Here is a 72089-nt window from a genome sequence, read left to right on the forward strand (position 1 = left end):
GATACCTAAAAACCCTAGCTCGCCCTGCACCTAGCCCTTTCTAGTGAAATGGAGAGTGCAGAAACTAATCCCACCACTGCACTGAAACACACAAAAGGAAAGGTACAAACAGGGATAACACCACTTAGCTTTGCTCTGTTGCTCTTGCTCCCAGCAACAGAGTCCAGCAGCAGAATGCAACTTTCCTCCTGAATAGCTGCTACTACACCAAGCCTTGTCAGAGCTGCAAGGAACTCCTCTCTGTAGCTCCTTCCACACCAGGGCTCTGACTGTGCTGCAAGGAACTCTCTCTAGCTTCTTTCTCCACCAAGGATGGTTGGAAATGACCAATATCACCAAAAGTGAGTGAGAGCACATGACACACCTTTATAGTTAAGCCAGAGGAATAACACCTGTTAGTGATTCCCGTGTAATAACACTAACCACCACCGGGGGCAAACTAGAACTAAAGACACCACTGTGTAATGACCCTAATGGCCACCGGGGGCTAAACTAACGTTAAGCAACCAGCATAAAGAAAAAAAAAGGTTACAAGTGCTTTCATCTGTCACAATCTAGCATGGATCATGGCAGTACCCTCCCTTAATGAGGGGCCTCTGGACCCTCAAGACCGCTCCTCATCAGGAAACCACCTACAGAGGGGACGCCCAGATCCAGAGTTCTCCCCTGCAACTACCTGCACATCAGGTTGATGACAAACGAGCACCGCTGGTATTAGCAATGTATGTTCTGGAGGCACCACACATCTCCGAAGCGCCGACCTGGGGAACGAGTTGTGTATGTGCATGTTTGGGGTTAACTCGAGCTGGTAAGACTCCGCAACACACTTCCACTGGATGTTTTTTGGTGGCCACCCATACATGCTCGCTCACACACAGGTCCGGACCTGAACGTTTATTGCCACACATTCGTTTGTCACAATTCGGTGAACTCTTTCTGGGATTGACAACAGAGGCGTCCCCCTGTGTCACCACACTCACACCCCCGCAATACACCACCCTCCAACCCCTTCCACCGCCTGCGCCTTTATAGTTAAGCCAGAGGAGTCACATCTGTTAGTGATTCCCGTGTAATAATGCTAACCACCACCGGGGGCAAACTAGAACAAAAGACACCACTGTGTAATGACCCTAATTGGCCACCGGGGGCAAAACTAACTTTAAGCAACCAGCTTAAAGAAAAAAAGGTTACAAGTGCTTTTATCTGTCACAATCCAGCATGGATCATGACACCAAAGAACTGGAGGCCTCATTTGCCTTAGTTAAGTTCAGTGTTCATTACTCCACCATAAGAAAGAGACTGGGTAAAAATGGCCTGTGTGGCAAAGTTCCAAGATGAAAACCACTGCTGAGCAAAAAGAACATAAAGGCTTGTCTCAGTTTTGCCAGTAAACATCTTGATGATCCCCAAGACTTTTGGACTTTTGGGAGAATACTCAGTAGACTGACGAAACAAAAGATGAACTTTTTGGAAGGTGTATGTCACATTACATCTGGCGTAGAAGTAACACAGCATTTCAGAAAAGGAACATCATAAAACAGTAAAAAATGGTGGTAGTGTGATGATCTGGGGCTGTTTTGCTGCTTCAGGACCTAGAAGACTTGCTGTGGTAAATGGAACCTAGAATTCTGCTGTCTACCAAAAAAATCCTGAAGGAGAAAGTCCAGGCATCTGTTCATGACCTGAAACTTGGGTTATGCCACTGGGCAATGATCTAACACCAGCAAACATACTTGAAACATACCCGGAAGTCCACCTCTGAATGGCTTAAGAACAACAAAATTAAGACTTTGGAGTAGCATAGTCAATGTCCTGATCTTAATCCGATTGAGAAAATGTGGCATGACCTTAAAGGGGGTTTTACACATAGCGATATCGCTAGCAATATCGCTAAAGCGTCAATGATTTTGTGACGCAGCAGCGATATTGCTAGCGATATCGCTATGTGTGATACTTACCTCTGACCGGCTCCCCCGCTGTCTGTCGCTGATCGCGCGAGATCGCGCAGATCCATTTCTCGTTGGGAGCTTCCTGCTGGCACCAACGAGCGACGCATGGACGCGGGCGGGAGGACATCAGGATCGCCACGTCTGAAAGGTAAGTATTGTCCGCTGTATCGCTGCTGCATCGCTGTGAGATCTGCCTGTGTGGCAGCTCACTAGCGACCATTTAGCGATGCACCAGCGATCCTGACCAGGTCGTATCGTTGTCGGGATCGCTGGTGCATCGCTAAATGTAAAGGGGCCTTTAAAAAGGCGGTTCATGCTCAGAAACCCTCCATTATGGCTGAATTACAACAATTCTGCATAGATGAGTGGGCCAAAATTCCTCCAGAGTGTTGCAAAAGACTCATTGCCAGTTATCGCAAACGCTTGATTGCAGTTGTTGCCCAACCTGTTATTAAGTTTAAGGGGTTATAACTTTTCCACACAGGGTCCTGGACATTTGGATTTCTTTTTACCTTAATAATAAATACCTTCATTTAAAAACTGCATTTTGTGTTTATTTGTGTTATCTTTGTGAAATATTTGCTTGGTGGTCTGAAAAATGTATGCGTGACAAACAAGCAAAAGAACAGGAAATCAGGAAGGGGACAAACACTTTTTCATACAACTGTACTTATTTTCCCCACTGTATGTATAACATTTACCATTAGCACTGATAATCCAAATCTGACCTCAATAATTTATCAATATTATAGGGTTCAGCCACTAATCTATTTGATATATGTGAATATAGCTGAATAAAATGTGCACTATACTGTACAAAATGTAAAAAATGTATCTCCATTCCATGGAAATTATTGTTAAAATATAGCATAAACCAATATCACACTTATGTAATAATTAGTGAGATATCTACATCTTACAATTAAAAAACAAATACTCCACAGCGTGGCTGCCCAGTAAAGGTCTAAGAGAAGTAAAAATAATGACATGGCCCCCTTGTTCACCTGATCTGAACCCCATAGAGAACCTGTGGTCCCTCATAAAATGTGAGATCTACAGGGAGGGAAAACAGTACACCTCTCTGAACAGTGTCTGGGAGGCTATGGTGGCTGCGGCACGCAATGTTGATCGCAAACAGATCAAGCAACTGACAATCTATGGATGGAAGGAAGGTGAGTGTCATCATAAAGAAAGGTGGCTATATTGGTCACTGATTTTTTTTTTTTTTTTGTTTTTGAATGTCAGAAATGTTTATTTCTACATTTTGTGTTGGTATATTGGTTTACCTGGTGAAAATAAACATGTGAGATGGGTATATATTTGGTTTTCATTAAGTTGCCTAATAATTCTGCACAGTAATTGTTACCTGGACAAACAAATATTCTCCTAAGATAGCCAAATCTAAAAAAAAAACCCACTCCAACTTCCAAAAATATTAAGCTTTGATATTTATGAGTCTTTTGGGTTGATTGAGAACATAGTTGTTCAATAATTAAAAGAATGCTCTCAAATACAACTTGCCTAATAATTCTGCACACGGTGTAGAGACAAAAAGTGCATTACAAAAAAGGAAGTGCTGGTGTATTTAGGGAAAGGTCCGTGCTCCAGAATACCACTGTCACCACGACAACACTCCAAGACACAACAACATGATTCCAACATAATCAAGTAATCACCGACTACTAGAAATAAAGTGATAAACCAAACCAAGTGGAATAAACAAAGTTAATTTTAGGGAGAATTTAGTCGTCCGTAAAATGAAATATGTGCAATGAATGGTGCTGGTCTCCTGACCAGAATTCAACAGCCTTATAAAGTTAATTCTTCACTAGAATTAAAGGTGTTGTAGATTTAAAGACACAAATGCTATCTCTGTATTTAGTACATGAAATTAGTAATTGCAAGAGCACTGACATCTAGTGGTTACTATAAATTTGTTCATGCAGCCCATGTCCACTATTTGTATGTTCTTTCACTCCTTAACATTGTAACACCAAGAAGGAAAAGCTGTAGAATTATGGAAATTACAGGATGGATAGACACATTACTGATATGTAAATAATGAACAAAATGGAAACAAAATTTTTACAACATCTCAAATTCTTCAGTATCAAGTATGAGCGTCACATGCAGAAATCTTCGCACTTACATGCCTTGGTTACTTTCAATGAGGTTATTAATGGTTGTCTGAAAAATATTCTGTCACACTGTGTCACACCGGCGCCACCATTACCGGCGCCGCCTGTCTCACCGGGTCCCGCTGCTACTCCCAGGGTCCCCCCTCAAATCCCTGCTTACTGCTCTGGCCGCCGCGCTCCACCTTCAGCCTCCCGTCCTGCAGCCCGGGGGATTCAGCACGTGGAGTCCTCTTCCTGTCCTGCTCCTGCTTTGGGTATGCGCCTTAGGCCGCGGGCGCACGCCCTTCCTCCTTTTAACCCCTTCTGTACCACCCCTGTGCAGCGAGCACCAATATAACTCCTGCACAGGGTATATCAGGCGGCTCCTCCCTCATGGAGGCGCCTGATTATCGTGTGCCTTTCATTACAGGACTCTGGCCCCGTCTGGTCACACCTGTCTCCAGTCGCTCCTGACTCCGGTCACCTCCTGACTCCGGTCACCTCTGACTCCAGTCACTCCTGACTCCTTTCGCTCCTGACTCCAGTCACTCCTGACTTCTGTCGCTCCTGACTCCGGTCACCTCCTGACTCCAGTCACTCCTGACTCCTGGCGCTCTTGACTCCGGTCACCTCTGACTCCGGCCACTCCTGACCTTCTGCCTTGCCTGTCTCTTCCGTTCCTGAGCCTCCCCTCTTGGTACCAGCTGTCACGGTATTCAACTCTTTCTGGCCTGCTCCTAACGGTCCCAGTATAGGGGTCGGCACCACCTGGTCAGCTCGCCCCAGGGATCCCGGTACCATGACCCAGAGGGTCCACTCTTGCTACCCATAACACACTGAATGCACTTGGGAAAATCATCAAACTCCTCTGCTGGCAGCTCTCTTTGCTATTGACCAATGCCCAGATGTGCTTGATTGGAGACAAATTCAGAGACCCTGCAGCCCATGGTAGCATGTTTGGGACACGCAGGTCTTGTTAAGTACTGAATCCATTATTCCAAATTCAATATTAATATTCAATGCAAAGGGATCAGAATAATAACTTGTTTTCGTGTAGGAAAAAAGTGTATTTTAGATATATAGATAATTGTGTAATTAATTTGTGTAGGATTTTAAAGATTTCTCTAACATCATGTTCTCCGTCTATCTGAAACTGCATCTCTTCAAAACTGAACTTCCAGTGTTTGCTCCCTCCACTAACCTACCTGTACCCACTATAGCAATTTGCTTAGGTGGTTCATCCATAACTGCCAAACAGCACGCTCACTGCTTTTGTCCTCTTTTAGACATCAGTGTGTCCGGTACGTGTGGTGACAGTTTTCACAAGTACAGGAGACACTTGCACACTTAGACCAATACAAATGAATGGGTCTGTGTACATCTCGGTTTTATTTCCACGAACCATGTGTCCCTTTGCAAAATACGCTGACATGTCCGTTTTTTAACAGCAGCACGGGACAAAAAAAGTTCCGCACACTGATGACACACAGATTACATGTGTGTCATTAATGTAGCACGTACCAGTGCCTGAGAAGCAGCAGTACTGTTAGCGCTGTTCCCTGGCGCTGGGGGCTGAAGACTTCTCTCATCATTCTCCCCTGAATGTGCTGCGATCAGCACTAGAAGGGGAGAATGTTGAGAGTTATATTCAACTGATCACAGCGATAACAGGCTCCAGCTGATGGGACTGCTACTCCCATCAGCCTACACCTGCTGGCACTAATGACAGTGAGAGCAGGCAGCGACTGATGGGAGTATTTATCAGCTGCCACCAGTGCTATAAATACATGAATAACCTGGTATGGGTTCCCTTGTATTTTTAGTAAACAGCCAGGCAAAACTGACAGCTGCAGGCTCCAAACCTAATCTGTCAGCTTTAGCAAGGCTGGTTATCAAGAATAGAGGGGTCCCCACTCTGTTTTTTTTTAATTATTTAAATTTTTTTTATAACAGCGTGGGGTTCTCAATTTTTGACAATCAGTCTTGCTAATGTAGACAGCTAGGGGCTGGTATTACCAGGCTGGTAAGGGTCCATGGATGTTGACCCCTTCAGCCTCAAAATAGCAGCCCACAGCCACCCAGAAAAGGCAAATCTATTAAATGCGCCATTTCTGGCACTTTGCCTGGCACTTCCCACATACCCTGTGGTGGTGGCAGGTAGGGTAATATTTATGGGGTTGATGTCACCTTTGTATTGTCTGGTGAAACAAGCCCACGGGTTAGTAATGGAGGGGCATCTATAAGACACCTATCCATTACTAATCCTATAGTTGTATTGTAAATAAAGACACAACAAGGATATAGTCTTTTATTTGAAATAAAAAACAAAACACACTTTTCCATTTTTATTTAAAAATAACAAACAGTTATACTCACCTAACGCCCATTCCATTGAAGCCCTTGTCTCCTGTAATAAAACAAAAATAAAAAACAACACTATCCCTCACCTGTCTGACATTCTGTCCCACGCTGTAATCCATATCTGGGGATAGTTTTCAACCTGGACAGTACCAAGATGCGACCGTCCAGGCTGAGAACCACTGATGACTGAGCTGCTGCGAGAGCAGCATCAGTGATTAGCGGTGACATCATCGAGGCTACTGCGGGTCACTGAAGCTGCGTTACCAGCTGGACTGAATTGCGGTGACCTCAGCATTCTGAGAAAAAGTCACTGAGTTCAACCGTAGATCACCGTGAAAATGGTGATCTGCGGTGAACTCACTGAGCTGAACTGCAGTAAAATTAGTGACTTTCTCATGGTGCTGAGGTTACCGCAGTTCAGCCTGGCTGGGAATGCAGTCTCAGTGACTCGTGGTAACCTCGATGATGTTACCGGTAGTTACTGATCTTGCACTCGCAGCAGCTTAGTTATCAGTGGTTCCCTGTCACCTTTGTACTGTCTGGTGACATCAACCCCACAAATATTACCCCACTTGCCACCGCCACAGTGCAAGTGGGAAGTGCCAAGCAAAGCTCCAGAATTGATGCACCTAATAGATGTACCTTTTCTCGTTGGCTGCAGACTGCTGTTTTTAGGTTGAGGGGGTCAATATCCCTGGCCACTTACCAGCCTGAGAATATCAACCCCCAGCTGTCTGCTTTTTCAAGGCTAGTTATCAAAAATGTGGGACCCCTCAGTTTTAAATTATTTAAATTAAAAAATATGGCTTGGGGACCCCTCTATTCTAGATAGCTGCTGATTTCTGGCAGAGCAGGGGAGAATGATGAGAGCAGCCTTCAGCACCCAGGAACAGCGCTAACAAGACCGCTGCTTCCCAGACGTCGTTACATGTGGTACTGATGCTTCACATGGGCAGCACATGTATGCCACTAGTATAACACACACGGACACTGATATCTTTCCTTTATTCCAGATATAAAATCACTCGATCATGTCATCTGCATCTAAAAACATCTCCAGTATCCGACCTTTTCTCACTTTTGAAACTGCAAAAACTCTAACTGCCACTCTTATTCATTTTCATCTGGATGTCACGAGTGTGTCATGTCCTCCTGGGAGATCTGGGGGTAGAAGATCATTATGTATTGTAAATCACCTTCCATTTAGCATGTGTTTGTGTCCCATATTAAATGGATTTAGTTTCCTTTGCCGCTAAAGAGGTTAACAACTAGGGTAGATCGAATAGCTATAGCGCTTACCGAATAACTGCCTTGGTAACCTGGATACCTGGAGCGCTTCCGATCAGCTGTTCGGCGCCACAGCTGCATGTGTCGCTGCTGTGTGTCAGTCACAACACATGCATGGAGAGGCCAAACAGGCTCTACATACATGCATTGTGACGGTGTCACACAGCCGCGACTCATGCAGCTGCAGCTCCAAACAGCTAATTATCAGGAGGCCTCCAGTATACAGAGGCAGCTATTCGGTAAGCGCTATAGCTATTCGGATAAGCACTTATCCGAAGCTATTTAATCAACCCTATTAACAACCCTTTTTATGCTGGTCAGAAACTTGCAGCTCCATTTTCAGCTGCTTCTGGTATAGTCATTACCTCTCCCTATAAAACCTGTCCAGACCCTCTCTGTCTTATCAGTGAAAGCTTTGCTTCCTAGCTCCTTGGAGATTGTTGTTTTTGGGTGGATGCTTTCCTCATTGTCCTATTCCCATTTGGTAGGTACATTCATATCCCACCCTACTTTAACTTTGGTCAGCGTTTGTATGTTTATTTGCTTTCTGTTATCCCTGTTTTGTCTTTGTGTATTGCTTTCCTTATATTTCAGTCCTGGGCCTCATGGGATGGGGGAGGGGACAGATTGGGGTTTAACAGGAGCATAGTAAGGTAGGAGACTCAGGCATCTCTACCTTCAAGAGTACACCTGGGACAGGGATTGTTAGAATCCCAGTTCCCGGGACAGTTTGAGGCGTCATTTTTTTCAAAAAGGATAGTATGAGATACTTTATCAAATGCTTTGCTGAAGTCAAGATATACTATAGTTACCGTATTTCCCTGATCCACCCAGTGATTCGATCATAGAAGAAAATCAGTCTGGTATGACTTGTTTGCTACAAACCCATGCTGGCTCTGGTTGCAATTTTGGACACCGGTGCTCAAGAAAGACATTACTGAACTTGAAAGGGCTCAAAGGCGGGCTACTAAAATGATAAATGGAGTTGGTTCACTACAATACCCACAAAGGTTATCAAAATTAGGTCTATTTACTCTAGAAAAGAGAAGACTTAGGGGAGACCTAATATATATGTACAAGTATATCAGAGGGCAATACAGAGCTCTCTCCAATGAACTGTTTGCAAGGACTGTGACAAGAACAAGGGGGCATTCTCTTCGTTTGGAGGAAAGAGAATTTCTGCACCAGCATAGAAGAGGGTTTTTCACGGTAAGAGCAGTGAGGCTCTAGAATTCTCTTACTGAGGAAGTGGTGATGGCCAACTCACTGAATGAATTTAAGAAAGGAATGGATGCGTTTCTTGTAACAGTATAGAAGGTTACGAATAACATAATATTATAGGTAGATGGTTGACCCAGCTTAGGGGAAGGAATTTTTATCCTTACGGAGAAAATTGGCTTCTACTCTGTGGGTTTTTTGCCTTCCTCAGGATCAACAATGCAGAACAGTTGCACTAAAAATAGGCTGAACTAGATGGACATAAGGTCTTCCTTCAGCCTTCAAAACTATGCTACTATGTATGTTACTATGTTAATTACAATATTCTTATCCAAGTACTTACATACATCCTAATTTGTTCAAAGATCTTTCCTGGTATAGAAGTAAAGCTCACTGGCCTGTAATTTCCTGGTTCCATCTTCTTTCCGTTTTTGAAGATAGGAACATTTTTCCTTCTCCAATCTTCTGGGACTTCTCCTGTTCTCCAAAACTTCAAAGATTCTGGCTAGTGGTTCTGCAATTTCCTCTGCTAACTCTTTCAGTACCCTAGGATGTAATTCATCTGGACCTGGAGATTTAAAACTCATTTAAATTAGCGAAGTGTTCCCTCACCATCTCTCTGTTTATAGATAATTTTATTCCTTCAGTAGTACAGTGAAGATCAGTTGATGTTACAATTGCTTTCTTAGAGAATACAGATGCAAAATAGGAATTTAGCATTTGACTTTTCTTTTTACATACCCCCAAAATCCTTTTTTAGGGTATGTGCACATGTTGCGGATTTGCTGCAGATCCGCAAGAGATTTACAGTACAATGATAACCTATGGGAAACAAAAATTTGCTGTGCACATGCTGTGCTAAATTCCGCACGGAATCCGCAGCAGTTCACTCTCCGCAGCATGACAAATTCTTTGTGCGGATTCCGCAGCGTTTTTACACCCATTCCATTATTGAAATCCACAGGTGTAAAAACGCATGCCAAATCCGCTCAAAATCCGCATAAAAAGCGGATTTTGACCTGCAGATTCTGCCAAGAGATGCAGATTCTGCGCCGAAAAATCCGCACAGCAATCCGCAACGTGCACACATAACCTTACTACTTTTGGTCTCCCTTGCAAGCCTTACTTCGTTACTGGCTTTAGCTCTTCAAATGCTTGTCCTGTATTCCCTGCAGACAGCATTATATTCTACTTTTGATATTCCCCCTCTTCAATACAGAAAGTAAACTCATTATATAGAGTCATTACAGAGTAATCTATTTCAAGTGTTTATTTCTGTTAATGATGATGATTAAAACTTACAGCCAATGAACATCCAAGTCGTTACCTCAGTAAATTAGAATAATTAAAAAACACTGCAAAGGCTTCCTAAGCGTTTAAAAAGGTCCCTTAGTCTGGCTTAGTAGGCTCCACAATCATGGGGAAGACTGCTGACTTGACAGATGTCCAGAAGGCAGTCATTAACACACTCCAAGAGGAGGGTAAGCCTCAAAACAAGCTAGCTGTTTACAAAGTGCTGTATCCAAGCATATTAATGGAAAGGTGAGTGGAAGGAAAAAGTCTGGTAGAAAAAGGTGCACAAGCAATCGGGATAACCGCAGCCTTGAAAGGATTAAAAGGCCATTCAAAAATTTGGGGGAGATTCACAAGGAGTGGACTGCTGCTGGAGTCATTACTTCAAGAGCCACTACACAGAGATGTATCTAGGACATGGGCTACAAGTGTCACACTCCTTGTGTCAAGCCACTCCTGACCCATAGACAACGCCTGAAGCACCCTAGTTAGACCAACGAGAAAAAGAACTGGACTGTTGCTCAGTGGTCCAAGATGTTGTTTTCAGATGAAAGTAAATTTTGCATTTCATTTGGAAATCAAGTTCCCAGAGTCTGGAGGAAAAGTGGAGAGGCACACAATCCAAGCTGTTGAGGTCTAGTGTGAAGTTTCCACATTCAGTTATGGTTTGGGGAGCCATGTCATCTGCTGGTGTAGGTCCACTGTGTTTTATGAAGACTAAAGTCAGTACAGCCACCTACCAGAAAATTTTAGAGTACTTCATGCTTCCCTCTGCCCACAAGTTTTTTGGAGATGGAAATTTCATTCTCCAGCAGGACTTGGCACCTATCCACACTGCCAAAAGTACAAATACCTTGTTTAAAAACAACAGTATCACAGTGCTTGATTGGCCAGCAAACTCTCCTGACCTTAACCCCATAATCTATGGTGTATTATCAAGAGGAAGATGAGACATCAGACCCAACAATGCAGACGAGCTGAAGGCTGCTATCAAAGCAACCTGGGCTTCCATAACACATCAACAGTGCCACAGGCTGATCGCCTCCATGCCACACTTCATTGATGCAGTAACTGATGGTCAGGACTCCTTTTGCAAGTATTGAGTGCATTTATTGAACATACATTTCAGTAGGCTAACATTTCGAATTTTAAAATCAAATTTCAAGCTGGTGTTATAAAGTATTCTAATTTACTGAGATGACGACTTTTGGGTTTTCATTGGCTGTAAGCCATAATCATCGACATTAACAGAAATAAACACATGAAATAGATCACTGTTTGTAATGACTTTATATAACATATGTTTCACTTTTTGTATTGAAGAACTGAAATATATTAACTTTTTGATTATCTAATTTAGTGAGAAGCACCTGTATATTTCTTTTCTCCTTTTTAGCAAGTGTTTAAATTCTGTGTTCATCCTTACTGATCTGTTTAAATGCTTCCAATTCTAGCTTCTTTTTGGGATTTAGTCCTATTCACTCCAATTAATGCATTTCAACAGGACTAATACAAGCTGTATCATGGTTACTGCAGTGGTACAATGAAGGTATACAAGCAGAATTTTAAATAAAGAGGACTAAAAATTACATCCATCATGTGACCTCTAGAAGCCAGTTAACCGCTTCCCGACCAATTACACCTACGTAGGAGTCATGAAAACCTGTGCCAATAAGACCAGTGATGCCTACGTAGGCATCATGGTATAAATCACCCTCCTGCGGGTCGGGTGACCGGGGTCACTGAAAGGTCACCCGACCCGCAGATACAGGACCCTTTGTGCTTCACCCCCGGGGGGGTGGCTTTGCCCCCCCGTGACTACGATCGCGGATTGGCTGTTGAAAGTGAAACAGCCAATCAGAGAGATAGTAATATTTCATCAATGAAATTTGATGAAATATTACAATGCAGCCATGGCCGATGCTGAAATATCATCGGCCATGGCTGGAGACAGTATTCTGAACTCCCCCCACACCGACTGACAGGGGCGATCTGCCGGCGCCATTATCATCTGCTCCTCCTGCCTTCCGATCTCCTCCCCGGTACCCTCCGTGTCCCGTTGTTGCTCCCGGTGTCCCTCCACCATGGATCATGGGCGCCGCCATCTTCCTAAAAGGTGGGTGCATGCGCAGTGTGCCTGTCGAATCTGCCAAGCAGCAGATTCCATTCATTTTGATCACTGTGATCAAAATAAAAAAATAATAAATCACCCCCCCTTATCACCCTCATAGGTAGGGACAAATAAAAAAAAAATATTTCTATTTTTCTGTTAGGGATAGGGTTAGCATTAGGGGTGTGTTGTGGTTAGGCTTGTGATTAGGGTTAGGGGTGTGTTGGGGTTAGGGTTGGAGTTAGAATTGAGGGGTTTCCACTCTTTATGCACATCAGGGGGTCTCCAAACGTGACGTGGTGCCACCATTGATTCCAGCCAATTTTGCGTTCAAAAAGTCAAACGGTGCTCCCTCCTTTCCAAGCCCCGACGTGTGCACAAACAGTTGGATTGGATTACCCCAACATATGGGGTATCAGCCTACTCAGGAAAAATTGCACAACAACTTTGGGGGTCTAATTGTTACCTTTGGGAAAATAAAAAATTGGGGACTAAAAAATGATTTTTGTGGAAAAAAAATGATTTTTTATTTTCATGGCTGTTATATACTTCTGTGAGGCACTTGGGGGTTCAAAGTGCTCACCAGACATCTAGATAAGTTCCTAGGGGGTCCAGTTTCCAAAATGGGGTCACTTGTGGGAGGGTTTCTACTGTTTAGGCACATCAGGGGCTCTACAAACGTAACAACGCCCACAGACCATTCCATCCAAGTCTGCATTTCAAAACATCACTACTTCCATTCAGAGCCCCAATATGTGCTCAAACAATGGTTCCCCCATCACATATTGGGTACCAGCGTACTCAGGACCAACTGGACAACTTTTGGGGTCCAATTTCTCCTGTTACCCTTGTGAAAATAAAAAATTGCGGGCTAAAAAAAATCATTTTTTGAGAAAAGATTTTTTATTTTCACGGCTCTGCGTTATAAACTTTTGTGAAGCACTTGGGAGTTCAAAGTGCTCACCACACATCTAGATAAGTTCCTTGGGGGGTCTAGTTTCCAAAATGGGGTCACTTGTGGGGGTGCGCCAATGTTTAGGCACACAGGGACTCTCCATACGCGACATGGTGTCTGCTAACGATTGGAGCTAATTTTCCATTCAAAAAGTCAAATGGCGCTCCTTCCCTTCCGGGCCCTGTCGTGCGCCCACAGTGGTTTATGACTACATATGAGGCATCGGTGTATACAGGAGAAATTGCCCAACAAATTTTAGGATCCATTTTATCCTGTTGCCCATGTGAAAATGAAAAAATTGAGGCTAAAAGAAAATTTTTGTGAAAAAAAAGTACATTTTCATTTTTACAGATCAATTTGTGAAGCACCTGGGGGTTTAAAGTGCTCACTATGCATCTAGATAAGTTCCTTGGGGGGGTCTAGTTTCCAAAATGGGGTCACTTGTGGGGGAGCTCCAATATTTAGGCACTCAGGAGCTCTCCAAACGCGACATGGCAACCGCTAAATATTCCAGCATATTTTCCATTCAAAAGTCAAATGGCACGCCTTCCCTTTTGAGCCCTGCTGTGCGCCCAGTGGTTTATGACCACATATGAGGTATCTGTGTAATCAGGAGAAATTGCCCAACAAATTTTAGGATCCATTTTATTCTGTTGCCCATGTGAAAATGAAAAAAAATGATGCTAAAAGAAAATTTTTGTTGGAAAAATTAAAATGTCCATTTTTTCCTTCCATGTTGCTTTAGTTCCTGTGAAGCACCTTAAGGGTTATTAAACTTCTTGAATGTAGTTTTGAGTAGCTTGAGGGGTGCAGTTTTTAGAATGGTGTCACTTTTGGGTATTTTCTGCCATATAGACCCCTCAAAGTGACTTCAAATGTGAGGTGGTCCCTAAAAAAAATGGTTTTGTAAATTTTGTTGTAAAAATGAGAAAATCGCTGGTCAACTTTTAACCCTTATAACTTCCTAACAAAAAAATTTTGTTCCCAAAATTGTGCTGATGTAAAGTAGACATGTGGAAAATGTTATTTATTAACTATTTTGTGTCACATAACTCTCTGGTTTAACAGAATAAAAATTCAAAATTTAAAAATTGCAAAATTTTCACCAAATTTCTGATTTTTTCACAAATAAATGTAAAAATTATCGACCTAAATTTACCACTAACATGAAGCCTAATATGTCACAAAATAAACAATCTCAGAATCGCTAGGATCCGTTGAAGCATTCCTGAGTTATTACCTCATAAAGGGACACTGGTCAGAATTGCTAAAAATGGCCTGGTCATGAAGGTCAAAAAACGGCTTGGTCATGAAGGGGTTAAATGGGTTGGCCACTTTAAGACAAAAATCCGGAATGGGAAAATGTGCTAGAAAACGTATTATCATATGGGTTATAGTACAGGTCTTCTTTATTTCAATTTTTGTATAAAATAGTATTTTCAGTTGCCAAATATTTTTCAATACTTTTATTTTGAAAATGTTTTAAATCTTTTCTTTTTTTTGTCCCCCAATCGGCCCTATACAGTAATGTTGTTTTATAATTAGCCCCTTTTAGTAATTTTGGCCCCCATCCTGTAATAATGTCTCCCGTCTTGCAACAATGTCCTCAATCATGTAAAAATATCTCCAAGCTTGTAATAATGTTCCGTCCTGTAATATGTCCCATCCTGTAATTATGTGCCCTATTCTGGAATAATAAACCTTATCCTGTAGTAATGTACCCAATCCTGTAATAATGGTCCCAATCTTCTAGTAATGTCCCCATCCTGCCCCATCGTATTGCAATCACCCTATCTTGTACTTGTAACATGTCCCCCATTTTGCTGCTCTTTACACACACAAAAAAAATCCTTCTCACTGGAACTCGCTCCCTCTGAAAAGTGTCCTCCTCTTCCTCACAGCTGGGGCGGAGCAAGTCCGTGACATTGTGTGCGGCCACAACAGAGATGCCAACCTCAGTTGCTGGCCTTTGATTGGCCAGTGGCTGGTATTGCGCCGCAGAGGCAGTCTCTGCGCTGCAATAAATTTCAATTGATTATGCGTCTGAGGACACACATTCAGTTAAAAAGGAACACTGCCAGTGATGGCTTCTGGACCGGGCCACAGTTGTCTCAGAGGCCCAAGGGCTGTACAATGGAGCCTTGGGCCCACGTGGGGCCTGCGTGTTTAAGACCCCCACAGTAAGTTATACTGCTTTGTCTATGCTAAATGTGTTCGGCACCTGCGCAGTATTTGAGATAACGGGGAAAGCCATAACATGAATTAATCTAATGACCACTGACATTTTTCATCACATGTACTCGGAGACCACCACATCTATTGCATACATCGCACATTTTATAGAAGCTAATCAGACTTCGATCTGGGGAATTATGAGGCCAAGTCATCAAACCCTTCATCATGTTCTAAAAATTTCTGGACAATGTTTGCAGTGTGCATTATCCTGCTATAATAGACTACAGCACTTAGAGAGCACGAAGGCCATTAGGTATTGTGTGTCATCTGCAGCAAAGTTTAAGTTTGTGGGTTTTGGTCATCATTAGTGATGCGTAAACATGCTCGGATATTATCAGAGCATCTTAGGCATGCTCGTATATTATATTCGAGTCCCCGAGGCTGCATGATTTGTGGCTGCTAGGGAATCCCCACATGTGGTAAGGCTAACAGCCACAAATCATGCAGCCACAGGGACTTGAACATAAAATACGAGCATGCCCAAGATGCTCAGATAACACCTGAGTATGCACAGATAAGACATTATTAGAGCACGTTCGCTCATCACTTAATATCTCTGCTCAGTGGTTTTAGGGTACTGTCACACTAAGCGATGCACCAGCGATCCCGACAATGAGATGGATCGCTGTTGCATCGCTAAGTGGTTGCTAGTGAGCTGCCACACAGGCAGATCTCACCAGCGACATAGCAGCTGTCGGCGGTTGCTATTTACCTGTCAGACGAGGCGATCCTGACGTCCTCCCGCCCGCGTCCACGCGTCGCTCGTCGGCGCCACAGGAAGCCCAGCAGGAAGCTGACGAGAAACGGTCCAGGACGTTCTCGCGCGATCAGCGATAACCAGCGGGGGAGCCGGTCGGAGGTAAGTATCAGATATAGCGATATCGCTAGCAATATCGCTATAACGTCACAAAACCAGTGACGTTATAGCGATATTGCTAGCGATATCGCTTAGTGTGACGGGGCCTTTACTCTGATGCTCACTGCAAGCTGTTTCAATGATGGCCTTACAAGACAATAGAGGACCCTTGACGTGGGTTGCAAGCTTGCGTATTTTGGCCACAATACTGACCAATACCTCATACATTTTTTTGTTGCGCATTTTTTCATTTTTCTATAGGGTGCAGCCAGACTCTTTAGTGTTTGTCTATGAGAGGTGATCTTAGATGGGTGCTTGCTGGGAAGTGCACCTGCTGGGCATCACTAATAGGCCGAGGTCACACTAGCGTTGAATACGGACGAGTACTATGCAATAAAACATTGCATAGCACTTGGACCAGTATTCATCTATGGGGCAGCTCCCATTACCGTTTTTTTCCTTGGCCGTATTCTACGTGCGAGTGAAATCGCAGCATGCTGCAATTGTCACTGACACTCGGCCGAGTCTCGGCTGACTCGCACTAATATAAGTCTATGGGTGCGAGTGACAGTGCACATCACTTGAATATCATCCGGGTTCTGTGCGATATACACTGACACGGCAATAAATTTGTTTCTCTGCCTCCTACACAGCTGTGCTCCTATCCTCTCTGTGCGAGATGCTTGGAGCACAGTCTCATGACACTCGGCTCTTGCTGGCAGAAGAGCAGGAGCCGAGGGTCATTAGCATGACCCCAGCCATAGGCTGTAAGCTAGACACTGTGCACTTCATCTCTGTGACTGGCGACCTATACATGCATTTTGTGTGCATTGATAATACTAGGTGACTACTCCCTCCATGAATAGTCAGTGTATGAGTGGTTGTTTCATCAGTATTGTACACCTGAGCTGCTCCCCACCTACTTTTATCATGGGGGTCTGCTGCATCCTATAGTGCGTTAGTATTGTGACCTGGTGTAAGTACAGCTGCTTTGCTCTGTGATGTTTTTGGACAGGATGATGTATTTGCTTGGTATTTAGAGGACCCATCACCAGTTTGGAGCTGCAGCTTTTATTTTACAACTTCCCACATTAGGATAGGAATTAACATTTTTCTTGGAAGCGGTTCGCATGTGTTGTGTGGGCTTCGAAGCTGAGCTCCCTCCACCTGCAGCTGATGCCAGATACATTACTTAGTCAACATCTGTCTTAACAGCTGCGATCAGAGCCGAGCGCCGATCTTGGCTGATAACCATTTAAATATCGCTGTCAGCTGCATTTAGATAGAAGGCGCGCTTGTGCTTATGAAGACCGATGCATCACAATGGCATCCAGTAGTCTGCTAAATCCCCCAATGGCAATCATCTCCATACTCTTGTGAAGTTTAGCTACTAAACTAAAAAAGAAAGCTTTAAAAAAAAAAAAACAAATCATCCCCCCTCTCTTCTCTCCCATTAAAAATAACAGAAAAAATTCCATTCTTAAAAGCCCAATCTATCAATATATGGAATAGTTTAACCACAATCGTAAACATTATAAAGAAAAAAAAAATCAACAATAGAATTGAGTGTTTTTTTTTTTTTTTTTTTTAGACACAGCACCGCTGAAAAAAATTGTATAAGCAAAGTACTTCCATGTACATAAAACTGATCTCTAAAAACCACCAACACACCATGCAAAAAACAAACAACCCTCACTCAGCCTCATCAGCTGGAGAAAAAAACTTAATATTCAGAATTTTTTTCATCACATAAATAGAAAAAGGAAAAAAAAAAAATGATTGGCAGAGTTGGTAATGCTGACATCAGACTGACCTGCACAATCACATGCCCTGGTCAATTTTACCGCACAATAAATGCAGTAAAGACAAAACCTAAAAGACAATGGTGAAAATGTTTTTTTTTTACAATTTCAGTCAAAAAAATTCCCTGGTCCTTCGAGAGTTAAATTTAAAAAATGGGCAGACGTAGATAGGTGATACTTCGTATAAAAAAATATATATAAACAATTAACAAAAGTGCTTAATGGTCCTCTAAAGAACTCTACTTCATAGCAAAATGCTCACCTGGACCTCCGGGTTGTGGGATTTCAGCATGCAGTGCAGGACCTAACAAACCTCCGCTGATCTTCTTGTTCTTAGAAGTAACCAAGAACCTCTACGTATTTTACTAAGTGGAAGGTAATCGCACTAATGATGTCACCATTTGGCATCTGCTTGGTAAAGAGTGCAGTGTTGGATATGTGAAAAGCGTAAAGAACTCACTATCACAGTGAGGAGGGAATTCGGAGGGTTGTTGCATCCCGCTCTGCATGCCAATATTTCACAAGGAAGTCCAGACCCGACTTTTGCTACACAGTCAGGTCCTTTAGGGGGCCATTAGGGACACGTGTGACCACTTTTATTAATAGGCGTTTAGAAAACACACCAGAGCCTGCCCACTTTTTCCTTAAATAAAAAAGGCCCTGACTAATGATTGTCACTTTTTATTTGACTAGTGGTATATTAACATAAATACTCTCTAAAAATAAAGCATAGTTTTAATGGCCACAGAAATATCTATTGGTTGAAAACTTGCAAAAATTAGTAAATGTAAATGAGGCTCAGATTTGCATGTTCCTTGGGCAGGAAAAGTTTTTTCTCCAAGACCAAAAGTAAAAACGATTTGGTTTCATTATTTGGTAATCCGTACAGACTGTATTATGGCCTCCAAATAGAATTAGGAAAAGAAGACCTCATTGGATGGCTACTGGCCTTAGAAATGCTGGTAGCATGGATGAAAAAAAATTTAAAAAAATCAGATACCGTACAGAGCCACAGTATAGCACTCAATTTTTATGAATACATTTCAGTTCTGTAACAAGTGACACTGAGTGGTCTTGTAAATGATTAATAGCTGCTGTAAAAAAAAAAAAAAAAAAAAAAAGACTGATTGTAAATGGATGACAAGTGAGAATAAAACAGTCCCACTTTTCTGGATGAAGCTCTGAACTATTTTTTTTTATACGCTCTTGTGACCTTACCCTAAGGTTGTAAAGTATATTTAAAAGTGTACACCCATGTAAAGAATGCAGAGTACATCTTATTTTTATGCCATAAGTGCACACTTCTTTAAAGAGAGGACCAAAACCCTTGAGGGGGATGCAAAAGATAAATTGCACAATGGTGCACAAATTAGTGGCTGATGTGTTCACATTAAATATTTGTCATGTATACGTTGACAATAAGTAAACAGGAGAAGCAAGTGACAACTCACAGCCAAAATATCAGATATAGATATTTATATACACAGACATGGTCTCCAGCACAAGGACACAGGCAGCAGTGTTGCTTATAAGCCCAGGTCTGAGTGTGTTATAACTGGTCAGCACATGCAGGAGGTCACAGTATCGGCTATGACACCTCGAATTTAACATTTAACCAAGAGTCACCATGACCTCCAACTCCAAAGCTGATCATTAATAAATACGCTCCCCCCTTCCATACACCCCTACTAGAGCATCCCCCTACATACATGGCTAAGCAATGAAAGGTTGGTAGATAATGCCATTTTTAACCAGAACTGGCATGTAAATAGGTACTCCTGTACTTTATAACACCTGATAACGTATATATTCCCGGAAACAGTCATAACACAATGCTGCAGCTCAATAATTCAGAAGCGTCAGTGTCATGGGGGCTCCCAGAAACCAGACAGGTCTTCGCCAGTAGATCCTCATCTTTAACAAATGCTCTTCAATGCCAGTATTTATTGTTCTCTTGCAATAGTCAATTTCCGAAAATGACCTGGATTCAGCCGGAGGGGTGTGATCTGTTATAACCACTGACATATCAGACAATACACATTTTTGCTCTGCTGTGCAGCAGATAGACGCCTACACTTTATCTGATGTCTGAACTTTGAGCGTTAAATATACAGCACGCTTGTGGTGATAATCAGGGAGTGCACACTTGCCTCATCACTCTGAGACCTGGGACACACGTTACAGACTGTGTTAAAAGATCGGACAGTCGTGTAAACGTAAAAAGGGGGAAAAAAAAAAAAGTTTTCCACTTGAAATAGCACTCCAGGGCATGTATGAATATTCACTCAAAACAGAAGTAGTCTGATGGTGGGTCTTCTGAAGCTGAGAGAATAATGCTTGGATGGAAAAGGATCTATCAGTAAAGCTTGTATGTTGCAGAGCTAACAGGAAAGAGGACAGGGGTCAAATTGGACATCTCCCCAACTCCGGGCAAGGGAGAGGATCTAATTGAACGTGAATAAAGTTTACTCAGAATAAGATTTAAAGAAGATGACAGTGATATAAACAGGTAAAAACACAGGATAGCCTCATGAAGGACAGCACAGGGTCTTGAAAAGAGGGGACAATTGGAGACTTAGTGTAAAAATAAATGTAATTTAGCAGGCAATGGTGCGTGAGGGGCGAGGAGGAGATGGATGTGCCTAGAATTCTCACTGGCGTACTTTGCCTGGCACGTAATTTCTATCAATTGTTTCGTCCTGCAAGAACATATGCAGACAACGCTCATTCTGAGCAAGGGGATGTCCGGCGATCCTGTAAAAGAAGAAAGAATTGCTTATGTCACAAACATATTACAAGATACAGAAATGAAAAGAGAACCCATCAGTCCCTTCATGGTGTCCTCTCCGATGGCAACACAATTTAATGACAGACATGCTAATTTCATTGTGTTATCAGACTAAATAGCAATTTCTTGCCTGTAAATATGGAAAGACAGTGATCTGCGTAGATGCTGTGGACACAAACAGTAAGACATTTTAACCAATATTAGTTTTCATTTGTCTGAGGAGTGTAAAGCATATGCTATGTACCAATTACCAAGCATACACCATGTATGCGCTACGCCTTTGTATTCGGAGTCGTAGATACAGTAACACTTTACACTAAGTCAATACAAATATCTCTCCGAGGATCTGTTTATACCAAGGAACATGATGGTCACAAGGGGGCATACTCTGCGTCTGGAGAAGGTTTTTCCACCAACCTAGAAGAGGATTCCTTACTGTTAGGGCAGTGAGAATCTGGAATTCCTTGCGTGATCTGTTTATTGGAGGACGTTCACATGTACACCTAGATCTGATGGACGCTTCAATGCAGATTCATTCTATGCAATACAGGTCAATTTTCTCTAGAAAAGTGTGGGTTTGGCAAGATCCCTCCCAATGGGCAGGCAGACTCTAGTATCTGCCCTTGTGTGAACATTACCTTACGCTATATACTTTAACCTAAAGATGACCAGTTATTTTTGAGAAAAACAAAGTGACAATGGATGAAATGATAAGACCATTAGCAAATCAAATTATATTGCTCAGTATTAAAGTAACACAGCCATTAACTGAAGGACATGGGTCGGATTCGCCCATTGAGCTCGCTCCATAAACCCACTGGGTTAATGATCTGTAACTGATGTCTGTTACCATTTCCTCTACATCAGGGTTCCCCAACTCCGGTCCTCAAGGCCCACCAACAGGTCAGGTTTTCAGGATTTCGCGTGTATTGTACAGGTGATGCAATTATCACCTGGGCAATACTAAGGAAATCCTGAAAACATGACCTGTTGGTGGGCCTTGAGGACCGGAGTTGGGGAACCCTGCTCTACATTATATACATTAGAGATGAAGTTGGAGCATTCTTTATAGACAGCATAAAGGGTGATTTAAAAATACCCTCAAATAGTAACGTCATGTTTTGATAAATATCTCATATGCTATTGCGACTTGGAATTGGTCCTTGGCAACAGGTTTTATTCCTAGTCCATCATGCATTCGGCAGCTGAGTGCTTCCACCCATACTAATAGTGTCTTAGTGTATGGGATGCTAGATCATACTGCAACATGCTCTAACCTTTCCCAACAGAAATGGGGGTAGAGGAAGCAACATGGTGGCTTTGGTATAGTGACAAATACAGAAGATATTATTCTGCTACAGATGGATCTGGATAAGTTGGAAACTTGGTCCGAAAGGTGGCAGATGTGGCTTAACATGATAAATGTAAGGTTATACACATGGGAAAAAGGAATCAATATCACCATTACACACTGAACGGGAAACCACTGGGTAAATCTGACATGGAGAAGGACTTGGGGATCCTAGTTAATTATAAACTTTTCTGGAGCAGCCAGTGCCAGGCAGAGGCTGCCAAGGCAAACAGGATCATGGGGTGCATTAAAAGAGGTCTGGATACACCTGATGAGAGCATTATACTGTCTCTGTACAACTCCCTGGTTAGACTGCACATGAAGTACTGTGTACAGTTTTGGGCACCGGTGCTCAGGAAGGATATAATGGAACTAGAGCAAGTACAAAGGAGGGCAACAAAATTAATAAAGGGGATGGGGGAACTACAATATCCAGAGAGATTAGGATTATTTAGTCTAGAAAAAAAGACGACTGATGGGCGATCTAATAACAAGTATAAAAGGAGTCAATACAAATATCTCTCCGAGGATCTGTTTATACCAAGGAAGGTGATGGTCACAAGGGGGCATTCTCTGCGTCTGGAGGAGAGAAGGTATTTCCACAAACAAAGAAGAGGATTCTTTACTGTTAGGGCAGCGAGAATCTGGAATTCCTTGTCTGAGGAGGTGGTAATGGCAAACTCAGTTGAGGGGTTCAAGGGAGACCTGGATGTCTTCCTGGAGCGTAACAATATTGTATCTTAGTTATTAGGTTCTTTAGAAGGACGTAGATCTGGGGTTTTATTCTGATGGAATATAGGCTGAAATGGATGGACAAATGTCTTTTTTCCGGCCTTGCTAACTATGTTACTTGATCAATCGCTTTTATCACCAGCTTCCAGATCCATGAACTCAACGCATACTGGAATCAATCTTTCTTTCTTACTTATTAATAAACTGCTCTAGTCCTTGCCGTCGCTCTTCAATGAAAGACTCTTCAAAAATGCCCTCATCCCCTCGGAATGGAAGCTGTCTCTTCAGTGCTTTTCCTGGCAATGGCGGTACCACAATCTATAAGAATGATTAAATCACACAATAACATTTTAATAATAGGTTTCTTGTGCTTTATAAATATTATATAGAAAGTGATTGTATGCTCATGAACTTTACCGCCAACTCAATGTTCACCCAAATGATGTCATTTCTCCGTATGACTCACCTTACTGTCTCTCTCCAGTTCATTCTTCAGCCACTCAAAGTCACTGTACCTCCTTCTAACAGTGGAATCCTTCAGCTTAAAGATCGGAAGGTTTGTCTAGCGAGGAATGAAGAAATAGTAATACAGTCATTGAAAAACATCTAACAAAAGTAAATATGGATCAAATATCCAAAATAGAGAAATGGTAGCACTATAACATCCAGTATTAAATGACAGGTGACACAGAGGAATGCTAAATGCAAAGAAAGCAGAGCTGAGTCCAAGTAAGTCCACATCTCAGGACCCAGACGCCGTGTCTTCCAAGAATATAAAAAGTCACAAAATAACCAGTGCTCTGACAATCATGGAGGAAATTGAGGTACCTTACCCAAATCTGTGCATTGATATAGATGAACAAAAATATACCCCACTTTTCCACATGACTGTTTGGGTATTGATTGTTTTAAAAGGGAAACCTGTCACCAAGTTTGCCCCCACCTTTCACCACCATCTCTCATATACATCATTCCAATATGCTGTGTATACATGCCCCCAATCCGGCCTACAACAAAAGATTCATACAAAGCAGAAGAGAGGACGGATGGCATCACAAGAAGAAAGGAGGCACTGGACCAAGACCAGCGACACCTCTCGGACCGGACAGTTTCGCAGGCAAGTATAATAAAAGGTCTTTTTCTTGTCTTGCAGGTCAGATTGGGGGCATAGATACAGCATATTAAAATTCTGTATTTCAGGGATGAAAGGTGGTGGTCTTATCTCATATGAGACAAACCTTGATTCTATATTTTCACTTTTCTTTCACAATATTTTTAACAATTTGATGATTAATTTCCTGCACAACTTCACTACTGGTCTTGAAAATAAAAAAAATATATATACAGAACGTCATATGGCGCTTCTAGGATATTACGATGAAACATTAATAGAAGAAATGGGTACCAAGGTACAGATGAGAGGTTTACCGTAACTGGCAGACTATTGAGCGAGTAGAGATTTACAGACCTCACAATGTCATCATCGTATTCATCATACCCAAGATGCTCTAAATTCATTAAAACATCAATGAGAAACACGGTAACCCATGCCTACCAAAAAAAAAAAAAAAAATGCTAATCGAATCATGCAATAAAATTTTTAATAAACTACAATTTTGGTATCGCCTTTTCTGAAACCACAAACTATAATTTTTTGTGAAACCACCAACTATAAAACTATGATCATGCTATTTATTCCACCTAGTGAATACCATTAAAAAAAAAAAAAAAAAAGCAAAGCTGATGTTTTTTGTTACCTAGTCTCACAAAAAATGGACTAAAATGCTATAAAGGATCACACATTCCAAAATGGTACCAATAAAAAACCTACAACTTGTTCTGGAAAACAAAACCCTCCTACAGTTCTAGCAACAGAAAAATTACAAAGTTATGGCTCCCAGAATAATATAGCAGCACAAAAAAGTTTTTTTTTTTTTTTAAAAGAAAATTTTTTTATTGCGCGGTTTTTATTTTACATGGAGGAAAGTAGTAATTGAAAAGGGGGTGGTCCGAATAGTGGACAACCTCTTTATTAAATTGCAGGGTACCTTTTTTATAACCGCTAGTAAAAATTAAAGATGTTAATATTTTTGTAATTTAACACAAGTGTAATTTTTCATTATCCTAGTCCAAAGGTAAAGGAATCTTTCAAACACATGTGGAGTAACAATACTCACCACCATTCCTACCCGAATTCCTTATGAGGTTTAGTTTCAAAAGAGTGGTTATTTGAGTTGACTTACACTTTATTGGTACTTTAGGGGATCTGCAAAAGCAATATGGTGCCCAAAGGCCAATCCAACAATATTTACCCTCCAAAAGTTACACAGTGATTCTAAGTCTGAATTCTGCTGTGTTCCTAAACCAGAGTGTATGACCACATATAGGGAAGGTAGTGTCATACTAGGGAGAAACTGTGCAATAAATTGCATTGATAAATTTCTTGATTTCTTTACCTCTTTGGAATATTAAAAAAAAAATCATTAAAATGAAATATAATTTATGAATATAACTTTTAATTTTCACACAGAGGGTCAGAGTGCTCACTACAGCCCTCGGTAAATTCCATTAACCCCTTAAGGACGGGGTTATTTTCATTTTTGCGTTTTTGTTTTTCGCTCCCTTTCTTGCCAGAGCCATACCTTTTTTACTTTTCCGTCAATATGGCCATGTGAGGGCTTATTTTTTGCGGGACAAGTTGTACTTTTGAACACCACCATTGATTTTACCATGTCGTGTACTACAAAACGGGAAAAAAATTCCAAGTGCTGTGAAATTGCAAAAAAAAGTGCAATCACACACTTGTTTTTTGCTAGGTTCACTAAATGCTAAAACTGACCCACCATTATGATTCTCCAGGTCATTACGAGTTCATAGACACCAAACATGTCTAGGTTCATTTTTATCTAAGTGGTGAAAAAAAAAAAGTTTGCTAAAAAACAAAACAAAAAACAACAACACCATTTTCCGAGACCCATAGCGTCTCCATTTTTCATGATCTGGGGTCGGGTGAGGGTTTATTTTTTGCGTGCCGAGCTGACATTTTTAATGATACCACTTTTATGCAGACATGTTCTTTTGATCGCCCGTTATTACATTTTAAAGCATTGTCACAGAGATAAAAAAAAACACCTTAATTCTGGGGTTTTGATTTTATATCTTGCTACGCCGTTTAGCGATCGGGTTAATGCTTTTTTTTTATTGCTAGATCGGGCGATTCTGAACGCGGCGATACCAAATATGTGTATGTGTAATTTTTTTTATTGTTTTATTTTGAATAGGGCGAAAGGGGGGGTGATTTAAACTTTTATATTTTTCATATTTTTTAAAACACTTTAATTTTGTCATGCTTCAATAGCCTCCATGGGATGCTAGAAGCATGCCATACTTGATCGGCTCTGCTACATATAGGCGATGAGCAGATCGCCCATATGTAGCAGAATTACTGCATAGCTATGAGCGACGACCACCGGGTGGCGCTCATAGCAAAGCGGCATCAACAATCAGAGGTCTCCAAGAGACCTCTGGTTGTTATGCCAACGCATCACTGACCCCCGATCACGTGACGGGGGTCAGCGATGACCTCATTTCCGGCCCAGCGGCCGGAAGCGCCGGTTAAACGCCGTTGTCAGTGGAGCTTAACGGGTTAATAGGTGCAGGTGGATCGCGATTCCACCTGCGCCTATTGGGGCACATGTCAGCTGTTCAAAACAGCTGACATGTCCCGGCTTTGATACGGGCTCATCGCCGGAGCCCTCATCAAAGCAGGGGAGAAGTCTCTCTGTCCGTCATTGGACATTAAGGGGTTAAGGGAGTGGTTTCCCAAATGGGGTCACTTGTTGGTACCTCAAAGTTAATGCACATATAAAATGGCGACAGCAAACTATTCCAGAACTGAGTCGGGCTTCCAGGGTTGCGGGGCGGAAATGGAAAAACATCCCAATCCAACAAGCACTTCATCACATTCAAACAGTCCCTCACTACTTTCAAGTCCACACTCACTTCAGCAACACAAACCTACTTCTCATCCCTCATAACCTTCCCTGACACACAACCCTAAACAGCTATTCAACACTTCCAATTCTCTCTTCTGTCCCAGCACCCCCACCCTCCCTCCTCCTGAAGACTTTGCCACATTGTTCAAGCAGAAGATTGATAACATCACACAAAAACTTTTGCCTAAAGTCCCCTCAACCCTACCTCATAACTACTCAGCCCTCCTCCTCCAAAATCAGCTTCTCCGCCATTACGGAAGATCAACTTTGCTCTCTACTGTCCAGATCACATCTCACCACCTATGCACTTGACCTAATCCCTTCCCACCTCATCCTAAACCTCACCAGTCTTCATCCTAAACCTAACCCATCTGTTCAACCTGTCACTATGAACTGTTTTCCCCTCATGCTTCAAACATGTCTCAAAAGCCCTAACTTGGCCCATTCTCTATCTTGCTATCGTCTCATATCACTTCTCCCCTATGCCTCAAAACTACCGAAATAACACGTCCATTTTGAACTGTCCTCCCACTCCTTCTTTGACTGCATCATTCCACTGAAAACTGCCCTGACTAAAGTCACCAATGACTTACTAACTGTCAAATCCAAGCGACACTACTCTGTTCTCCCCCTCCTGGACCTGTCCCTCTGCTGTTGACACAATGGACCATTTCCTCTTACTACAGATTCTCTCATCACTTGGCATCACAGACCTGGCCTTATCTAGGATCTCCTCATACCTAACAGACTGGACATTCAGAGTCTCCCACTCACACACCACCTCCTCATCTCGCCCCCTTATCTGTTGGTGTCCCCAAAAGGTTTAGTTCCAGGACCCCTGCACTTCTCCATCTACTCCTTCGGCCTTGGACAGCTACAGTCCCACGGCTTTCAGTATCACCTCTATGCTGATGACACACAGATCTACCTGTCTGGACCCGATATCACCTCCTTACTAACCATAATCCCATAACGCTATTTCATCATTCTTCTTTGCTAGATTTTTAAAAGTTAACACGAATGTAACAGAATTCATCATCTTTCCCCTATCTCACTCAAACCCCCCCCCCCAACAGACCAATTCATCAACGTCAACGGCTGCTCACTCTCCCAAGTCCCGCATGATCAATGCCTCGGGGTAACCCTTAACGGGAATCTGTCACCTACTTTTGGTGGGCTATTTAATTGAGGCCGGTCCGATGGACGGCGTTTCAGATCTTTGCCGCCTCCCCATCCATGGCCGCCGTTCGCAGTTTTTTCATGAACAGGAGTAGGTGTCCTCCATTTTTCGCGCGTGCGCTAAGCATTCTTGGCTCGCGCACGTGCAGTATGCTTTGCCCAGCTGCGGGCAAAGCCGAAAAGCCTGACTGTGCATGCGCCGGTTAACTAAGCCCCGGAAGTATTTTGCATGCCCAACACATGCCAAAAGGACAAAGGTATAATCTGGGCAAATGGGGCTCTACTGAAATGTGAAACACATGAGATGATTGCAGCAATTTAACGGAGCTGTTCCCAGTGATGAGCGAATGTGCTCGGGTAAGATTTTATCTGAGACTGCTCGTGTGCTAACCGAGCGTCTTTGGTGTGCTCGAATAATATGTTCGGGTCCCCGCGACTGCATGTCTCGCAGCTATTAGACAGCCGCAACATATGTAGGGATTACCTGTTTGTTAGGCAATCCCTACATTTGTTGCGGCTGTCGAATAGCTGCAAGACATGCAGCCGTGGGGACTCGAACATATTCAAGCAAGCCAAAGTCACTTGGTTACCACCCAAACATCTTATCCAAGCACGTTTGCCCATCTTATTCCCTTTCAGTTAAACAATGTCCCAATCTGAGCAGTACTCACCTTCCCCAGGTCCACTCTTAAGTCTCATCCGCTGCTCCCAGTGTCTGACGTTGGCTGTGGCGCCGTCGTTGTGTCATTAAAGCGGCAGCCATTTATTGAGCCCAGAGGCTCTGAAGGGGTGTCCTGTATATTCTGGCAGAGTCACTGAGCCTTATGATTGGCTGTTGCACATTCACGTGACATCCGAGAGGCAGTCAATGCCAAACACCAGGTTCAGCAGTGGATACTCACTGGTGGACCTGGGGAAGACGAGTACAGCGTTGCTTGTTTCTGTATAATGACCTGCAGCCATGGACATTTACTTACTGAAAGGGAACAACTGCAATGTGCGTGTCCAGAAAGGAAAGAGAAAAAAATCATCCTACCATTTATATTGAAAGGGTACAGATGACTGTATAAATGGGACCCCAATGCATGGACTGGCAAGCAGGGCTCCCGACCTGAGCAAGACAACTGCATAGAAATATATGGAGCCAGCACGCTCGAATAGTGAGATCCGACGGCCAGTCTGTTAATTGCGGTCTGAACTTGGTTTGATTTATACATTCATCTAAAACCGCCCAAAAGGTAACTAATCAGGTGTCCCGGTTCTAAACTGCTGCCACCACAGTATTACTTAATTAGGATCCTAACAATCCCTTCCCTGTAGCCCAGCATACTCACAGGAACTAATTTTGAAAACTGCCATCACTTCACCACATTATATAAAGCCAAGCGGTCCAATGTGCGGGTACACTAACGATATAGGAGAGCATACTAACCCAGAGACCTTTACTTTATGAAGACATCATCCCATCAATCAAAAACAGAGAGCAGGTGAGAGGTAGGTCCATACCAGCTCATCAGACTGCTCGGCACTCATTACCATATTGCAAGAGCGATGTTCAAAGATCATTTCGACCGGTTTGGGAGACTGCCGGGGGAAGGATCCCAATTATAAGGGTGTGCCCATTTTCATTCTTTAGGAACACAAGCCTCCTGGCTTACTGCTTGACAATGGGTGGTGCGTTTCTGATGGTTGTCACCTAAGTGGCCTGAACTGTCAGTCTGTAAACTTTGGAATTCGTAAACCCTTCTTCCACTCTTGAGAACAGAGGCGATTGTCAGTAGGAGGTAAAATGCAGTTACTTGTTTCTACATGCACCTGTTTTGATACAGGGAAGATGTATATCTTTGTACCGTGTTAGCCAGTAGATAGAAAAATATTCAGAATTGAGAGTCCTCAGTGGTTGATACCTTTTAATGGCTAACTGAAAAGATGGTAACACATTGCAAGCTTTCGAGACTACTCAGGTCTCTTCATCAGGCATAGACTAGTACAAAATCAGGAAGAGTCACATTTATGCACAATACAGCACAGAAAAAATGCAATTGATGAGACAAGTGACGTGAAGCAGAAATGATTATGGGAGAGGGAGAAGCATAAATATTGGACCAGTTCATAGATAAGGAGTCCGGATGTTTTATTGTCCTCTGATTGGGGTCATGTGTTGTGATGCCCCCACAGGATCTTAGGAGCAAATTCCTTAATTGATGTAAAAAGACATAAATCCAAGCGACACATTCATTCCAGCATTGAGAGTGTCAAAGGTCGTCATAAAGAAATGTGTAGAGCAAGACAGGGAGGGGGGGGAGCAGTTGAATAAGCCCCGCCCATCGGACCGGACCGAGGCAGTTTACACACATCTGAACCGATATAAAAAAGGTATTTATGCATGAAAGGTGCGGGGTCAGGGGGAAGCAAAAGTACTAAGAGAATCCTTATGTGACACACAATTGAATGATATCATATGATATCTCAAAAAAGGGGTGACAGATTCCCTTTAAGTAAAGAAGTTTCTACTGAGGATACTGGTAAGAACAAAGCAATTAATTACGGTTGTTTCTGTATGAGAAGCAGCCAGTGAGCTGCAATTCATATCAGTAAGCAATTTCCCTTCAAGTTATAATTAAATGGTTATCCCTATAAAGTTCTCACCTAATCACCACTAAGACCCTCACTAATCTGACAAAGGGGCACTGAAATGCTCTAGTCATTGCTATCTCTAGCAATCTCACAGACCTTGACCCCGCTATTTCTCTCAGTCCCATAGACCATGAATGGAGGAGGTTCACAGCCCTGTTGTCAGGATTGGTGGGCGCCACAACTTGATAAGATGGGAAGAAGTCTTTGGGGAGCTCCAATAGCTGTTCCTGCTGACACCTCTCCAGATACACATGCACTTGTTTCATATGAGTGTGCAAGTTTCCTTAGGGAGAAGGCATCTGTCACACTCCTAGGGCAGCATTTCTCCAGGAGAACATAAGGCTCCTGGGGAATTCTGTACCTTCCATGCCAGCGGCTTCTAGCTGAGCAACTGGTCATACATTCAAGAAGTTGACAAAACAGTGAGTGCCTACCTACGCCTGACCATAGGACGTCCCACTGAGAAGCAGGGCTGTGGAGTCGGTAAGCCAAACCTGCGACTCCGACTCCTCAATTTCCCTTACACCAACTCCGACTCCACGACTCCGACTCCCACATATATTAATTATATTTAAGTGAAAAATTTATTCTAGTACAATGTGAACATCAGACATTAAATCATTTTTATGATACAATAATCAAGATATTTAGATAGAACATAATATATATTGGAATACAACTTTAGAACACAAAAAACTGTAATAAATTGTAAACAAGTAATACACTATGTAATATCGATTGCATATATATATATATATATATATATATATATATATAGTGTGTGTATATATAACACTATGTAATAAACTATAATTGGCAAAAAACATACTAAACAACATTTGTGCAGTCTATGAATTTGTTCTAAGAAATAAAATTGCCTCCATCAAATCCTCCTTCATAGATGACCTCAAATCTGACCTAATAATTTTAAGGCCAGAGACCAACCTCTCTACACTAGGGTTGGAGGCAAAGCCGTAACCACATGGGCAACATCTCTAACAATTTCCGGCTATAAAGGAATTGCCTCATGCACAGTCAGTTTTGATAAACGGTTGAATTTTTCTATTTCTTTGAGAACAAGTGAAACATTTTGCTGAAATATGGTCAATCTGCTTGCTATAGGAGACGGAGTGAAATCTTTTTCCTTGTAGCAACGCTTTGCCTGCTCCATGTCATCCAAATACTTGTCAAAGTCAAACTCCTCATCTGATGAGGATGAAGATATGGCAGCAGTAGCACTGTCATGACCCGAGTCCTCTTGCGCCTGGCAGTCCTCCTGTAGGCCACTATTCCTAACTGCTACCTCAGTCAGAGCTTCTTTTCATTTAGTAAGCTGTTGATCATCAAGCAATATACGATGACTTGGGTCCACATAAACAGCTGCCAGAAAAAAATTATTTTCCAATAGCTGTGTCTCTCTCCGTTTCATTGAAGCAGATATGCCATCTGCGATTAAACAGCAAAATAGCAAGTTCTTCCGCTCCCTCATGAAAATGCCAGGAGTTAAATCCTCAGCTTGTAATTTTTTAGTCACAGTAAATGGGTGATTGAGCAATTCCTTCAATTCAGCCACCTGTGTCCATTGACCTTCATTTAGGGTTACCTGAGGGTTCGCCATATCTATAAGAAACAGTTTTAGTTGATCAACAATTGCCCTTTTCCAGCACGTCTCTTCAAGATGGAATCAATTTTAGGGGTTCTGGCGGCAATAACCAATTTCCTCACTTTTCCAATCAGATTTCCAGCATGTCCCTCTTGCAGACTCTCTTATTGCCAGCTGCAGCGTGTGCACAACACAGCGCATGTGATGAATAGGAAAGTGTTTTGAAGCAGCTTCAACAAGATCATCTATTTCTACAGTATAATTTTGCTGTTATTCTGTAGTAATATCTGTCTGTTCCTCAGTTACCGTATTTTTCGCTTTATAAGACGCTCCGGATTATAAGACGCACTCCAAATTTTGAGGAGAAAAATAGGAAAAAATGTTTTTTTAATAAAATGGTGGTGCTTCTTATAATCCAGGCGTCTTATTGCTTACCGGTCTGTCCCCGGGGTGCTGTCGCCCACTCTGTCCCCGGGGTGCTGTCGCCCACTCTGTGCCTGGTGCTGCCGCCACCGCGCCGGGTCCTCCGGGTGCTGCCGCGCTGGGTCCCCCGGTGCCTGCCGCCACCATCGGGCTCTGTCCCGTGCTGCGTGGGGGGCTCTGCCGTTCCATCCATGCCTGTGCGGTGGCTTGCTTCCTGGAAAATGGCCGCCGCGCAAGTGCAGATGGAGATCTCGGCATTGAAATCTCTAGAGATGAGATTTCAGCGCACGCACCCGGGAACAGACCAAGGGGCACGCACATCACCGGGCATGGACATGCTCCAGGGCACGGGCCAAGGGGCACGCACATGCACCCGAGCCGAGGGGCACGCACATGCACCCGGGCACGAGCCGAGGGGCACGCACATGCACCCGGGCACGAGCCGAGGGGCACGCACATGCACCCGGGCACGCACATGCACCCGGGCACGAGCCGAGGGGCACGCACATGCACCCGGGCACGCACATGCACCCGGGCACGAGCCGAGGGGCACGCACATGCACCCGGGCACGCACATGCACCCGGGCACGAGCCGAGGGGCACGCACATGCACCCGGGCACGAGCCGAGGGGCACGCACATGCACCCGGGCACGAGCCGAGGGGCACGCACATGCACCCGGGCACGAGCCGAGGGGCACGCACATGCACCCGGGCACGAGCCGAGGGGCACGCACATGCACCCGGGCACGAGCCGAGGGGCACGCACATGCACCCGGGCACGAGCCGAAGGGCACGCACATGCACCCGGGCACGAGCCGAGGGGCACGCACATGCACCCGGGCACGAGCCGAGGGGCACGCACATGCACCCGGGCACGAGCCGAGGGGCACGCACATGCACCCGGGCACGAGCCGAGGGGCACGCACATGCACCCGGGCACGAGCCGAGGGGCACGCACATGCACCCGGGCACGAGCCGAGGGGCACGCACATGCACAGATATGCACCATGCCCCAGCTGGCAGCTCCCTGGGTGACAGGCTGGTGTGTGCCCCTCAGCAGGTGGTACAGGCACCCTTGTGTGGTGACACCCTGCAGAGCCCAGGCTGACTGTAGGAGCACACGTCGCAGCACTCACCCTCATGCGGACCTCGTACACCGTATACCGGTTTCGTCCCACTCCCACTGTCTGTGGGTTGAAGATGTCAATCTCCAGGAAGTTGCTGGGCGGACCGTACGCGTCTGTCAGATCCTGAGGCTTGGAGTTTAGACGGCGGGTATCCGCCACCGAGGCGTCCGACATACTGACCGGAAACCAGAGCCAATAGACAGCGGGACCGACACACCCGGCCCTGAACCCACACAGCACATGCGCAATACGTACCGCTGCGCGATCTCCTAGACAGAAGCTTCTAAGTCAGTGTGCGCATGCGCGGCTATGTTCCGTCGTATCCCGGTGCAGGGGCTGGAGCTTGTCTGTGCGCTGATCATCTGCTCGGAGACTGAACCATCACACCCCCGCTATCGGCTCCAGCTTCCATGGCATGATGTGTTGGACAAAACAGCAGAAACAGCACAGCCGGGGGTGTTATAACAGAACAAGGGGTGGTTGGTTTTAGTTTTTATGATCTATTTATGTGTTTTCAGACTTATAAGATATCTCGGGGTCAAGCGTTGCCCCTGCTCCTTTTTGTTGATTGGCTGCAGCAGTACATCGTGTATACAGCGCACATTCCCACTGTAGACAATCACTGAGCTCATTGGCTCATGTATCTACATCTGAGTACAGCTGAGCCCAGCGATTGGCAGAAGTGATAAGCGCTGTATATGTGATGTAACCGCTGCGGTCAATCACAGAGCTTAGTAGTGTGCGCCATTTATGGAGTAACAGCTGTGCCCATTGATTGGATTGACTGCAGCGGTGATATGAGCCGTATATATGACGTCACCACTGCAGCGTATGAACAAAGGCGAAGCACGGTAACCGCTATGATTGTTACTTTATAGGTTGGCACAACCCTGCAGCCACATGGAATTAGAAACAGAACAGTCCCTTTAACCGTCACTTTCCAGCTTAGTTCCTTTAGCAGAGCTGAGACCAAAGCGCAGATGGACCTTAGAGAATGCTTTGTGTGCCAAGTCCCTACCAGAGACCCCCGTTATACAGTGCCCCTTGGGCTAGGTAGGGGAACAAAGGAATATGCATGTTAAATTCCAACGTGCTTGTATCTCACTTTCCCCAAAGGCTGATTTTGGGGAACAGTCCTTTATAGGATTGTCGGCCAATATTTCAAAGAGTGTTAAGGTACTGTCACACTAAGCGATATCGCTAGCAATATCGCTATAACTTGTGACGTTATAGCGATATTGGTAGCGACATCACTGTGTCTGATACTTACCTACGACCGGCTCCCCCGCTGGTTATTGCTGATCGCGTGAGAACGTCCAGGACTGTTTCTCGTCGTCAGCTTCCTGCGGCGCTTCCTGTAGAGACGAGCCGGGAGGGAGGACGCAGGATCGCCTGGTGTGACAGGTAAGTAGCGACCCCTGACCCCTGCTATGTCACTGGTGAGATCTGCCTGTGTGGCAGCTCACTAGCGACCACTTAGCGATGTACCAGCGATCCTGACCGCGTCATATCGCTGGTCGGGATCGCTGATACATCGCTAAGTGTGACAGTACCTTTAGAGTTGGACGAGACCTCCAGGGTCATCGTGTCTAGCCCCCTGCTCAGTGCAGGATTATATGTATAGCCAGACTGGATTTCAAAAGTCTTTTAAAGCCCCACTCCAGCGTTTTTTTATTTCATTGCTGGAGTGGTGCCACTAACCTAAGTTCCCTGACTCTATTCTTATACTTACCAGCCGCTATCTTCAGTCATTTATGGCGACGCTCCTCTCCTGCGCTGTCATCTTGTGACCGCAGCTCCTCACTAACCAGAACTCAGGGGCAATGGTCACAAGCTCTCTGTGTCAGTCTATGAGAGCCGCATTCTGGCCCCTTTCTGGCTCTCAGAGACTTACATTGAAAGGTGACTTCCAGTTCACCAGGAAAAACCATGGAGCGATCCGACAGGTCGTAAATTGCTGTTGACCGACCGGAGCGACATCGATAACGGAGAAATATGGCGGCTGGTAATTATATTATTTGGAGCAGAGGACCTACATTAGTGGCACCGCTCCAGCAGTAAAATAGAAAAAACTTTGGAGTGGTGCTTTAAAGGGAGTGTCTTGAAAGGGAACCTGTCACCAGGAATAACGCTTTTAATCTGCAGATATGGGGTTAATCTGCAGGTTAACAACGTTATGATGCTGTCCGGTGCAAGAACGCAGCCGAATGCAGCAGGGAAAAAATCATCTTTATTCAGCATTCGGTCTTCAGTCATAGAGGTGAGGCGGTGCCGGTTCAGGGCTGCTGAATGTATGTTCTCCCCGTGTTTGCGTGGGTTTCCTTCGGGTACTCCGGTTTCCTCCCACAATACAAAGACATACTGATAGGGAATTTAGATTGTGAGCCCTATCGGGGACAGCGATGATAATGTGTGCAAACTGTAAAGTGCTGCGGAATATGTTAGCGCTATAATAAAAATAAAGATTATTATTATTATTATAACTGTGCCTCCAGCTCTGACTGACACTGGCTCTACATCAAGCCTACTGTGCCACTATCACCTGAACCCGGCTTACCACAGAGGGCCGCTACAGTCTCAGTTATAATTAAAGGGAATCCTTCATCCCTTTTTTCAAATAGGAGCTGCCGGCACCGCCATCAGGGGCTTATCTACAGCATTCTGTAAGCCCCTGATGGCAGTGCCGGCAGCTCATATTCGAAAAAAGGGGTGACACATTCCCTTTAAAGGAGCATAGCATCCTATAGCTAATCTTTATGAAACACCCACCACCTAGAATGTGGTGCCCTATCTCTGTACCATGTAACTTCCATCACAGTGTCATTGCAATACTGCAGAATTTAAGGACAAGGCAAGTAGTAAATAGTTAACCAATAAATATTAATGTTACTCATTATCGAAGCATGTACCGGCACCTGACGCCTAGGACCACACAAAGGTTTTGTAATAAGACATTTTTCTTACATATTGTTTTTTTCAAAATAATTCTTATTACTCTTTGGACAGAAAAAAGCAACTACTGCTTCCATCAAATAGCGATAGAATGAAAACAAGAAATTGCTTTTGGCTCCTGCATTAATGAAGATAGTGATTTCTAAGTGATTCTTACAGAGACAGTTTTTATAAAGTCCTATGTACTCACACTGCGTGGTGATATCTGTGAAGTCTGTGGAAGTAAATAGAAGAAAAAACAATAAACATCTCCTACTGATTTGATACTATAAGCCATCCAGTATAACACAATCCACAGCATATCTACTAACATGGAAGCAAATCACAAAAACTTGTGGATTTAAGGGCCTAAAGGTGCTGCCTCATTGGAGATAAAGTGTTTTAAAAAGAAGCTGAATGGCTGTCGGTATAATACACGGCTCAAAAAAAATAAAGGGAACACTTAAACAACAGAATATAACTCCAAGTAACTCCTGGTAGCACCTCCAGCCTCTGGATACTACGGTGACAGACACAGCAAACCTTCTTGCCACTGCTCGCATTGATGTGCCATCCTGGATGAGCTAAACTACCTGAGCCACTTGTGTGGGTTGTGGAGTCCGTCTCATGCTACCACGAGTGTGAAAGCACAACCAACATTCAAAAGTGACCAAAACATCAGCCAGAAAGCATTGGTACTGAGATGTGGTCTGTGGTCCCCACCTGCAGAACCACTCCTTTATTAAGGGTGTCTTGATAATTGCCAATAATTTCCATCTGTTGTCTATTCCATTTGCACAACAGTATGTGAAATTGATTGTCAATCAGTGTTGCTTCCTAAGTGGACAGTTTGATTTCACAGAAGTTTGATCTACTTGGAGTTACAGTCATGGCCAAAAGTATTGACACCCCTGCAATTCTGACAGATAATACTCAGTTTCTTCCTGAAAATGATTGCAAACACAAATTCTTTGGTATTATTATCTTCATTTAATTTGTCTTAAATGAAAAAACACAAAAAGAATTGTCCTAAAGCCAAATTGGATATAATTCCACACCAAACATAAAAAAGAGGGTGGACAAAAGTATTGGCACTGTGCGAAAAATCATGTGATGCTTCTCTAATTTGTGTAATTAACAGCACCTGTAACTTACCTGTGGCACCTAACAGGTGTTGGCAATAACTAAATCACACTTGCAGCCAGTTGACATGGATTAAAGTTGACTCAACCTCTGTCCTGTGTCCTTGTGTGTACCACATTGAGCATGGAGAAAAGAAAGAAGACCAAAGAACTGTCTGAGGACTTGCGAAAACAAATTGTGAGGAAGCATGAGCAATCTCAAAGCTACAAGTCCATCTCCAAAGACCTGAATGTTCCTGTGTCTACCATGCGCAGTGTCATCAAGAAGTTTAAAGCCCATGGCACTGTGGCTAACCTCCCTAGATGTGGACGGAAAAGAAAAACTGACAAGAGATTTCAACGCAAGATTGTGCGGATGTTGGATAAAGAACCTCCACTAACATCCAAACAAGTTCAAGCTGCCCTGCAGTCCGAGGGTACAACAGTGTCAACCCGTACTATCCGTCGGCATCTGAATGAAAAGGGACTGTATGGTAGGAGACCCAGGAAGACTCCACTTCTTACCCCGAGACATAAAAAAGCCAGGCTGGAGTTTGCCAAAACTTACCTGAAAAAGCCTAAAACATTTTGGAAGAATGTTCTTTGGTCAGATGAGACAAAAGTAGAGCTTTTAGGGCAAAAGCATCAACATAGAGTTTACAGGAGAAAAAAGAGGCATTCAAAGAAAAGTACACGGTCCCTACAGTCAAACATGGCGGAGGTTCCCTGATGTTTTGGGGTTGCTTTGCTGCCTCTGGCACTGGACTGCTTGACCGTGTGCATGGCATTATGAAGTCTGAAGACTACCAACAAATTTTGCAGCATAATGTAGGGCCCAGTGTGAGAAAGCTGGGTCTACCTCAGAGGTCATGGGTCTTCCAGCAGGACAATAACCCAAAACACACTTCAAAAAGCACTAGAAAATGGTTTGAGAGAAAGCACTGGAGACTTCTAAGGTGGCCAGCAATGAGTCCAGACCTGAATCCCATAGAACACCTGTGGAGAGATCTAAAAATGGCAGTTTGGAGAAGGCACCCTTCAAATATCAGGGACCTGGAGTAGTTTGCCAAAGAAGAATGGTCTAAAATTCCAGCAGAGCATTGTAAGAAACTCATTGATGGTTACCGGAAGCGGTTGGTCGCAGTTATTTTGGCTAAAGGTTGTGCAACCAAGTATTAGGCTGAGGGTGCCAATACTTTTGTCCGGCCCATTTTTGGAGTTTTGTGTGAAATGATCAATGTTTTGCTTTTTGCTTCATTCTCTTTTGTGTTTTTTCATTTAAGACAAATTAAATGAAGATAATAATACCAAAGAATTTGTGTTTGCAATCATTTTCAGGAAGAAACTGAATATTATCTGACAGAATTGCAGGGGTGTCAATACTTTTGGCCATGACTGTATATTCTGCTGTTTAATAAGTGTTCCCTTTACTTTTTTGAGCACTGTACATTGGTTCTCCAAGTGTCCCCTCTCAAAGTAACTCTGCCTTCTGTATCAGAGAAAAGCCCGACATATGAACACGCTCCTTGCCTAGTAAACTGGCCACTGTTATAGACTACAAAGGTGCTAGGTAAGCTAAGCAATGAACAGTAAACTGTTCTTGACAACAAAGAGGATTTTTAATAAGAAATAAGTTGAAAAAAATGGTCGTTTTTACAAGCACTTTGTGACTTTAAACGTTTAAGAAGTTGTACAACACCATTAAGCAAGTTATTAATATCCAAAATCCCAGCTGGTGCATTAGCTAACTGGAGAGAAGGAACTTATACTAAATATTAAAGAGGTAGTCTGAGGGTTAAACTCAGAAAACAGAAAATGTAATAAAACATACAAGACACCACTGACTTTCTAAATCTCCTGCTGATTCAGTGCAGCTCCTCTGGTGTTCCCCCCAAAATCTGATGTAATATAGACTATAGTGCCATCTGTCTTTTAATAGGATTTCTGGACACAAAATCAGTGAACTTAAGAAAAGCTAAATTGGATCATTTAAGTCCGGTTTCACATTTGCACACGGCCGACGCTAAGCCCCGCCCCATCCGGTCATCGCCGCCTTCTAGCGCACGTGGGCGCTTGCGATCTGCGCACCCTATCTTTAGCATAGGGTGCGCAGATCGTGCGCTAGCAGGATTTTGCCGTGCGCTGCGCATTTTTGAAGGTGCGCCCGTGTGCGCCGAACGCAGCATGTTGCATTTCGGCGCGCACGGCGCACCTTCAAAAGTGCGCAGCGCACGGCAAAATCCTGCTAGCGCACAGCCAGCGCACGATCTGCGCACCCTATGCTAAAGATAGGGTGCGCAGATCGCAAGCTCCCATGTGCGCTAGAAGGCGGCGATGACCGGAAGGGGCGGGCAGGGAGCCGGCAGGGGGCGGGGCTTAGCGGCGGCCGTGCGCAGGCCGTCGCTGCGCTATAAAGCGCAAATGTGAAACCGGCCTTAGAAATCCCTAAAACAGGGGTTAATCAGTGAATTTCTGTTAACTTTGTTAGATGACACAGGACAGAACATTTTTTTAATTTGAATAATTAAAAAAACGTTCCTGTGTCTAGATACTGTGGTTAGATACTTTACATATGCTCAGTAGGCGACAGCTTAGATGCATTTCTACACGGGCGGTGGAGTGATGACTGTTGTTGCACAGACCAGCCAATAAGAATCAGCAAATTAGAAGCAGAACTGGATACTTTAGGTGGCCATATTAAGAGAGAAGTTAAAGAACCTCAGGGGCACTACCATAACACATATGAAAATTTGTCACGCAATATTATGTCCAGTTTAAAATGTTTATATAAAAGCTTTATTGAAATTAAAAGCAATAGAAGAGCACACAGGAATCTGTTGGTGCAAGTGTATGGAGCAGGCTCAGGAGTTGAGTATTACACACCCGTCCCAGTTATCCTGGGCTCTGCTTCCTTCCGCTGGGGGGGGCTTCCCTCTGTTGTGCTCCAAGTTGGATTTTTCAAGACATTTTAGACCTAGAGCTTTAACTTCCATAAGTCTCTGCTGAATTCCACTTCATCTGTCCTACTGCTTCTGAGATTGCTATCCAAGTCCTCATAGTTCCACTGTCCTTGAGGAAGCTGCACAACTGCAGGTCTGTGTGCCTACCTTATCTGAGGCTTAGTGAATCCACCTCAAAAGATTTACTTTTTACTGATTTATATAGCTGATATCCACCTGGAGTGGTCATGTGTAGAGATAACTTTGATGATGGTGGTTTAACCCCATAGATACTGCAGTTAGCAGTGACTATAGTACCTAGACAGTTATAGAGGATCCCTCTGTCACCCTATAAGTCCCCCTACAACATAATTATAGGGTGCTGATGGGTCATCTTAGTAGCAGGATGCCTGATGAAAGACCCTTTTGTGGCATGGCTTAATAAGAGAGCGACTGTAATATGCTGAATCCTAACAGTGTGTAATGTATGCAGACCAAAGCATGATGGCTTCATATATTTCTATGTGACTGTCACTCTCGGGTCGGGAGAGCCACGTTCGGTCCCTGTATTGTGGACTGTGCTCTGGACCAATTGGCTCGGACCTCTGAATGAGCCCTTAGGCTTCTGCTCTGTGTCACACTCCTGGAGCTCGTCACATGACTACTGATATTCGACTTTCAAGCTTGTGCCTTCTTTTCGAATTCTCTCAATGGTCTCAATTAGGTGATGCAGAAGAGAAAGTGGTCGGCACATGATGAAGTAGGGAAATTGCATTTGAGTGGTCATATAACGAGAGTCGGGATCGTAAAGATCATGCACTGTTAGGATTCCACATGGTATACTCCCTGACAAATTATATAAATGCAATCCCTTTCAGACTGTGTTCACATCTTCAGGATATGCGGTTCCCTGCTCCGATAGTTGCCAGATCGTAGAAATGAACAGAACACCGCAGCCTCGTACCTTGTTTAGTGACTGCTGCCGAGTACTGACCTATACTTATTTCCTATTCAGTAAGGAGCAGTACCTGGCAGCGGCCACTAAGCAATGTGTGGTGCTGCTGTGTTCTACTCCTCATATACCGATCCGATACTGATTACCTATCCTGTGCATAGGCCATCGATATATAAAATCCTGGACAACCCCGGAGGGAACATTAGTGGTGTACGATGTACAGCGCAGGGTATCCCCAGCCCTATATACATTTTTATTGAAAATAGTTTATGAAAATAGATACTTTATAAATCATAAGAAACTAGTATACACCACATTCCAAATTATTATGCAAATTGGATTAAAATGTCATAAATTTCAAATTTTTTGTTTTTCAAATAAACTCATTGATGTTCTTGTGTATCAGGGGTCTTTGGATCACTAAAATCAATCTCAAACACCTGTTATAATTAGTTTGTCAGGTGAGTCCAATTAAAGGAAAACTACTTAAGAGGGACGATCTACAATATTAAGCAGGCAAGAGGTTTCAATCAATATGGGGAAAAAAGGATCTCTTTGCTGCTGAAAAACGTCAAATAGTGCAATGCCTTGGACAAGGTACGAAAACATTACATATTTCACAAAGACTTAAAGGGAATCTGTCACCCCATTTTTCGACTTTCAACTGTGGCCACCGCCATCAGGGGCTTATCTACAGCATTCTGTAATGCTGTAGATAAGCCACAGAAGTAACCTGAAAGAGAAGAAAAATGAGTTATATTATACTCACCCAGGGGCGGTCTGGGTCCGGAGGGTGTCGCGGTCCGGTCCGGTGCCTCCCATCTTGTAGCCGTGACGTCCTCTTCTTTGCTTCCCGTCTCGGCTCTGGTGCAGGTGCACTGCTCTGCCCTGTTGAGAGCAGAGCAGAGTACTGCAGTGCGCAGGCGCCGGACCAGGTCAGAGAGGTCCAGCACCCGTGCACTGCAGTACTTTACTCTGCCCTCAACAGAGCAGGTAACATACGCCTGCGCGGGAGCCGCGACGGGAAGCAAAGAAGAGGACGTCACCGCTACAAGATGGGAGGCGCCGGACCGCAACACCCATCGGACCAAGACCGGACCGCCCCCCCGGTGAGTATAATATAACTCGTTTTTCTTATCTTTCAGGTTACATCGGGGACTATCTACAGCATCACAGAATGCTGTAGATAAGCCCCTGATGGCGGTGCCGGCAGCTGACAGTCCAAAAATGGAGTGACAGATTCCCTTTAAGCATGATCATCGCACTGAGAAGAGATTTGTGGCTGATACAGAGCATGGAAAGGTTAGTGCAGATAAAGGCATAATGAGGAAGGTTTCTGCCAAACAAATTCATAGGATTAAGAGAGCAACTGCTAAAATACCAATACAAAGCTGCAAACAGGTATGTGAAGCTGCTGGTGCCTCTGGAGTCCCGCGATACTGAATGTGTAGGATCGTTCATAGGCTTGCAGTTGTGCTTAAACCTACTATTAGGCCTCCCCTAACATTGCTCACATGCAGAATCTGCTGCAGTGGGCCAAGACATACCTGAAGACAAATTTTAAAATAGTCTTGTTTACTCATGAGTGCTGGGCAACTGGGATGGTCCAGATGGATGGCCATCATGTCCCAACAAGGCTGCTATGTATGCAGTGAGGTGGCGGAGTCATGTTTTTGGCCAGAATCATGAGGTGAGAGATGGTAGGCCCCTTTAGGGTCCCTGAAAGTGTGAAAATGACCTCGACAAAGTATATAGAGTTTCGCGCTGACCACTTTCTTTCATGGTACAAAAAGAAAAACCATGCCATCCACAGCAAAATCATCTTCATGCTGCAAAGAATATATTAGAGTTATTGGCTGCTATCATATTTTAGACTTTGGAATAAAAAAAAGTCTCTGTACAAAAGTCGTTTTGGACTGGTACGCCCTGAATGTCCCTTCTGTTTCCTCCTTTGAAAGTTCAATTTGATTTTCTATTTGTGTTTGATGATTGATACAGTATCTATTTTCATAAACTATTTTCAATTAGAAAAATGTCTATCAGTTGGGGGCTACACAGCGACATTCCGATCTCTGAGTGGCACTGCGCCATCACAGCTAATGATTACCTATGGTGTCAAATTATGACCTGCGACAGTAACTGTCCAAAATGTTTCCTAATGTGTTGGCCTTTCTGTAAGAGACTCACGGGCCATACAACACTATAGTGAAGGTTGCACTTGACTGCGACTTACATGCCATTTATCTGTGAATTAGTTGTTTTTTTTACAGCAAGATCGTGGCTATAATATAGCTGAACAACAGCAATTTGCATAAATACCTTTAGCCGAGGAACTTCTCTAAGAATTGCTGATGCACAATTGCTGTGCAGCCACAGCCTGATGTAGGCACCAGGCTTCATTTTTATTTTACTTGCTTATATAGCGCCATCATATTCTGCAGCGCTGTACAGACCTCAGCATCTCTGTCCCCATTGGTGCTCACAATCTAATGTCCCTATCAGTATGTCTTTGAGGTGTGGGAGGAAACCCACGCAAAGACAGGGAGCACATACAAACTCCTCGCCGATGTTATCCTTGGTGGAGTTTGATCCCAGGAACCCAGCGTCGTACGGTTACTAAGGTTCACCACTAAGCCACCTTTTTTATACAGGCAATAATATAGCTGCATGGATATACCTATATATACAGTAGGGATATTTGGATGCTATATGGCAGTATACATGGGACTGCACATCATTATTTTTCAGTGCAATGTTCTATGTGCCACTATTTAGGGTGTCACCTAGCAGATTATTTCATTGGCACTGATGATTGGGCTGCGAACGGCCCTAATGATTGGGCAGCAAACGGCCCTGATGATTGGGCAGCGAACGGCCCTGATGATTGGGCAGCGAACAGCCCTGATGATTGGGCAGCGAACGGCCCTGATGATTGGGCAGCGAACAGCCCTGATGATTGGGCAGCGTATGGCACTGATGATTGGGCAGCGTACGATACTGATGATCGGCCTTGATGACTGGGCAGTGAACGACCCAGATGATTGGGCAGTGAACGTCCCTGATAATTGGGCAGTATACAGAACTGATGATTGGGCAGCGTACGTCACTGATGATCGGCCTTGATGACTGGGCAGTGAACGGCCCAGATGATTGGGCAGCGAACGTCCCTGATAATTGGGCAGTATACAGAACTGATGATTGGGCAGCGTACGTCCCTGATGATTGGGCAGTGAACGACCCTGATGATTGGGCAGCGTATGGCACTGATGATCGGCCCTGATGATTGGGCAGCAATCGGCCCTGATGATTGGGCAGCGAAGGCCCTGATGATTGGGCAGCGAACAGCACTGATGATTGTGCAACGAACGGCCCTGATGATTGGGCAACGAACGGTCCTGATGATTGGGCAGCGTATGGCCCTGATGATTGGGCTGCATACGGCACTGATGATCGGCCTTGATGATTGGGCAGCGAACGGCCTTGATGATTGGGCTGCAAACGGCCATGATGATTGGGCAGCGTATGGCACTGATGATTGGGCAACATACGGCCCTGATGATTGGGCAGCGATCGGCTCTGGTGATTGGGCAGCGAACGTAACTGATGATTGGGCAGCGTACGGCCCTGTACAGCGTACAGCCCTGATGACTGGGCAGTGAACAGCACTGATTGGGTAGTGTATGGCACTAGTAATGGCCCTGTGTGACTGACTATACAGTACTTGGTGAAAATAAATCTAAACTGCTAAAAAAAAAAATTATTTTATCGTTTTTGTGACTTCTCGAGAACAGCACCATGAACAGACATGTTTCAACCACGATTCCACCACTCTGCCAAGTTACTCCTCGCGAACTCTTACATAACCCAAGAGGCCAAATCACACCTCGCCGCACAGAATCACGGGACTAGTAGTCCACCTCAGCCGCCACAACCGCGACCCAGCAGTGCGCTAGCACGCAAACTCTGCTGGGAATTGAAGTTCTTACCCTTTCACATACCGACGGCTAACCCCAACTAAGAAACTACAGCACCCACAATGCAAAGTTGCGTAGCGAGTGACGCCACGTTGCGCATGCGCGCTAGTTCCTTCACAGCCCCTGGTAAACAGAGACGTCAGCTAGAAGTTTTGTGGTGTCCAAAACAAAAGGGAAAGTGACATTTACCGCACGGAACCGGCACACAGACAGCTGGAGCGAGCCTGGAGGTGGCTGCCGGCCATGACCGCCTAGGCAGCCGGAGCGCTCACCTGGCCGCCGCCACCACACACCTGCGCCGTGCCCGTGTCTGTGCAGGCAGCATGGCGTGTACGGGCTGAGCTCACCGCAGAGAGAAGCCGCTCCACACAGCACCGTCCCCGCCGGTATCCCAGGCCTCCAGCTATGGAGGGAGCCGAGGCGCCTCCCGTGGACATTGACCCAGACTTCGAGCCTCAGTCCAGACCTCGGTCGTGCACATGGCCGCTTCCCAGGCCCGAGCTGTCCGTAGTGCAGCCCGCCGCCCCCTCCGAGGAGAGCAGAGCGGAGCCTCCGCCGGCGGAGGCTGAGGACAGAGGCCTGTCTGATGGACTGCTGGGCGCAGCGACCCCCAGGAAGGGGGGCTCCAGGAGGAACGCCTGGGGCAACCAGTCCTATGCGGAGCTGATCAGCCAGGCCATCGAGAGCTCCCCCGAGAAGCGGCTCACACTGTCCCAGATCTACGAGTGGATGGTGAAGACCATTCCCTACTTCAAAGACAAGGGCGACAGCAACAGCTCGGCGGGCTGGAAGGTAAAGGTGGCGCCGGCTGCATGCAGGGTGTCCCATACCAAATCCACTGCGGATTTTTACATTGTCAGTCAGGCTATGTGCACACGCTGCGGAGTCACCTGTGGGTTTTTCAGCACGGATCCGCAGGTAAAGTGACCTGCGATTTTCCTGCGGATTGGCCTGCGGTTTCACACCTCTATGTTAAAGGTGTGAAACCGCTGCGGAATCCGCACAAACAATTGGCATTTGTAAACTGCAGCAAAACCGCGCAGAAAAAACCGCAGCGTGAGCACAGCGGATTTGAAATGCCATAGGATAACATGGTACTGTACCATGTCTGCGGAACTGCTGCGGATCCGCTGGGCCAAAACCGCTGCGGAAACGCAGCAGAATCCGCAACGTGTGCACATAGCCATACGGTCGCTGACTTTTGCGCTGAAACAAACTTCGATTTTCCTACAGATCTGGGTCTAATCTACAAAATCCACCAGACCGCATGTCGGTAACATAGCTGCCCCTCACCTCCATGGCTAGGCTTCTCTGGTCACGTCATGGCTGGACAGAGGTCAGCGTGGCACCAAAGGAGCTTTGCCAGGGGAGGTGAGAATAGTGGGGAAGGTTATTTCATCTGCAGGATTGTTGTGGATTTTCCAGCTGGGTCTGCAACAAATCTGCTACTTGTGACCCTACGGGTGGTGGTAACGCAGCTCACAAGGACATTAAGGCTAGGGCTACACTTGTGTCCTGCGGCCAAAAATGTGTGCACCCGATCTGTGACTTGTTGCCTCGCAAATATATTAGAGCACAGATTTTGCTGTAAAAAAAAAAAAAAAAAAACTTGTAGCCCCAGCCTTGGGGTATGGGCCCTTGGGACGTGCACATATGCCCTAAGTGTCATGTGGACAAGTGACTTGAGCCTCTACTGTTAACACATTGCTTGCTTCCAATCTGTTCCACTGGTTTAGATACTTTGGTTACTAATCATTATCTACAGTCATGGTATTTATCTACAAATGACCGTCAATTTTAGATTTTTCCATATAATCAATGATTTGCCAGCAGGAACTAGTTTGGTATTAACATGTGATGAAATCGTCTGAACTGACCGGCCTTCTGATGTGCATGGGGGTCTCCTGACTCTCCAAAGAGAGACAATGTCAGAAGAGAGAAGAATCGGACTGTTGGAATTTCTACAGCCTGTTCCTTCGTTTTCAGGGGAGATGGAAGAAGCGGGGTCTGGCAGCTGCTTTCTTCTCTCTTCCTGTGGAAAACGCTACACTTGGCTGAGCTGAGTGCTCGTCTGTATGAAGGAGTCCATCATCTTCATGAAAACCTGACATTAGATTCATGCTGGCTGAACCCCAGGCAGCATGGAGCAGAGCCTGGCTGTACGATTGCTGCCATGTCTGTTTTGCTCTGAAACGCCAAAGATAAAACTTAATTTGAAAGCCCACTGAAGAAATGAGACTAGTCTTATGAGACCCTCAAAAGGCTTCTCTCTGCCATGCTCCACTTGATTGACATGTCTTCCCCTCTTTAGTATACAGTGCCTTGTGAAAGTATTCGGCCCCCTGGAACATTTCAACCTTTTCCCACATATCATGCTTCAAATACAAACATACCAAATGTAAATTTTTGGTGAAGAATCAACAAGTGGAACACAATTGTGAAGTTGAATGACATTTATTGGTTATTTTAAATTTTTGTGGAAAGTCAAAAACTGAAAAGTGGGGCGTGCAATATGATTCAGCATCTTTACTTTCAGTGCAGCAAACTCACTCCAGAAGTTCATTGTGGATCTCTGAATGATCCAATGTTGTCCTAAATGACTAATGATGATAAATATAATCCACCTGTGTGTAATCAAGTCTCTGTATAAATGCACTTGCTCTGTGATAGTCTCAGGGTTTTGTTTGATGCACAGAGAGCAGCATGAAGACCAAGGAACACAACAGGCAGGTCCGTGATACTGTTGGGGAGAAGTTTAAAGCCGGATTTGGATACAAAATGATTTCCAAAACTTTAAACATATCAATGAGCACTGTGCAAGCAATCATTGAAATGGAAGGAGTATCTTACCACTGCAAATCTACCAAGACCCGGCCGTCCCTCTCAACTTTCATCTCAAACTAGGAGAAAACTGATCAGAGATGCAGCCAAGAAGCCCATGATCACTCTGAATGAACTGCAGAGATCTACAGCTGAGGTGGGACAGACTGTCCATAGGACAACAATCAGTCGTACACTGCACAAATCTGGCCTTTATGAAAGAGTGGCAAGAAGAAAGCCATTTCTCAAAGATATCCATAAAAAGTGTTGTTTAAAGTTTGCAACAAGCCACCTGGGAGACACCCCAAACATGTGGAAGAAGGTGCTCTGGTCAGATGAAACCAAAATCGAACTTTTTGGCAACAATGCCAAACGATATGTTTGGCGTAAAGGCAACACAGCTCATCACCCTGAACAACACCATCCCCACTGTCAAACATGGTGGTGGCAGCATCATGGTTTGGGCCTGCTTTTCTTCAGCAGGGACAGGGAAGATGGTTAAAATTGATAGGAAGATGGATGGAGCCAAATACAGGACCATTCTTGAATAAAACCTGTTGGAGTCTGCAAAAGACCTGAGACTGGGACGGAGATTTGTCTTCCAACAAGACAATGATCCCAAACATAAAGCAAAATCTACAATGGAATGGTTCACAAATAAACGTATCCAGGTGTTAGAATGACCAAGTCGAAGTCCAGACCTGAATCCAATCGAGAATCTGTGGAAAGAGCTGAAAATTGCTGTTCACAAATGATCTTCATCAAACCTCACTGAGCTCGAGCTGTTTGCCAAGGAAGAATGGGCAAGAATTTCAGTCTCTCGATGTACAAAACTGATAGAGACATACCCCAAGCGACTTGCAGCTGTAATCGCAGCAAAAGGTGGCGCAACAAAGTATTAAGTTAAAGGGGCCGAATAATATTGCACGCCCCACTTTTCAGTTTTTGACTTGCCACAAAAATTTAAAATAACCAATAAATTTCGTTCAACTTCACAATTGTGTCCCACTTGTTGATTCTTCACCAAAAATTTACATTTGGGATCTTTGTTTGAAGCATGATATGTGGGAAAAGGTTGAAAAGTTCCAGGGGGCCGAATACTTTCGCAAGGCACTGTATATAGGGTAAGACCTGTCGATCAACTAAGGCAGGGAAAAGCTGTCTGGGGACCGGCATCTGGCTAATCTAGTCTCCTTGTAGTCTGCATACAGGTTTTTATACTATCTTTTCTTTGCAGTGTTTCAAAGTAAAACACATACCTGGCTGTGATTGTACAGCTAGGCTGTGGTACTTGCTGCCTGTGTTTAGGCCAGCATTAATGTAATTACAGGTTCCCTTTATAGAAAATCTTTAATTAAATTTTTCATGTTGGACATGGATACACCATGTAATAGTGGTTGCATAGTGAAACTTGCCTGTCCTTTGCGGAAACATTAACAATCAAAGCATTTGAACCCTGTTGAGAACTTTAGCTCCCAGTGGGCATTATCAGATAGTTTTCAGAAGGAACATGTATTTCTGCCTGTATGACACTGAACAATGTTAAGGCAGCAAAATTCAAAGGAAAGAAGAACACGACCCCTCCATAGGTTAGAGCAGGTTTCTTAGTGTATGCAAAGTAATGATCTAGCCCTAATCTCCCGCTCAAACCTCCTGCATGATTAGAGAGCACAGATGACTAAAGGCCCTTTTACATTTAGCGATGCACCAGCGATCCAACCAGCGATCCGACCCGGTCAGGATCGCTGGTGCATCGCTAAATGATCGCTAGTGAGCTTTCATACAGAAAGATCTCACAGCGATGCAGCAGCGACGCAGCGCACGATACTTACCATTCACACACAGCGATCCTGCGTCCTCCCGCCCGCCTCCACGCGTCGCTGGACGTCACAGCAGGAAGTCTCAGCAGGAAGCGCCCGACGAGAAATGGAGCCGGACATTCTCGCGCGATCAGCGATGAGCAGCGGGGGAGCCGGTCGTTGGTAAGTATCACACATAGCGATATCGCTATAACGTCACAAAACCAGTGACGTTTTAGCGATATTGCTAGCGATATTGCTTAGTGTAAAACCCCCTTAACACCTTTTCAGATAAAGGTCCCTGTGGGGGAAGAAGTACAGCTGAGTTTAGCTTGTCGCAGATAAACCCTTCTGTCAGCTCTCCTCTTCTCGTAGCACTGTCAGCTCTGTTGTACTGCGTTTCCCCCATACTGCCTTTCCAGAGATGTCAGAGATTACATTTGTCTGTTGTGCTCAGCTTGTAATTATTGCAGTGAGAGCAGGCACATGACTCCTGTTTGAATGTAATGGCAGCCCTGATGTCACTGCAACGTGATTACAAGTTGCTTGAGCTCAGCACAGATACCTGAGGGTCAGTAATCACACTTTTCAGAAGAGCTGAGAGAAGAAGGTGACTTGGCTAAACTCAGCTGCACTGCCCTCCCTCCACACTGACTCATGCAGGAGGTTAGACCAGCAGATCAGAGCTGTCTGTCATATATCTCACACACTGAGAATCCTACTCTAAGCTATGGTAGGGGGTTCTTTTTCTGCCGTGTTGCTGCCTGTTTATGATTGGTCAGTGTCACATAGAGAGATCTAGTACACCGCCCCATTGCGAACTAACTAATAACATCCACTTGGACTTGAGGGAAAAAAAGTTAACTGTTTAGGGGGCCAAATAGTTTTAAATAATGATTTTTCTGGCTCTCTGCTGTGGCAAGGTAAAAAAAAAAAAAAAAAAAAGTTTCATTCCTCTGAGCCGTTCAACCTAAAAAATTTCATGAAACGTTTTGTTTAATCATGGCCAACTCTGTCCACGAGAAGAAAAGGTGGCACTCACTGGTCTGGTAAAAAAAACCCCAAAACCTTTAATACATAGCCTATAAATGCATGGAGACGGGGAGAGAAGTGGAGGACTAGATGGAAGGATGTTTCACGCCTCCTGCGCTTCAACAGGTCCTGTAAAGGTCCTGTTAAAGCACAGAAGGCGCGAAGCGGCTATCGTCCATCTGTCTACTACTCCACTTCTCTCCCCGTCTTCATGCTTTTATAGGATATGCATTAAAGGTGTTTTTACCAGAGCGGTGTGTGCCACCTTTTCTTCTCATGGGCATTGTTTTGCATTCATGTGAGCACTCCATCCTTGCTTCTCTATGGTGCGGATCCATTGATCATAGGCATTAATAAAAGCGACAGGTGATTTTGGTGCAGTTTTTTTTCTCCCCTGAATTATATGGTCATAGCCAACTCTATGGGCTTTTTTTTTCTTCTTGACATTATAAAGTGTCAAATGCCTTGCCCCTATATAATTACTTCTACGATACCTTAGTAGTTAAAACTAAAAGAGAAAGAGCGCAATAGGGTCTTACCCAAGTAAAATGAATATAAATCAAGCTATTATACTCACCAATAACAGGAGAGTTTCAGGCTCAAGGGAATAGAGGTCAAGCTGCTGCACATCCAAATGGCCACTCAGTGACCATAAATCATCAGATTTGCAAAGAAAGAATTTTTGAATTTAAACGTGCGCTGCTAGACAAACGACTCCTTGCAGATTGTATACTTATATACTTTTAATTCCCAACGCGTTTCGAAGTTAACACTTCTTCCTCAGGGGATGATATGTACCAAACTTTCAGTTAAGATAACAAATAACATTTTTATTCTTTCCCTATCTCCTTATGTTATTTAGAAGCAAATAGGGCTCCATTTACATTTTCCATCTGTCTCGGGGAAAGCTGACTTCTTGAGACTATTTGCAAAATTAGATTTGAGGCACTGGGAATACTTATGATGTTACCTTGTATATATACATGTACTGTAACGTTGTATATAATCGTATGTTATGCGTAACATCTCACGTGACATGAGTACGTATGCAGTTATCGGCTATGGATAATGTGGACTTTGTCTCAACCATGACGAGCTTTTACCACATTCAGGAGCAGACTCAGCGGACAGTTATATCCACAAGATTACTTGCTGTTCACTGCTCACTCACGTATGCATGTTTCTGGCCAAATGTCTGACCCAAGCAGAACCTCAGAAACACAATACTTCCTAAAAATAAAAGTTCCGACTGTGTAAAGTTCATATGTCGTGTACCTCTGCACTCATCTTTACATAGTCACCAGAATAAATGGACCAAAAATCTCTCATATAAATGGCAGTAAACAGCTGACTCTTAAGACATTAAATACTCTGAGACAAGGGTTGATTGGCAAGTATCAGACAAATACTGAGGTGTCATTCATTATGTTCACAAACTTTCTATTTCTTTCGTTACACAACAATGATGTTGGGGGTTGACCACTGGACCCTTCTAACAGGTCTCAGGAGTGCTGGTTGGGTAAAAGGAACCTCTTATTCCCAACAGATCCTCTAAATAAAACGCCCTCACGGGTCTCATTAGTGATTGATTTACATAGTTTAAGAAAGAAAAGTCTTCCTGTATATGGGACTTTATTAGAGTAGGTTCACACACTAAGTTCTTTACTCTGGGCACTGTAAAGGCCCCGTCGCACACAGCGAGATCGCTGATTTTGTGACGCATCAGCGATCTCGCCAGCGATCTCGTGTGTGGCACGCATCAGCGATCGATGATCGTGCAGGAATGTCCTGGGCCATTTTTTGATCGTTGGCCAGCACGCATCGCTGCATGTGGCAGCGGGAGAGCAACGATCAGCGAGCTTCCAGCGCTGTAAGCTGACGCTGGGAGCAGGTATCCAAGGTAAATACTGGGTAGCTAAGCGACGCGCTCGCTTAGTTACCCGATATTTACCTTGGATACCAGCGTCCTCTCTGGTCCTGATCGTTGGTGAGTCTTCCTGTTTGACAGTTCACCAGCAATCATGTAGCGATGCACCAGCGATCCTGACGATGTTGTATTGTTGTCGGGATCGCTGGTGCATCTTTTAGTGGGACGGGACCCTAAGGCTTCCATTGGAATCCCCCAAAAAATCTCAGTGCGACAGGGCCATTCACTTTTATGAGGCTGCCTGAGTCACTTATGACACTCTATAGCCTCTGTCCTGGCAGAGTTTTCGTTCTTTAGATGTGCACAAAAACTTGCCGTGTCAAGGTTTTGTTCATGTGTGAAAAGGACACTGCTGGGATGGAGGCCATATGGAGTCTAAACTGACTGTCTGCTTCAAAAGTCAGTGGCTCAGCAGAAAAAACTGTAAATGTGTTACCTTTGCCTTAGACCCTAATCTAGCATTAAAGCCAGTGCATTTTAGAATTGACTTCTGACACCTAAGATTACATTAATGTTACGATCCTTTGCAAAATTCCTTAGTGAAGTACGTGGCATGTTATAATCCAGTACCTCAATGACACAAGGGGGGAGTTTTTCACCCCCTTGCATCTCAACCAGGGACAGGAGTTGAATAGCGGGACCAGTAGCACATGCGCCATGGTGCTCAACTCAGCACCTCTCCTAAGTATCTGGTTCCGGAAATAGTCTGCAGAGGGGAACTGATGGAAAGTGTTCTATAATGTCCAGAAATTCTGTTATTTCTCATGTATAAACACGGTGGCTTATTCTAAAAAGCTGCCTGAAATGACATGTTTTATGTGTTCAGTAACTTGTGGTAACTACACACATAGCATGAAAGAAACTAGAGTAATTGGGGTTAGGGTTACAGCTAAAATGTAGATTCTTTCATGTTTGGTATCGTAATCTCAAGTTACTGCACACAACATGAAAAAGTGGAGAAATGTTTTAGCATTTTATAATAATAATAATAATACATTTTATTTTTATAGCGCCGACATATTCCGCAGCACTTTACATTTCAGAGGGGATTTGTACAGACAATAGACATTACAGCATAACAATAATCACATACAGTAGATTATAACAAATACCAAGAGGAAAGAGGGCCCTGCTCGCAAGCTTACAGTCTATGAGGAAAGAGGTAGACACGAAAGGTGGGTGGTAACAGTTGCCCTGATTGTATGGACCAGCCATAATGTTAGGTGTGTGACAGTACGGACACAGAGGGCTAATGGATGCATAAAGCATGTGGGAGAATGATGCGGGGAACCTGGTTATGGTAAAACTTTTGGCTCTGCCACACAGGGATAGATTAGGTTAATGTGTTGAGGTGGTAGGCTAGTCTGAATAAATGCGTTTTCAGGACACGCTTAAAATTGTGGGGATTGGGGACTAATCGTATTGACCTGGGAAGTGCATTCCAAAGAATTGGCGCGGCACGTGTATAGTCTTGGAGACGGGAGTGGGAGGTTCTGACTATTGAGGATGCTAACCTCAGGTCATCAGCAGAACGGAGGGCGCGGGTAGGGTGGTATACTGAAACAAGGGAGGAGATGTAGGGTGGTGCTGAGCCATGGAGGGCTTTGTGAGTGAGGGTAATAAGTTTATACTGAATTCTGGAATGGATGGGTAGCCAGTGTAATGACTGGCACAAGGTAGAGGCATCGGTGTAACGATTGGTGAGGAATATGATCCTGGCTGCAGCATTCAAGACAGATTGGAGAGGGGAGAGTTTGGTAAGAGGGAGACCGATTAGAAGAGAGTTACAATAGTCGAGACGAGAATGAATAAGAGAAACAGTAAGAGTTTTTGCAGAGTCAAAGGTAAGAAAAGGTCGAATTCTAGAAATGTTTTTGAGGTGCAGATGACAAGAGCGAGCCAGTGATCGAATATGGGGGGCAAAGGAAAGCTCGGAATCAAGTATGACCCCAAGACAGCGGGCCTGTTGCTGGGGAGTAATAGTGGAACCACACACAGAAATGGCAATGTCGGGTATAGGTACATTAGTAGAGGGAGGAAACACCAGGAGTTCAGTCTTTGACAGGTTCAGTTTCAGATATAGTGAGGACATGATATTAGACACAGCGTTTAGACAATCGCTGGTGTTTTCTAGAAAGGCTGGCGTGATGTCAGGAGAAGAAGCGTATAATTGGGTGTCATCAGCATAGAGATGGTACTGGAAACCAAATCTACTGATTGTTTGACCAATAGGGGCAGTGTACAAGGAGAAGAGGAGGGGGCCTAGAACCGATCCTTGGGGGACCCCAACAGTAAGGGGAAGAAGAGAGGAGGAGGAACTGGCAAAAAATACAGTAAAGGAGCGGTCTGAGAGATAGGAGGAGAACCAGGAGAGAACGGAATCCTTGAGGCCAATGGAACGGAGCATAGTGAGGAGGAGCTGATGATCCACAGTGTCGAATGCTGCAGAGAGATCCAAGAGAATTAGCATGGAGTAGTGACCATTTGATTTAGCTATTAGCAGATCATTAGAGACTTTAGTGAGGGCAGTTTCAGTGGAGTGTAAAGAGCGGAAACCGGATTGGAGAGGGTCGAGAACAGAGTTTTCTGAGAGATAGCGGATAAGACGGGAGTGGACCAGGCGTTCCAGGAGTTTAGAGATGAAGGGAAGATTAGAGACAGGTCTATAGTTAGCGGCACAGTTTTGGTCGAGGGATGGTTTTTTTAAGTAGTGGATGTATGGTGGCATGCTTAAATGAGGAGGGAAAAATACCAGAAGAGAGAGAGAGGTTAAATATTTTAGTTAGGTGAGGGGTGACAGCAGGGGAAAGGGACTGGAGGAGCTGTGACGGAAATGGGTCACTGGTGCAAGTAGTTGGGCGAGAAGATGCAAGGAGCCTGCTTACTTCTTCTTCTGTGACTGGTTCAAAATCAGAGAGTGAGTTAGATGCAGTGGGGGAGGGAGGACAGTGCATGGTATGAGGTGATTGGGAGATAATTTCCTGTCGGATCTTGTCAATTTTTTCTTTGAAGTAATTGGCCAGATCGTCAGCTCGGAGCTCCGTGGTTGGGGCCTGTACTCTTGGATTGAGTAGAGAATGAAAAGTGTCAAAGAGACGTTTCGGGTTATTGGACAGTGAGGTGATGAGGGTGTTGAAATAGTGTTGTATGTTCTAAGCATAAACTTAAAATGGATGAAATCTTCGGGTAGATTGGATTTTCTCCACAGACGTTCGGCGCACCTGGAGCACCGCTGCAGGAAACGTGTTTGCACCGTGTGCCAGGGTTGTCGCCGTCTGCGTTGTGGTGTTCTATTTATAGGGGGTGCAAATTTATCCAGGGCAGTTTGAAGTGTTTCATTGTAATGTTTCAATGCAGAATCAGGACATGAGAGGGAGGAGATAGGGGCCAATGAAGACTGCAAGTTCTTCATAAGTTTCTGGGTGTTAATAAAAGCTAAACTTTATAGTACTAGTCACATAAGATATAGTGAGTTCATACACAACACACAATTTTAGTCATGTGTGTATATAATAAAGCACTATGCTACCCTGGCAATACCGCCACATGGTGACACACGGAGTTCCTAAAGATCTGTGGTAGATATGTTACAAGTCATTTCACCGTAACAGCCAAATTCACTGTTTTAGTAGTCAATAAGAACTTGTTACTCATTTGGAAGAGTTGATGAAGTTTGGTAGTATTAACTGTCCCACATGAACTGTCTTTTCGACAATTAATAGAAAACCAAATTAAATTACAGGCAAAAAAAATAGTCTAAAAGATGTAGTCTCAATGGCTGAACTTCCTGTCCTTCCTACTGCAAAAATGGTGGCTGCAGCTCAATATGGTATAAAATGTTCAATGTTTCTAAGTGAAATAATGTTAGATTAAGGTTTATTAATATGTGTTCATTGTTAGGCTTTGTGCATACATTTTCCTTTAAAGTGTTACATGTTCAAGATGTTAAAAACTAGTCATTATAGTTGTCTAGATATACATATATGGTATTTATTTTATATATTTTTCCATGTTGCTTTGCGGTTTGCTCACTTACGGTGTTGCCCCCATGTTACCGCTAGTAAATTGTGTTTTCTTTACACAGAATTCAATCCGTCACAACCTGTCTCTGCACAGCAAGTTTATTAAGGTGCACAATGAAGCAACTGGTAAAAGCTCCTGGTGGATGCTGAACCCAGAAGGAGGGAAAAGCGGTAAAGCACCACGTAGAAGGGCAGCCTCCATGGACAATAGCAGCAAGCTCGCAAAAGTCAGAAGTAAAGTTTCTAAGAAAAAGGCTCAAAGTCCTGGAGAATCGACTGCAGGAAGCCCTGGTTCACAACCCCCAAAATGGCCTGGCAGCCCTTCTTCACGCAGCAGTGATGATCCTGATGTGTGGACCAGTTTTCGGCCACGCACGGGTTCCAATGCTAGTAATCTTAGTCTTCGTCTATCACCTATTTTGACAGAACCTGATGATGTTGGCGATGAAGACCTCCACTCTTCACTCAGCTTCTCCAACAGTGTACCTCCTACCGTCTCAGAGGAATTGGAGCTTATTGACAGCTTAACAATGCTGTCTTCGGGAGCACCACTACCTGCTCCACAGCCTTTGATGCAAGGAGCCCCCAATTTCTCAATGCATCCACCTCAAACTCTGCCTTTTGGTAACTCTTTGTTTGGTCCAACTGACAGTTCTCCTATACGGGGTCCTTCTGGACACTTTCAACGTCCTCAGACTCTTGAAGCCCTTTTGACCTCCGATTCTCCTCCACCTAGTGATGTTATGATGACACAGGTTGATCCTGTGCTGGGTCAAAGCGGAGGACAGAATCTCCTAATGCTGAGCGGTTTGAGTAAAGGCAGAACGCCTGATCAGCTACCTGTTTCTCTTAATGCCTTAGTGCCTCCTAACACTCTTACCATGATAGGGCTTTCTTCAGCCCCTTCTATGCCACCACCCAAACCAAATTCCTTTGGTACACAGTCAGAACGTCTTCCTACAGATTTGGACATGGACATGATCCTTGAGAATCTGGAATGTGACATGGAATACATAATTAACAACGAGCTGATGGATGAAGGTGGTCTGGATTTCAACTTTGAGCCCATACATCCTGGCACCAACCAGAACAACAACCATAGCTGGGTACCAAGTTAAAGACAGGTATACTTATTCATGGATGTTTGCAACTTAGCTGTACCTGGAAGCTATGCCATATGTCACAAAAATTGCAACTTTATTTAATCATTGATCAGCCTTTATTGAGGCCAGGTTCACATTGCGTTAATGCAGTCTGTTCAACGCTATGCATTAACACTACTGTCATTTTGTGATCACGCATTTTACCGATCACGCTAGCGCAGCTTCCCTAACTGCGCTAGCGGTGACGGACCCCTGAACGCTGCAGACCGCGTCCGAGGGTCCGTCACAGAATGACAGCACATCGCGAATGCATGCCGATTATGACATGCGTTGGCAATGCGCTCGTCTATTGCGGTCTGTGGGTGCGTTAACGCATCTGTTACATAGTGTTAATGCCGCTATGTAATGGATGCGTTCAACACTGTCCACAAACGCAATGTGAACCCAGCATAAATTATGAATCTTTGTAATATACTTAATTGCTTCCTTCTATCTTTAACACTGTTGAAAGTACTGGCTTATCTGCCTAGTTCATGCTGTCCTGGTAGCTGATTAGAACTGCATGTCTAACAAGATTCCTTAACAATATTTAACTTAACTTTTTTTTTTTTTTTCAGATCCAGTGTGAGACATCTCTTTATTGTGGATCCCATGAAGAGTACTGGTGTCATGGACATTGTGTGTAGACATAGAAGGACCTTTGACTGAGCTCTCCAGCCAACAAGCCCTATATAATGCCTCAAAATGGCACTATACACATTCACCTGGGCTCAAGTAGTAACAAAGCTGACGTGCATTGCATATGTTGTTCTCCCCTCTGCCATTCATACGGTTACATAAGATATTACCTGCCATATGTGTCACAGGTGCAAAAATACAATTGCCAGAAACATATGGTGCATCATAAAATTTGCTTAAAAACCATAATGGATGTATAAAAGGATTTTTTGCTTTGTTGGAGATAAACCAACAATATTCATAACTTTTCATAGTAACTTGACAGGTTCTTGAATCTTAAGTAGGTATTGCAGAACTACAACCCTGCTCTCAGAATTTTTTTATTTTTTTACAGATGCCAAACTGGTGCCCTCCTGTTTTATGCTATAGAGCTTTGTGCAGAGAGGTGCCGGCACCAACACATGTCTAGTCTATCCTAACAATAGAAATGTATCTAAGGAACTAATTATTGTAATTTAAAAAAAAAAACTAATTTTATACTATTTTTTTCAATTCTTGAGGGTAGTTTCAAACTTGTGAAAACACTAAAGATGGAGGAGAAGAGGTGGGGGGGGGGTCACAATTTCCAGTCCAAAAAAAAATTATATATTTTATAGCACTGTCTTTCACTTGATTTCCTTATTTTCTTCGCATTTTAGCTCGACTCATTTCAACTTTTATCCTGGCACAATACCATTAATAATAATACATTTTGCCTATTGAAGGGGGTTTTCAGGGACTACAGTATTGTAGCTTATGTCATCGGCATCCGATTGGCTGGGTTCTATTTTATAGTGTAACTGTTACCAGGTTTTACAACGCAAGCTGCATCCATAAGGTCTCCCAGACTTGATGAGTCTTGATGTAAAAGTGGAAGCATAATCTTTTCTTGACTGTCTCCCTGTGTATTAATAAAGAGCTAATTTTTATTTCAGGATTGTACATCTATTCTGATGTGGATTTTCAAAGTAAATACACCAACTTCCACAGGTCCAAGACATCCATTTAAAAATGTATGCAATTTATATTATGAAATCTGGTGACAGATCTGCTTTAAGGGGAGGGAATATGTTGCCTACATAAAGTGCTGTTTACCTGGTCATCTCCAGGGGAATAATATCTTTAATTATCTTGGGCTGGCTTACTGGAAGCTCGGCTAAAGTGAGAAAATGAAGTTATATTCTCCCTGTAGCTGCTCACTTGCAATCATCAGAGTGTAGCAGGGGGTTGTAACAGTCATCGCTCACTACACAGTGGGTGCCTTGTAATTGTTTCCCCTTGCATTTATGACTCCAGCTTCTCCTTGAGTGACAGCCAACTTTACAGCATGTGTGCAGAGCAGGATGTTGTTGCTTTGTAGTAGGCAGTGACTTTAGCTCCCTGCACCGCCCCCATGAGTGGCTGCATGGAGAATAACACTTTTTCACCCTGTAGTTGCGTTATGCAGCCAGAGATAATTAACCTTTTAACAATCGATATACATTTCCATCATAGGTCGTTAAGAAATGTTTGATTCTGGTTTAGGGACTGATCCTGCCTCATACCAGGTAGGCGACGTCTGAGTTAATATTGCTAGCATCTGCCTGTAACTGCAGCAGCTGGAGAGCTCTGATTGCTGTCACTTAACCGCTTTAATTCCTCTATCAATCTGTGTCAGCGGCATTTTAATTACTGTAGTGGTGCTGAGAGCAGTGGCCACTTTCCATTGACTCCCTGCAACTTGACCACTGGGAACAGATGTGTTACCAAGGCCATGGGCTGTGCTCGCTCAGCAAGAGAACCGTGCTTTCCCTTTGTTCTGCTTTACTGTGGTATTGCAGTAATAAGAGATTGAACAAGCACAGATTCGTGTCCTTTAAGAGGACTAAAAAGAGTGAAGTAAATATGAAAATTTGAATCACACCTTACCCCCCCCATTAAAAAAATAAACATATTTGCTCTATGTCCCTAAACGTCTGGTCTATAAAACTGCACAATTATTAAGATTGTACCTTAAACCGAAACCTCCCCCCACCAAAAAAAATGAAACTCCAGAATTGATTGCAAAGTTTTTTTTCTTTTTTGTTTGTTTACCGCATTTGAGCCCCTCACCCACTTCCCAAAAAGTTTTGATTGCTTCTTATCTATACCAGTAAAATGGCAGCTCAGTCCGCACAAAAACACCCTTTTACAGCGGCTCCATGTACAGCAAGATAAAAATTTTACTCTGTCGCCTCATTGGGGGACACAGAACCATGGGTGTTATGCTGCTGTCCACTAGGAGGCGACACTATGCATAATCTGAAAAAGATTAACTTTGGCTCCTCCTCTGCAGTATACACCCCTGGACGGCGTCAGCCTTCTCCAGTTTTTGCTCAGTGTCGCATAAAGATTTTTTCCCTTTTTTTTTTTTTTTTTTTTTAATTTTTTTCCTTACGGATTACAGATGAAGAAAAGTGGGTCTCCTGCGAGACTCCTGGCATGGCTCCTTCCTCGGCCCCTATTATAGGGTGCCCGGTTGAAGTTGAGGTGGCTATTCCCCATGTCGCTCCTTCCCCAGTCCCTTGGGTACTGGTTCGAAGTCGATCCCCCACCTTCCCCAACCTCTTTGGGGTCTGGGTTGAGGTCGAGGCGAGGATGAAGACCCCTGATGGTGACAGAGGCACCCTCCTTAATCCCCCTCTGGGGGCATTAAGTTGAGACACCACAGGTACGGTCTATATAAGGCAGCATTCTGCAGCTTAAACAGTCGGGGACCCCAGCCTCGCTGCGGGCTCCTGTTGGGGCCAGGGAAGAGTGCAGACAGACATGGCACATACAGAGTCAGGGCTCCCTGCGCCCCTGTCTCTGCGGCAGCACCGGCTCCATAGCGCCTCAAGGTGAACCCCCATACGGACACCGCTATCGCTGCTGGCCCCACCACTACTCTCTCTTGGGGGTCTGGTTCAGATCTGACCCCCTCCCGGACATCTGCGCCGGCCTGGAGCCCTCCTGGGCATCAGGCTTCTAATTTAGACCGCGGCTTCGGCCTAGCTGAAGCTGCCGCCTTCTCCCCGCCCCCTGGATGACGATTATGACACTATAGTGTCATAGAAGGGGCGGATCGAGGCAGAAAGGGTGTGTTTTTACATAGCCCTGCCCGCCCTTTTCAGCTCTCCGCCCCCTTCTCCTCAGCGTCCCGGTGGCCATCTTTGCCGCAAGCCATCTCTAACAAGACGCCCACAGCAACGTCAGCGGTCTTCGGGGGGCACAGGACTGATTTGTCGGTGCTGGACCTAGGGGCACACTGGTGAGGTAAGATCACAGCTGGGTCCTTTACTCAGCTGTGAATCCATATCACTTATAAGGCTCTTCTATAGGCTCCTCTTCGCAGCCACCCCTGTAGGGTCCCTGATAGCCAGCCTCTGTGCACTATGCTCGAGAAAGAGAACCAGGCAGGACTGTTTTTATGCATTCTGCACAGCCTGCAAAACCACTCTCCCCAGTGGTAGCACGTACCCGCATTGCCGGGATTGCATCCAAAACACTGGGTCAGAACCCCAGGAAAACCCTACCAATGCTTCAGCGCCGGCTACTACACCGGAATGGGCAGCTCAGATGTCGCAGTCTATGACACAGTCCATAGAGAATCTAACCTCCACACTGCTGCAGGGGCATGTCTCGGCTATGAACGTTACCCAGCAAAAGGATAGCTGGTCTCGGGAACATGCCATTTCTGACACAGACGTAAGCGAACCCACAGGTCGCGGTCATCTGCGTCATCCCATAGCACACGGTCATCTCTCTCCAGGGATAGACACCGTGATTCCAGGTCACCTAGACCGTCCCCTGCCAGAGACAGACAACGCAGATCCACACAGCGATCTCCGACCACAGCAGACCTCCACTCCACTTTGCCCACCAGGGAACGCCTTAGTGACACGCAGGATTCGGAAGGCATCTGTGACTCCAACTCGGACAGCGAAACGGAGAGGTCTGCGGTACCTTGTCCCCCCTAGCACTACAGCGCTAGTTGAGGACATAGTCTCTTCCATCCACCGGGTGCTGGAAATTTCTGATCCAACCCCGGAAGCCCCAGAACACGAAATTTGCATTGAAAGTGTCCTGAAACCACCTAAGGTCTTCCCTAATCACCCGGAGTTTCAGACGTTACTTACTAAGCAGTTCTCGCAGCCTGAGAAGAAATTTGCCAATCGCAAATATTTGGAAGCAAGGTACTCCTTCCCAGAGAAGGACACCAAGAGGTGGACAGACCCACCCAAAGTGGACCCCCCAGTCTCTAGGCTAGCAGCACAGACCCTACTCTCACTGCCAGATAGCTCAACCCTCAGGGACGCAGCAGACCGGCAGGTAGAATGCATGGCCCATTCAGTTTTCGAAGCGGCAGGGGCCTCCCTGGCCCCCGCATTCGCTTCAGTTTGGGCGGCCAAGGCCATTCTGGCTTGGGCCAAAGCATTGCAATAGGGTCTTCAAGCTTCAAATCCCGGGCTTTCGGACCAAGCGGTTCAAATAGTAGTTGTAGCAGATTACATGCTTCATGCAGCCCTGGACTCTGCAAGAGGTGTAGCGGGGATAGCAGCAAACGCCATCACAATCCGGCGTATCCTCTGGCTGCGGGAATGGAAAGCGGATGCGGCCTCAAAAAAGTCCCTCACGCATCTCCCTTACCTTAGTGGACGACTTTTTGGTGAAAAGATGGACACAATGATATCCAACGCCACTGGGGGTAAGAGTACCTCTGTCCCTCAGCTGAAACCTAGACGCACGTTCAAACAGCGTAACCAAACACGATTCCGATCCTTTCTGAATTCTTCGGGCTGGTTCGTCTCGCGACCAGCACAAAATCGTAACCGCTCTCCAAGCAGGGACAACCCACGGGCGGTGCAGAGGCCGGCAGGACCTGGCAGTCGAAAGCAGGCCAAGCAAAACCCAAGGGAGAAAAACCTCAGAACTTCGCTTCATCATCACTCCGGAAGACACACCACCAGTAGGCGGGTGACTTCTACTCTTTCAGCAAGTCTGGCTGCCTATTACAGAAGACAGGTGGGTCAGTGAAATAGTGTCTTCCGGATACATGATAGAGTTCACTTCCAGTCCACCGAACCGGTTCTTCCTCTCTGTTCCACCAAAACCGCCAGACAAGGCTCGTGCCTTCCACCAAGCGGTCTCCTCTCTCCTTCAAGCAGGAGTCGTGGTACCGGTTCCCGTGAACGAACGCTTCCGAGGGTTCTGCTCCAATCTATTCGTAGTCCCCAAGAAAGGAGGCAGCGTCCGGCCCATACTAGACCTAAAACAGCTCAACAAATGCGTACGGGTCCATAATTTTCGCTTTGAGTCCCTTCGGTCCATCATTGCGTCCATGGAGCAGGGAGAATATCTCTCCTCCATAGATATACAAGACGCATACCTGCACATACCAATTGCTTCCGCCAATCAACGGTTTCTCAGGTTCGCGATCAACCAGGACCACTACCAGTTCGTGACTCTCCCGTTCGGGCTTGCCACGGCTCCAAGAACGTTTACCAAGGTCATGGCAGCTACCATGGACGTTCTACACTCCAGAGGCATTGTAGTCGTTCCATACATTGACGACCTTCTCATCAAGGCTTCCACCTTCAAGGACTGCGAGGACAGTCTCAATCACAATCGACACTGAGTTGCCTGAGCTGGTTAGTCAACCTACAAAAGTCATCGACTACCCCGAGTCAGGCCCTGACCTTCCTGGGGATGCTATTCATCCCTTCCAGGGGTCTGGTGCTCCTACCCAGGGACAAGACACTGGCTCTCCGTCTGGGCGTTCGCATACTCCTCCGCAATCCTCCTCTATCCCTCCGGTTTGCCATGAGTCTTTGGCAGGATGGCAGCAGCAATGGAGGTGGTACCATTTGCCCAGTTTCACCTCAGGCCTCTTCAACTTGCCATCCTCAAGTTTTGGGACAGGAATCTCTTATCCCTCGACAGGGAATTCCGGTTGACATCGTCAACCAGGAGGTCCCTACATTGGTGGCTCAAGCCAACTTCGCGTGCAAGAGGAAAATCTTTTCTCTCAGGTCACTGGAAGGTCCTGACCACCGATGCAAGCCTGACAGGTTGGCGGGGCGGTGCACCTACATCACAGGGCACAAGGCAAGTGGTCACCAGCGGAAATGACTTTGCCCATCAATATTCTGGAAATTCGGGCCATCTTCCTGGCACTGAGAGCGTCTAAATCGCTTGCTGGCAGCCTCTCACATAAGGATACAGTCGGACAATGCCACGGCGGTGGCATATGTGAATCACCAAGGCGGGACCCGCAGTGCCCAGGCGATGAGAGAAGTGGCACATATCCTCCACTGGGCGGAAGAGACGAGGTCGGTACTCTCAGCGGTCCACATTCCGGGTGTGGACAACTGGGAAGCCGACTTCCTCAGCAGACAAGGAATGGACGCGGGGGAGTGGTCTCTCCATCCCGAAATTTTTCACCAGATTTGCTATCGCTGGGGGACCCCGGACGTGGACCTAATGGCATCCCATTTCAATGCCAAGGTCTCCAATTTCATGGCCAGGACACGCAACCTGCGGTCGCTCGGAGTGGATGCCCTAGTGCAGGACTGGACCCAGATCGAGCTTCTGTACACTTTTCCACCCATCCCCCTGATCTCCAGAGTCATGAGGAAGATCAAACGAGGGAGTTCAACCATCCTGATCGCGTCGGACTGGCCCAGACGTACATGGTACGCCGATGTCGTGCAACTTACAGCAGACGCCCCCTGGCATCTCCCCAACCGTCACGACCTTCTGTCACAAGGTCCGTTCTACCATCTGAACTCAGGGGCTCTCAATTTGACGGCGTGGCCCTTGAAACCTGGGTTCTAACCCAAGCAGGGCTCTCACCAGACGTCATCACAACCATGATCAGGGCAAGAAAGTCAGCCTCCGCCAAGATTTATTATCGTACCTGGAGAGCTTTCTTTACCTGGTGCGAATCCCGTGGACAGGTCCCACTCCCTTATTTCCTCCCAAAGGTGCTGGGCTTTCTTCAATCGGGCCTGGACGCCAGGCTATCCCTAGGCTCGCTTAAGAGCCAGGTGTCAGCGCTTTCAGTGCTTTTCCAAAGGCGTATTGCTAACAAGCCGCAAGTAAGGACTTTTTTCCAGGGAGTTTCCCGATTGGTTCCCCCCTACAGACGCCCACTGGAAACGTGGGATCTCAACCTGGTCCTGACAGCATTACAGGCACCACCTTTCGAACCCCTTAAGGAAGTCCCACTCCGCATCCTGTCACAGAAAGTGGTTTTTCTGGTGGCAATCACCTCGCTGCGCATGGTGTCTGAATTGTCAGCACTCTCCTGCAGACAGCCTTTCCTAGCTTTTCACCAGGACAAGGTGGTTCTCCGTACAGTACCATCCTTCCTTCCGAAGGTTGTGTCCACCTTCCACCTCAATGAAGAAATTTCACTGCCATTCCGGTTCATAGAGTGCAGAAGGCTCTGCATACGCTTGACCTCGTCAGGGCATTGCGTATATACAGTACGTGTCTAGGACTGCACCCTTCCGGAAGTCTGATTCCCTTTTCCTTCTTCCGGAGGGCGTTCACAAGGGTCTGCCGGCTTCCAAAGCTACCCTTGCCAGGTGGATCAAGTCCACCATACAAGAGGCTTACCGACTTAACAATTCCCCTCTTCCGGCCGGTATCACGGCGCACTCTACGTGGGCAGTAGGGGCATCCTGGGCCATTTGGCAACAGGCTTCGGCACAAGTGTGTAAGGCGGCCACTTGGACTAGCCTACACACGTTTACGAAACACTACAGTGTTCATACCCAGTCCTCAGCGGATGCGAGCCTGGGTAGACTGGTTCTGCAGGCGGCAGTGCCCCAAGTTTAGGGACCTGCTAGCACAATATTCGTCCATTGCTTCCCACCCAGGGACTGCTTTGAGACGTCCCATGGTTCCGTGTCCCCCAATAAGGCGTCAGAGTAAAGGAGATTTTTGTGTATTCACCGTAAAATCTTCCTCTTAGCCTCTAATTGGGGGACACAGCTCCCACCCTGTTGCCCTTATGGGCCGTTGTTTACGGTTGAGTTCTCATATTGTTCTTTGAGCTCGTACATAGTAGCTTTCTTACAGGCATGGTTATGTTATTTCTGTTACGTTCCTCCTAATGCTTTTGCACAAAACTGGAGAAGGCTGACGCCGTCCAGGGGTGTATACTGCAGAGGAGGAGCCAAAGTTAATCTTTTTCAGATTATGCATAGTGTCGCCTCCTAGTGGACAGCAGCATAACACCCATGGTTCTGTGTCCCCCAATGAGGCGACAGAGTAAAATTTTTATCTTGCTGTACATGGAGCCGCTGTAAAAGGGTGTTTTTGTGCGGACTGAGCTGCCATTTTACTGGTATAGATAAGAAGCAATCAAAACAGATTATGCATAGTGTTGCCTCCTAGTGGACAGCAGCATAACACCCATGGTTCTGTGTCCCCCAATTAGAGGCTAAGAGATTTTACGGTGAGTACACAAAAATCTCCTTTTTGCGGGTATCAAAAAATAACAACACTTTTTTTTGGGTGGGCAAATTTCTGTTTTTTTTTTTTTTTTTGTTTGTTTTTTTGCTTCTAAATTAACAAAGAAACTAGATGAGTTCTGTATCACCATAACCCAGAGAATCATTTTGCCAGGTCATTTTTACCAGACCATGGACAATGTAAAAAAGTAAACCGAAAAGAATAGCGTTATTTTTTCTGGAATTTCACTTCGAAAATCAGCCCCCCCCCCCCCCCTTTTTTTTTTTTTTTTTTTTTTTTTTTTCAGGGTAAATTCTATGGTAAAATGCATGGTGGTATTCGAAACTACACGTTAACTTGCAAAAACAAGCCTTCATAGGGCTAAGTTGGTGGGAAAAAATATTATGGCTCTTGGAAGAAGGGGAGGAAAAAATAACAAGTGCAAATCCCCACTCAATCTGCCGGTAAACAGCGATTTTTGTAGGCGACATGTTCCCTTTAAGTCCTGTTGCATATACATTTAGCCACATGGTTATATTTTATAGGTACAGAATATAGTATTTTCTTACAGCCCAATTTAGATTAAGGATTGACTTTATTTGTATCGTCCGGTTTTATGGGAGCCACATTGCTAACAGTTGTCCTAGTAATCAGCCCCTTTATAATAATACATTGAAAATCTGATTTCCCAAGAGCTGCCTTCTATTCCTAGCTGCCTTACACGTATCCCAAAGAAATGAAATAGGGCTCTTGTGATGCCCCAACAAGTTTACTTGCTCCTGGTGCCACTGTTTTTATTGTGTGTATGCTATATTTATGCCAAGATCGTGCTTTTAAGGTTTTTGCTTTATTAAGCTATATGTTCACATTGTAAGTGGCTATCCCTTTAAATTGTTTGTCCTGTATAATGATGCAATGCCATAGCATTAGTTATTTCTGAGGCTAGCAGCTTAAACTATAATGACCTCTGTCGTAAGTTACATTAGGGCAGCCTGTTTAATATTTTTTTTTCCTTCTCTAAAGGGGGCTTTACACATAGCGATATCACTAGCAATATCGCTTAAGTGTCACCGATTTTGTGACGCAGCAGCGATATTGCTAGCGATATCGCTACATATGATACCTCCGACCGGCTCCCCCGCTGGCTATCGCTGATCGTGCGAGATCGGCCTGGTCCATTTCTCGTCGTCGGCTTCCTGCTGGTGCCGACGAGCGAGCCATGGACACAGGCGGAAGACGGTCACCCTCGCTGTGTCTGACAGGTAAGAGTGACCGCCGACCGCTGCTGCATCGCAAGTGAGATCTGCCTGTTTGGCAGCTCACTAGCGACCATTTAGCGATGCACCAGCGATCCTGACCGGGTTGTATCGTGGTTGGGATCGCTGGTGCATCGCTAAATGTAAAGCGGACTTTAGGCAGCATTTTCATTAATTGTGTGTTACTTAAAGGTGTAAACAGCCCCATTTTGCTCCTCTTCACCAAATAACTATTTAACACGAAGATGTGTATTTGAACCAGCTTTTATCCGATTTAAAGGGGTTGGCCAACTTAAGAAGGAAAATCTGCAGTCGCACACTGTGAATGCACTCTTCTGAATTGTGAACGTGTGCGAGGCACACAGTCATGTTTCTCCTGTATTCCTTAAGGGGATGGGCCAACTCGTCTCATCCAGTAGAAGAGCGTTCACAGACGCGGTAACATGCCAACTAATCTTGCTTGGCAAGTGTGCAAATCGCATAAATATGGTCACATACACATGCAGAGGAAACGTGACCGTGTGTGCATCTGATTCTGAACTATTCGACCACGTAGTGATTTTAGACTTCTTAGACTGGACCACCCCTTTGATGAAGAACAGAAGAAATACAGCCATAATTACACATGAGAATTTCTCTCTAAATCAAGTTTACTGTTCTCCTTTTTGCTACTTTAGATCTTGCAACAGTAGCAGCATGCTAAGTTGCGCAAAATCGTGTGCCTGAGATTTATGAACATTTTCATAAAACATATTTTTTTTATAATCATCTGAATTGAATAAATAAGCAAATACTGTTTTAAAGGGTGTTCCAGGATTTTGTTTTTTAAAGCCCCACAACTTGTTATTCAAATGCCGTGACGTTTAAGAGCCACTAGTTTTGTGGTCCGTGCCACTTTAGCAGTCACATGAATAACCTATGGGACCTCGCTGCGGGACCGGGTAGGAGCCCTGGAGCCGCTCTCCTGGAACGCTTTTTGAATGGTAAATTACGATTTTTTTTTTTTTTTTTTTTGCCTGCTGTTGGGCAACTTTTATAAAAAAAAAAAAAAAACCCAGACAACCCCTTTTTAATTTAATATTTCTAATTTAGTATGAATGGAAAATATATTTTCTAAAATAGGTGTAATAGTGCTATAATTTACTGCATGTGTTTCAAGAAATGTATATAAGGTGTGTGTCATGTTATAACTTTTGTGAAATCTGGAGGTATGAGATCTGGCCGTATAAAAGCTACCAACTTTATACTTAAAGGATGTTGGAATCACATTAAGGCTGTGTTATCCTACTGAATAGTACTGGAGCCCAATAGACCTTACTCACATATTAGGATCCATCTGCCGTGGGTTCTGTGATTTTTATGGAAAATTGTTGCGGAGACTGCCGACTGAGAACCCGTACATAGCCTCTGACAAAATGGTAAACAGCCTAAAAACCATATAATACTCTGCTCCTTAGTTTTCTCTCCAAGGTTGAGTAATAGGACTACATTAAAAAGTTGGCCACTACTTTTACAATAATAACCTATCTTTAGGATAGGGCATCAATGTCTCATCAGCTGGGATCCAGCACTCGTCATCCCCACCGATCAGCTGTTATCGTATTGGCAGACTCCGCCAGCTGGAACTACTTATTTGTGGAGCTTGGCCGTCTTCTTGTAGTGCCAGGGGCTTGTTACTGCACATCTGTCTCCTATTGAATAGGAGACGGAAGTGTAGTACCCCACGGCAGCTGCTACAAGTAGATGGCCGAGCTCAGCAAGTAAGTACTTCCAGCCATCGCCGACTCCGTTAGCAGCTGATGGGCAGGGGTGCCTAGTGCTGGATCCTGGCCGATCAGACATTAATTGTTAATGTAGTTGAGAATTAGGATGCCATTTTAACGGCCACACTGTTAGATGGATTGCCGGTCTGAGAACCACGTGTTTTTCTGGGGATATTGGGAGCCTTATAATAAAGAAAAGCTTTCATATTAATCAGATTTCCCAACAATTCATCTGTGTGATTAACCCTATAAGTAAAGATTGAAATATCTGCTCAAACGGCATATTTCAGTCTTTCCAGCTGTCATGGATTAAAGTCGCAGTTCTGTTCGAGCTTCAGAGCCTTTTCCCATTTTAGGGATTTCTTATTTTACTTAAAGTAAATGTCCACACCTGAACACCATTTCTTTTCTTTAGTATAAGTAGACCTAGAATTATGGGATGATTCATTTAGAGCTAAGGAAGCTGAATAAAAGTAATTTATATGGCACCTTTTGTAGTATCCAAGAAGCTGCTTTCTACATTACCCCTGGTGTTCCAGTTCATTAATTTCAGGTTGGTTGAGTTTAGAAGAGTTTTTCTCCAATTAGCGTTGAATGTCCCACCGATAAGACAATGATAAGTGAGGATCTGGCAGGTCTGAGCCGCTCTGCAGGCTCCGTGATGGACATGCATTTCATCTGAGAATAGCTGCACTTGGCTATAAATGTAAATTGGGTCTCCAAAAGAGTAACGTAGCATTCACAGATCTGTATGATCAGATTGTTAGGAAGCTTATGCATTACATTTAATATTTTACATTTTATTCACGCATTCAGGTCCAAATACAAACAGGTTCTCATAAGGAAAAAAATTGCCTAAACCTGTACATATGCCCCTTATTAATAAAGGTGATGGATTTTTCCCCACCTCTTTGTTGGGACTTAAGGATATCAGAATGGCATATGATGCCAGCTACCAAGAGCTTACTGTGTAGGAGTGCCACTTGTTTTGGTAGATGGCCGTGTATTTATTGTAATGGCCACCATGCAATACTATATCATCACTGCATAGATCATTCCTGGCAGACCGTTCATCTTCCTGAAAGAGTTTGCAGCATTTTTTTTTTTTTTATTTTTTAATAAAAAGCAGAATGAAAATATCCATGATAGTTTGAAAATGTTTAGTAGCCACAATGACAATGATTTTTATACTTTTGAATCAACTCCCATCAAGAATATTCCAAACCGATGAGAACAGTAAGAGAAAAAATA

At 44.6% G+C, this 72089-nt stretch overlaps 2 protein-coding genes across 2 annotated transcripts; one reads left to right on the plus strand and one right to left on the minus strand.

Annotated features, from left to right (window-relative positions):
• Window positions 1-19644: 19644 nt before the first annotated feature.
• On the minus strand, window positions 19645-34268 carry SNX12 (sorting nexin 12). Its single transcript, XM_073556154.1, has 4 exons — window positions 34029-34268; window positions 23521-23616; window positions 23248-23372; window positions 19645-20937 (listed from the first exon to the last, which is right to left on the minus strand). The coding sequence occupies exons 1-4, from the start codon at window positions 34191-34193 to the stop codon at window positions 20835-20837; spliced, it is 489 nt and encodes a 162-aa protein (XP_073412255.1). The 5' UTR covers window positions 34194-34268; the 3' UTR covers window positions 19645-20834.
• An 11754-nt stretch (window positions 34269-46022) lies between these two features.
• Window positions 46023-60293, plus strand: FOXO4 (forkhead box O4). Its single transcript, XM_073556155.1, has 3 exons — window positions 46023-46731; window positions 57602-58663; window positions 59260-60293. Exons 1-2 carry the CDS (start codon window positions 46345-46347, stop codon window positions 58655-58657), a joined length of 1443 nt encoding a protein of 480 aa, XP_073412256.1. The 5' UTR covers window positions 46023-46344; the 3' UTR covers window positions 58658-58663; window positions 59260-60293.
• The last annotated feature ends 11796 nt before the right edge of the window (window positions 60294-72089 follow it).

This window comes from Dendrobates tinctorius, unplaced genomic scaffold, assembly GCF_039654945.1.
Source record: "Dendrobates tinctorius isolate UK_male_01 unplaced genomic scaffold, ASM3965494v1 ptg000231l, whole genome shotgun sequence".
NCBI lineage: Eukaryota > Metazoa > Chordata > Amphibia > Anura > Dendrobatidae > Dendrobates > Dendrobates tinctorius.

What these genes read in the sequence shown, in the direction of transcription:
- SNX12 (XM_073556154.1), bottom strand. Translation starts at nt 34,193, where the DNA reads ATGTCGGACGCCTCGGTGGCGGATACCCGCCGTCTAAACTCCAAGCCT. An exon ending in TGTACGAGGTCCGCATGAGG is followed by an intron (nt 23,617 to 34,028) that starts GTGAGTGCTGCG and finishes ATTCCTCGCTAG; the next exon opens with ACAAACCTTCCGATCTTTAA. An exon ending in AACTGGAGAGAGACAGTAAG is followed by an intron (nt 23,373 to 23,520) that starts GTGAGTCATACG and finishes TCATTCTTATAG; the next exon opens with ATTGTGGTACCGCCATTGCC.
- FOXO4 (XM_073556155.1), top strand. Translation starts at nt 46,345, where the DNA reads ATGGAGGGAGCCGAGGCGCCTCCCGTGGACATTGACCCAGACTTCGAG. An exon ending in ACAGCTCGGCGGGCTGGAAG is followed by an intron (nt 46,732 to 57,601) that starts GTAAAGGTGGCG and finishes TTCTTTACACAG; the next exon opens with AATTCAATCCGTCACAACCT.